The 72089-nt window shown below is 39.7% G+C and overlaps 1 protein-coding gene across 3 annotated transcripts; it reads right to left on the bottom strand.

Moving 5' to 3' along the window:
* Positions 1-46132: 46132 nt before the first annotated feature.
* LOC131248669 (two-component response regulator-like PRR95) lies at positions 46133-58961 on the bottom strand. Of its 3 annotated transcripts, XM_058249052.1 has the most exons (9): positions 58541-58959; positions 57138-57298; positions 53910-54071; positions 53684-53814; positions 53414-53569; positions 52401-52560; positions 51868-52303; positions 47279-48083; positions 46133-46790 (listed from the first exon to the last, which is right to left on the bottom strand). In XM_058249052.1, the coding sequence occupies exons 3-9, from the start codon at positions 53950-53952 to the stop codon at positions 46653-46655; spliced, it is 1869 nt and encodes a 622-aa protein (XP_058105035.1). In that variant the 5' UTR covers positions 53953-54071; positions 57138-57298; positions 58541-58959; the 3' UTR covers positions 46133-46652. The 3 variants fall into 3 exon arrangements, with proteins under 3 accessions (XP_058105035.1, XP_058105034.1, XP_058105033.1); XM_058249051.1 differs by lacking the exon at positions 57138-57298 and having other exon boundaries at positions 52401-52503; positions 58541-58961; XM_058249050.1 differs by lacking the exon at positions 57138-57298 and having other exon boundaries at positions 58541-58960.
* Between the last annotated feature and the right edge of the window lie 13128 nt (positions 58962-72089).

The following is a 72089-nucleotide window of genomic DNA, read 5'->3' as shown; positions in this document are numbered from 1 at the left end:
AGTGGATCGACCGTGAAAGACCCGTGTTAGATCAAGGTTCATGCTTGCTCGATCGGGGCCAAAGTATACGGATATAAGTAGGGAAATATCCTTTTCCCCTGGGTGAAGTTTGCTCAGAAACTGATAGTCTGAAATCCTCAATTTCGCGCGTAAGCGAACGACCCAATTCACTTAAGTTTCAATACATTTTTTAAAGATATTCGCGTTTCTCACACACTTTACTCAGAGCTTAAGTTATGCATTTTCGGATGCCATTTGGGTTCGATTTTCGCGACGGTTGTCAAACCCAGTAGGACGGACATATCCGTATAGTTTCGAGGTAATCAGACTTTCGACGTGCGGTCCAGGTCCGATACGGAGTTTCAATGTATTCCTGAGAGCGACAGGCTCATGGGATTTCTCCTAGGTTTTAAAGTAGTGTTAAGTTAGTGGTATCAATGATTTTAGGTCTTGCCATTTGTGTAAATGTTGGCCTAAGTTTAATCCACTGATTATTCAGTTTAGTACTTAACTAAATTTCGCCTAAATTATACTACGGGATGCTGTCCTCGAGTAGTTCTATTTTTTTTTTGGCACTTTCAGTTAGTATATTATTTTAATTATTTTTTTGGTAGTTCATCATCAATTCTACTTTATCTCCACCAAATTTCATTAAATTTCGTGTTCTAGAAAAATTCTAAAAATTTTGGAAGTAGCAGCTGTTCGAACAAATAATTTTTGGACAGTTGTCACATCATCCTAGATTTTATTATATAAAATTTTTAATTTATTTTTTATTTATTTTTATATAAAACTAGACTAATTAAGCTTCAATCTGAGTTTTTAATCGCCTAAATCGGAGTTATATTGAGGGAGATATGACTTTTTGAAGTCGGCTTGAAAATGTAGAAAATTTCAGCGAGGGTCCACCGAAATTTGGCGTACCGGCGGTGCGCCGCCGATCGGGCGGTGCCGCCGCGGCCGTCTGGTGGTCCTCGTGGTGGTTCTGCCACTCGGTTTTTGAAATAAGTGTATCTTGTAAACCGGAATGAGTTATTCGATATGCAATATATGATTTTGGGGTAGGAGAAGCTAAGCTATCCAAATAACCTAGTTATTTCCTAAGATTTCATCAGATTAATGATATAAAGTCCATTTTATTTATATATTTACTATTTATAGTAAATTTTAGTTTAGTTATTGTTCTTCATCATTTAAACTGTAAGATTTGTGTTTAATATGAAAGTACCTAGAAAGATTTGAAAAATAAGGTAGTAGAATGTGAGATTTTTTAAGGAGATGGGTTGAGAAGAGGATTTGAGACTTTGGGATTGAGTTTTGAGAGCTTTGGAAGAGAATGGGGTGATGACTTGAGAGTGGAAAGGGTATAATGGACTAGAAATGGGGTATAAGTGAAGTAGAAATGGCCCTGACGAAGCCCCTGAGACTTTTATGTGATTCATGAGAGCAAAGAGGGGTCGCTTCTGTAGCTAAACCCTAGGCTAAGACTTCAGTGTTTAGATTAGCCAAATGGCTTGGTCTTAGGGTCCTTTAATGTCGCTAAGTTCGATCACTCTCTCCTAAGTCAATAAGGTGTTATGATAGGCCCATTGCCTAAGGACATCTAACTCCAAGTTAGCAAAAATCCAAGGACGTTACAACACATAATCCTTACATTTGGTTAGGCATAGTAATATCGTAATGATGATACTTCACTTTACTAAAATATCAAATCAACAGAAAGAATACACTAATTCAAGAATTGGATAAGAGATTTACACTACAGTATGAAGTGATCACAATCACCGCTGACCACTTGATGTGACAAAAAAATACCTCCCAAATAACACACCAACAAAATTAAACACCCATTTGATTTTAATAGTACACGAAATATGGAATGATTACGTGGAATAAATAGAAAGAAGAAAATGGAGAAAATCCCCGAACCACAACCACACAAGAACATAAGATATACATGGTTCACTACTTAGATTACATCCATGGCCAATCCCAAAAAAAAAAAAAAAAAAATCTACTATATCAAAGAGAGATTACAAAGAACTTGGAATGTAGTACATTATTTAGGAATATAACAAAACCCCCTTGAATTCAAGCTTAAAAAGAAAAACCTTCAACCATTGCAATAATAGCAATAAATCTTCTTATTTTGAATACCTTGATAAGCGAACCTTTTAACATCACTTAAAAAGACTTGAAATCTTGAATCTTATCTTTAAGAATAATCCTCTCATAAAATCCTCATTTTTGTGCAACAGAAAACTCGTATTCACACTCTAAAATTTATAACTCTACCTTATCCCCCACATAGCTTACCCTAAAGCCACCCTTTCATGAATGAATTAACGGTAAAAAATACTCCAAAAATTTACTAACAATCGGGACTCTTTTAACATTGTATTGTGTAAAGATAGGGATACTAAAACCACTATATATAGGTTTAGCCACCTTTTAAGCCCATATAACTCATGTTTTACATATTTAATAATTTGGTATTAAGTCTGCATTTGACTACTAAAGTACATGTATAAGCAAATAATATAAAATTGTAATGCTAGTATTTTTATACTACAATTTCAATACTAATTTAATTCACGATTCAAACACGCACCGAAGGTCAGGATCATCTTAAACGTATGAAATGATAGCTTATTTATGGGTAATAAAGAGAACATGGGCGGTTTAAATCACATGACCATCCAACCATGTTGGCCCTACTTGATGGAGACACGGAGCCAAAGAGAACGGCAAGGCACCAGGTCTCTCCTAATAAATATTCTTATCTTGACTGAGGAGGAATTATTCTCCGTCTCCTGCTAATTAGAAAACCAAAAGAGACCGTGTATGTGGGAAACGGATTGGCTACTCCCCTGGGTGGGCTTCACCATGATGTATGTGTTTCATCCATGCCGTCCATCTATTTTTTTAGATCATTTTATTATATGAGACCAAAAATGAGGTATATATCCCATTGTCAAGTGGACCATATTACAGGAAACAGTGTTGAATGAAGGTCGACCATTAAAAACTTTTTGGGGGCCATAAAAGTTTTGGATCAAGCTGATCTTTGTTTTTTCCCTTCATCTGGGTCTGTATGACCTAATCAATAGATTAGATGTCAAATAAACAGTACAGTGGGCCTTAGGAGGATTTTAATGGTGGATATCCAATCACTATTATTTTCCTGTGGTGTGGTCCACCTGAGATTTATATCCCTCTCATTTTCCAAATCAACCCTAAAATGATTTGTAAAAATGGATGAACTGAATGGATGAAATACATGCATCATGGTGGGGCCCACAGAGCACCAACCATCAGCCGCCGGGCTGGTGGAAGGGGGAGTAGCCAATCCGTTTCCATGTATGTGTGCGTGAGTTATCCAGGGGTTTGGTAATTTGTGTTGCTTTTTAAAAGCTTTCCGCCTTCTTTGTGTAAAAGATTATTCTATTATCGTTTTCAAAGAGAAAGGAAGCATCGATTCCCACATTTCCTTTTTAGAAACGTTGTATTGGGCTCACCGTGATCATAGAGCTCAATCCATTCCGTCCATCTGGTGTAAAACTTCATTTTCACCTTCTAACCGAAATATCAGAACCATCCGACGATAGAAGAATCACACCACAAGGAAAAGTTTGGAGTGGTAGGCCTACCATTAAAATTTTCAGATTGTATTTGGGGTTCACCATATTTTTTATATGAAATCAAATCCGTTCATCATATGAAACCCTCCAGGATGAACAGAAAACCCAAAATAAGGCCATTGCAGAATTCATTAGGCAAAACCAAGTGATTTTAGATGTTTTGGGGTGATTTTACACGGTAGGCCTACCTGAGTTTTGGATTGTCCTCATCTTTGTTACATGGGGTGAACATGATGGGGCTCACCTGATGGATGGATCAGATATATACAAGAAAAACGGTGGACTCCACACAACGTTGTAGAATAAGCTCATTCAACAAGCATGTTGTAGAGGAACCGGCCTTTTCTTTGTAATTCTTTCAAAGTAAATCAGCTACGTGATACTTCTGACGGAGTCAAACTGTTTCTGTACATGCACGTTCCTTCTTTACACATGACATAATGTAGCTCAATCCAAACCACTCAGATTTTGGGCCCCAACTTGGATGGGTGCCGTAAAAAAAATTCAAACAAAATGAATGATTCTGGCTTTCCAAATGGATGGTCAAAATGGAAAATAATCAATAGTCCAAATCCGAGAAACTAGTATCCATTGATTGGAATTTGGTATCATCCTACCAATTTGATCTTGGGACCGTTCCCCATCTAAATTGGGTCCCACAAGTTGTACGGTTTGATTAGACGTTCTTAAATCCTGCATCTACGGAAGCCACGTGCATGCATTTGGATGGTCATAAGCTTTCGAGAAAAAAAAAAAAACATACATATTTGATGAAGCCACTGATAGTTTAGATTAGCAAAAGCAAGTACATTAATGAAATCTTTTTATAGATTAATGAATTAATGGACAATCAACTAATCAGTTTCACTTGTTTTCTTCTTAACAAACAAAATCCGATCTTTCCACGAAGCAGGCATCTGGTCCGTCCCTAACGTGGGACCCATCATGAAGTTCACCTTGAACAAAAATCGGACTTGTGTGATGATCAATCGGGCCACACTGTCCGAAAGCAATGGATGGGTATGTCTCACCCACCAACCGTCTGATTCAGTGTATGCGTATGGTCTGCTCCATAAGTGGAACGTCCTAATATTTGTGAAAGTGATTTTCACGGTGGGGCCCACATGGTGTATGCATGTACTATTAACGGATGGATGTATCCGCGCGTTGGTACCTGGATTAGGTTAATTTCGCTGATGAGCGACATGTGGATGGAACTTTCATGAAATCCACACCGTCCATCAAGTACGTTGTCAAATGTTCACCGTACGACCCAACAATCATGATGATAGAAAACTCGGGTGGGCCACATCACAGAAAACAGTTAAGATAGGAAGCTCACCATTGGTTATGCGTAGAGCCCACCATGGTATTTATATGACATCTAATCCATTCATCTGATGTGCTTCATCAGGATAAAGAAATCACACTGTTCAAGACTCATGTTGGTACCACGTGAATTTAGAAGCTTTAATTATAAATTTATAATAGGTAGTCCACCTGAATGCTGTATCAGCTTCTAATTTTTTGTGCAAACATCAAACAAAGGTTGATGTATCTGTTGGATGTAGTGGATTTTATGCACGTTGTGTCGTTTACCTCTAGTTAGAAACGTCGGTAGGCAGCTAGACGTACGCAAAATATTTCCATGTAAATCATCTTCGATGCCTTTTCTTCGTGTCTTTTCTTCTCTGCAATTTCCCGGACATCCAAATCCTCTTTCCCATCTTTGGTGTCTTTCTCCAAAGCCAAAAGGAGGATTAGAGATATAGAGGGATCAAACGGTAGATTCGGTAGAACCTAGATATGGTAGAACCATTTCTCTATTTTACATTTTTTGGTAGAGAATATATCAATCTGGACTATTCATCTAGTGGGGAACTTTTATGATGGCCTGTATGTCAAAAATAAAACCTTTATAACAATCCTAGCCATCCCTTTGTTTCAATTTCCAGTATCGCCTATCGACCGTTAACAATTTAACCGTTCGGTTGGAGTACAGGCCACTGATCAAACGGCAAGAATCATCTAATCTTTATGTATTTTGAACATCTGCATCCACTCCAAAGGTCAACTAGATGGACAGTCTAGAAGCATTTCACACAATGCCACGTTTGCTGTGGACAGATGACCCTATCACGTAGTCGTTCCACGTGTTAAAGGCTGGCAGTAAAGCAGCCCACCTCTTGCCGACGAAGGGATAAGATCAGGGACCCCAGAAAAGACATGCATGAGAAATGACGTGGCTCTCGTTCATCTTGCACGTAGCCACATCATCATGTTGTCAGAAATGTGTAGTTGTGGGACACACGTGAGTCAGGTGAGCCCTCCGATACTGCATGGCTTTTTCCACCAAAAAGGCTGCTCTTTTCCAACTCTGACCCTCTGTAGCAAAACTCTTTTTGCGTCTGTCGCGATATACGTTTTATCGTACGTCGCCACCTACTGGGCTACCTGCTATGATGGTCGATGGTTTGAGCCTTCCATATCGTATTACTAACACTGTTAGTAATTTTCTACATTGTAATTATGCTTCAGTAATTTTCTTAAACTTTGATTTTTAAAGTTGAATCAGAATCATTGATTATTTTTATTTTCATTGTTCTAATTCATCTACTGACAGAGACGGTCACAATCATATTTTTAGAGTAGTTTCCTTTAAATGACAATTATTTCATAAATTGCAGACTATGAACGGTTCAGATCATGCTTACCACTCAGAATTTGAGCCCCGGTAGCGACGATATATGCTGAACAGTTAGTCGAGATGGAGGCAAAACTCACACGGAAACATGCGGACGGCCAAAACGCGTGCCGAGCCTTGCTTTGTGACGGAGCATATGGTAATCGTGGATCCTACATATAAAGCTACTCTTCCCTACGTGGAAGTAAATGATATACGTATGTCGCGAGTCTGAAGCGCCAGATGTGTGGCCTAATTGTAGCCCATATGCTGAGATGGCCGTTGATTTGAACCGTCCATGTTTTGGAATCCTACACTATAAGGGCCATCATAAGAAACGCTGAACGGATGGTTCTGACCGCACTATGCATTGATGAATGTAGAACAATCGGAAGAGAACTTTCATGGCTCACATTCAACTCCAAAAATCAACGGTCTAGATCATCCATGAAGTGCCATTATTGGTCAATAATCATTTATGGTTAGGGCTGACAATGGGCTGGCCGTATCGTATGTGAAGAAGACTTTAAATTTTTAAGGGCCTGTCTGGCCTGCTGGATTAGATGGGCTTAGGTGGGTTGGAATTGCATCTGGTCCTGTGCCAGTTCCACTCCATGTTTGGAAAGAGTGGAAAAGCTTGGAAGTTGGCTGGATGGAATCGTATCGGGTCCGTGCTAATATAAAGCTACTCTTCCCTACGTGGAAGTAAATGATATACGTATGTCGCGAGTCAGAAGCGCCAGATGTGTGGCCTAATTGTAGCCCACATGCTGAGATGGCCGTTGATTTGAACCGTCCATGTTTTGGATCCTGTACTATACGGGCCGTCATAAGAAACGCTGAACGGATGGTTCTGACCGCACCATGTATTGATGAATTAGAACAATCGGAAGAGAACTTTCATGGCTCACATTCAACTCCAAAAATCAACGGTCTAAATCATCCATGAAGTGCCATTATTGGTCAATAATCATTTATGGTTAGGCCTGACAATTGGCTGGCCCTATTGTATGTGAAGAAGACTTTAAATTTTTAAACTAGTTAGAAGTGGGATAAAAGGAAGTTTTGGATATGAAAAAGCTCACTGTTATTGGATATTTTTCACTTGTTGTGTTACAATAAAGACCACTACGTGTATATATAGGCCCCTAGAGTCCCTTCCACACGATTATTTACATTTAATGAGATTTTATCTACTCTAACTACCTATGTCATTTTCTATATGAATTTAAATTATGAAGCTCTCTTGAAGTTTCAAGATGACTCTCTTGAAGCTTCTACTCTTACATTATTAGTTTACCACATTATAATAGTTTTACAAAATTTATGTTTATTTCTCAAAACCCCTCGTTAAATATATTTTTTTTCCATTAACTATTCAAAGTATAATTATTAACTTGTTAAAGATGTCTACTTTGACGGATTTTGTGAAAATGTCAGCAACTTGATCTTGTGACTTGACGAATATGAGCTCAATCTCTTTATTCTTCACATGTTCTTGGATAAAGTTAAAGCGAGTGTTGATCATGTGCTTACTTCTTTCATGAAATACGATATTATTTGTTAAGGTAATGGATGACTTATTATTGATGTAGATCTTCGTAAGCTCTTCTTGATGCATTTGAATATCTTTGAGCAGATTTCTTAGCCAAATTACATAGCATACTCCTGATGATGCAGCTACATATTTAACTTTATATGTAGAAAGAGTGACAATTGGTTGCTTCTTTGATTGCCATGTAAAAATAGTATCTCCCATATAAAATACAAAACCGGATGTGCTTTTTCTATCATCTACGTCTCCTCCCTAATCATTATCTGAATATCTAACAAATTGAAAGTCTTGAAATGATGAATAGAGCAAACTATAATTCATTCTACCTTTTATGTATCGAAGAATCCTCTTGGCCACTTTAATGTGAGATGATTTTGGTTCTTTCATGTACCAGCTCACTACCCCAACTCAATATATATAGAATGTCAGGTCTTCTGCACATCAAGTATCGAATACTTCTAACTAGGCTCTTGAAGAGTGTAGAGTCCACTTTCTCTTCTTCATCATACTTTGTCAGTTTGATACCACATTCCACAGGTGTGCTTACCGGCTTGTGATTGTACATATTGAATTTCCTGAGAACTTCTCTTATGCAGCTTTCTTGAGAGAAAGATTCCTTCATCCATTTGCTTTACTTTTGCGCCAAGGAAACATGACATGAGGCCGATGTCCGTCATTTCAAATTCTCAAGCCATTGATTCATTGAACTCCTTACACATACTTGGATTACTTCCTGTGAAAATTAAGTCATCCACATACAGGTAAACAAACAATATATCTCCATTTTCATTCACCTTAATATAAAGGGCATGCTCATATGGCCATTTGATAAAATTACTTTCTTGAAAATATTGATCAATTCAGTTATTCCATGCCCTTGGTTCCTGCTTTAAGCCATATAAAGGGCTTTTTCAATTTTAAAACTTTATTTTCATGCCCTTTTCTGACATAACCCAATGGTTCCTCCACATAAACATCTTCTTCAAGATATTCATTCAAAAAAGCAAATTTCACATCCATTTGAAATATTTTCCATTTATTTTGTGCGGCTAAAAAAATTATCAATCTTACAGTTTCTATGCGAGCAACAAGAGCAAATACCTCCTCATAGTCAATTTTAGGTCGTTGGCTATACCATTTCGCAACCAGTCTTGCTTTTTTTCTTTCAACTTCTCCTCTCGCATTCTTCTTTGCCTTGTACACCCATTTGACTCCAATTGTATGTTGCCTTTTGTTAGAGTGGATAACTCCCATGTATTGTTTCTTTCGATTGTGTTGATTTCTTCATCCATAACTTCTTTTCACATTTTGTCTTCTATGGCATCTTCAAAGCTTACTTGTTCACAATTAGCAAAGAGACAAAATGATGTAAAGTCATTTTGATTTTCAGTTACCTCATAAATCTCCCGTAGGCTCCTCATGCGTCTTGGCCTTTCGCTTGAACTTTCTTCTGATGAAGATGATGATGTTGGCTCACCACGAGCAGATAAAGTTGGAGATGGAGGCGGAGTAGTGGGCATTCGTGTCACTTGATCATCTTCTTCTTCTATAGGAAAGATGTCATAGTCTTCTTTCTTTGCAGTCCAATCTCACGTGCCTTCTTAATCGAATTCAACATATCGACTTATAATTAATCATTTTTCCATTACTTGGGTTATACAATTGTAGCCTTTGGAGTGAGCATCATAGCCAATGAAGATGTGCTTTGTACTCTTGTCATCTAGCTTAGGTCTCTTTTGGTTGGGCACATGTGCGTAAGCGATACTTCCAAAAACCTATATATGTGAAATGCCTGGCTTTCTTCCACTGCACGCTTTTTGGGTATTTTGTTCCACACACTGCTTGTGGGGGAACGGTTCATCAAGTAAACTGTGCAATCTACCGCTTCTACCAAAAATTCTTTAGGCATCTTTTTGCTCTTCAACATACTTCGAGCAATGTTAAGAATTGTTCTACTCTTCCTTTCGGCCACCCCATTTTGTTGAGGCATGTATGGGACTGTTAAAGGCCTGTGAATCCCATGTTCTTCACAATATGCTTCAAATTCTTTTGATGTGAATTCGCCCATTCTATCGAATCTCATACCTTCAATATGTAATCCACTTTCCTTTTCAACAAAAACCTTGAATTTCTTGAAAGCGTAAAAAACTTCAGACTTTTCTTTTAAGAAATAAATTCAAGTTTTTCGACTGAAATCATCAACAAAAATGAGGAAATAATTGTTCTTACCAAGTGAGGAAGGAGTGATTGGCCCACACACATCTGTATGAATGAGTTGAAGTGACTTTGTGGCTCTTCTTGACGCCTCTTTTGGAAAGCTTCTTCGAAAATGTTTGCCAAGTAGACAACCTTTACAAAGTTGATCCGGGTGATTAATCAATGGTAAACCCTTCACCAACTTTTGTTGGATAATAATTTTAGTCCTCCAAAATTTAGATGCCAAATATTAAGTGTCAAAGCCATGACGGATCTTTCAAACAAGCATATAAACATCTTGCAACATCACTTTGAATGTTCAATAAGAACATTCTATTGTTTGACGTGGCCACGTTAGCGATCAAATTACTTCTTTGGTCTCTTATTAAAAGACTACGATTTTTCATATGAATATCATAGCCTTTTTCTGAGAGTTGTCCCAAGCTCGATATATTATTTTTCATATCCGGCACATAATAAACATTAGAGATAAATTGGTGATTTCCATTTCTCAAACAGATTAGGATTTTACCTATCCCTTTCACCAGAATTTTAGACGAGTCTCCAAATGTGACATGACTTCTTATTGATTCATCGAGCTCCACGAACATGCTCTTTATCCCGCACACGTGATTGGTTGCCCCGGTATCAAGATACCATGAGTTTTGCTCTCCACTTTCATCGCTTTTATAAGTCAACAATATGGTTGGCTCTTCAGTTTCATTTCTTTCAACATAATTAGGTTTCTCTTCAACATGGCCAGTACAACTTTTACATTCCAAAGCATAGTGGCTATACTTTTTACAACTAAAACATCGAACTTGAGATTTGTCTTGAAATATTTCATACATTGGCCTCATGAAATTTCCTCTTCCACGTCCCCTTGTAGGATGAGAATTTTGACTTCTTTCTTCAAAGTTGTAAATGTGTCCTCCTCTTCCTCTTCCTCGAGCATGGCCTCGTCTTCGACCTCTTTGACTTTTAGAATATTAATGGTCATTCTTCAATGTGAGCTTTGTTTGAAGTAATTTCTCCAATAACTTTTGCTTCTTCCCGTTAATTCTTTCTTCATGAGCTTGTAAAGATCCCATGAGTTGATCAATAGTCATGGAATCCAAATCTTTTGATTCTTCAATGCCTACAACAACATAATCAAACTTTGGATCTAAAGACCATAAGATTTTTTCCACCACGTGAATTTCATCTAAAGTTTCTCAATTTCTTCGTAATTGATTTATAATAGCCAATACTCTTGAAAAATTATCTGAGATTAATTCCGACTCCTTCATATGTAAAGCTTCAAACTCACCTCTAAGAGTTTGGAGTCGTACTTGCTTCACTTTATTAACTCCTTTGAATGAATTTTGTAAGATGTTCCATGCTTGCTTTGAGGTAGTGGTACATGCGATCTTCTCAAAAGCACCCACATCCATTCTTTAATAGATGAGAAAAAGAGCCTTCTTGTCTCTCTTTCTTACATCTCATCGAGTCTCTCTTTGATTTTGGGCAACGTGGCTTCATCTTGTGGCTCAACGTACCCTTTTTCAACAATCTCCTATACATCTTGAGAGCCACGCAATGCCTTCATTTGGATACACCAATTCTCGTAGTTGTCTTTGATGAGCCGTGGAACTCGAAACGACATCATCCCATTCGCCATCTACAAACCTTTAGCTCTAATACCACTATGTTGTATGTGAAGAGGCCTTTAACACTCTTAGATTTGTAAACAAGTTAGAAGTGGGACAAGAGGAAGGTCTTGGAGATGAAAAAGCTCACTTGTATTGGATATTCTTCACTTGTTGTGTTACAATGAAAACTCCTACATGTATATATAGGTCCTTAGGGTCCATTCTACACAATTTTTTATATTTAATGAGATTCTATCTACTCCAAATACCTATGTCATTTTCCATACGAATTTAAATTATGAAGCTTCTAAATATTTCTCTTGAAGTTTCTAGGTGGCTCTCTTGAAGCTTCTACTCTTACACTATTAGTTTACCACACCATAATAGTTTTACAAAATTTATGTTTATTTCTCAACAGGGCCTGGGGTGTGTCTCTTGCCCGGATTTTGAATTGCTTTGGACCGGGCTTTCGGGCCTGGCCTACTTAAATTCTGAATTCTCAAGTCGGAGCCCAGCCCATTAACACCCTATTTATCGTAGCACCAAGAAGATGGATGGTCCCAATCCCAATATCAAGATTCTCAGATTCTTGGCACCATTTCCCATTGAGCATTTTTGCACGAGACTTACAGAAAGATGGGTCATGGCTTTTCCCAAACATATATTACCAGCACATGCGTGAGAGTTTGAGGCTATTCATGTCGTGAAGCCACTGTGACCCAGAGTTGTACACGAGTTCAACCGAGTCGAGTTTGGCACAGCTAGGCTTGGCCAACACCAATCCTAGTGCAAACTCGGCTCGGCTTGATCCTCGAGCCTGACTGGCCAGCTCGACTCAGTTCAGTTAGTAGCTCAGGCCGGTTAGAACCGAACATATAAATTACATCTTTAATCTCATACAATTCGAATGCAAATCAATAAAAGCACTTTGTAGACATTTTATCAAACACTTGACAAGCAGTATCAATATCAAGATATGAGGGCAGTCTTACAGTGTAAAGTTTTTTTCATGGGGATTTATTTCTTTAATTTTTTTTTCTCGAATACCCATTTCAAGAATACCCTTATATGAGGGCAGTTCAAGAAACAACACTTCGTTAAGGCATATCATCAAACACTCAGTGAGAAACGTCAAGATCAAAATGATCGAGTCACCGAGCCGGTTCAATCCAACGAGGTTCGAGCCGAGTAGAGTCAAGGTTGGACAAGCTTGAACTCAACTCAACATTTTTTTCGAGCTCTAAGAACCTACTCGACTCGATTCGAATCTAGTTTCAAGTCGATCGAGCTGACCGAGCTAACTCGACTCGTGTTCAACTCTATCAAGAAGTGATTTAAAATGTTGATACCATGGGACCCACCGTGGATGGTCAACACAATAAAGTTTCTATAGATCAATCTTAGAGCTGTACACAAATTGAGTTGGTTTGATTAACTAGCTCAAATCAACTTGGATAACCTCGACTCGGCTTGAAACTAAGTTCAGGCCGAATCAAGTTGATTTTTTTAGCTCGAAAAAATTTCAAGCTGAGTCCAAGATGGCTCAAGCTCGACGTGACTCGAATCGATACATAACTTGAACTCAGCTCGGATCGGTCCAACTCGTCTTGCTCTGTCAGTTGATATAAATATCAACTTAAAAAAACCCTAAATCCTTTTCATTTCTCTTAGTCCGAATGAGCACCCTAATCTGTAGCCCCCAAACCCTTCTCTCTCTCTCTCTCTCTCTCTCTCTCTCTCTCTCTCTCTCTCTCTACCCAAGCCACTTCTCCACTCATCCAGCCTTCCCAGCCTCTGGTACGACTTCCAAGCCCATCCATCACTGCCCTGCTCACCCCATCAAGTTGTCCTAGCCTTTGGTCCAAGCTTAGCTCGTCACTGCCCGAACCATATGTCCAGTAAATGATCGAAACCTCTTCCATTTTTCATTATATTTGGGCGGTCATGTGGACTAAAGAAGCTTGATCGAACGTTGTCGATGACGCAAAAGCACAAACTCGAACTCGGCTCAAGCTGGCCCAAGTTGCTAACCAAATCGGGCTGAGTTGGATAGTTAGGCTCGAGGATCAAGCCGAGCTAAGTTCGAGCTGGAGTTGGCTACTAGCCGAGCTTAATGAAGCTAAACTCAGTTCAACTAGTGTGCGGCTCTAGTCCTATATATACTCTCCTTCATTGGTTGAAGGAGAACTGCTTGCAGCATTTGGCCATTAGACATGGATTGTGTAGTGAGGAGCTCACCATGTGATGGCATGGTGTGGATTCTCCATGGGGATCATTGTGATGTATGTATTTTATCCACACTGTCCATCCATTTTTTTGGATCATTTTAGGATATTATCCCAAAATTGAAGCATATCCAAAGCTCAAGTGGACCACACCACAGGAAATAGTGGGAATTGAACGCTTACCATTGAGACTTTCTCAGGTGCCACCAAAGTTTTGGACCAAGTTAATATTTGCATTTTCCTTTAATCTAGGTCTATGTGACCTTATCAACAAGTTGAATGGAAGATAAACATTACTATGGTCCCTAAGAAGGTTTCAACCATGGACGTCATTATCTCCGTTGTTTATTGTGGTGTAGTCCACTTGAGCCTTGGATATGCTTCAAGTTTGGGTTCATGTACTAAAATGAAGTGGAAAAACATATGGGTGGCGTGGATAAAACAAATACATCATGGTCGGTCCAATAGAGAATCCACACCATGCTACAGCGCGGTGAGCTCCTTATTGCACCACCAACATCCTTAGCCACTCACTAAAACTTTAGGAGGCATTTGGCACATGGTATTAGATAAAATTAGGTGGGATGGAATCATTTGGTCTCATGCAAATTCCATTTAACATTTGGAGAGGACCGAAAGGGTTAAAATTATGTGAGATGGAATTGCATTTGGTGCCATGTGGAATTTCCATGGATTTTGAAATTTATTGCATGCACATGTGGGCCCTACATTAATGCATGTATTTTATCCATACTGTCCATCCATATATGCCCATTACACATGACATTCTAGTTATATACTTGTTTAAGTGACTACCATCCATTGTGAATTTAAACCATTGATTATAATTCTATGATCCACCAATATAAATTGTGATTAATCCGGTGTTTTTCCATAGTAAGAATTTTATCCTAAACATGGTGATTGGATGACCCAAATAATTACATAGTATTTATATATATGCAATCATTTGTGCAACAAGGGTGTTAATCCCATCTAATACAATTGCATACTATTTAAATCCCGCGGTTATGATTTTGGTTCCACTATCTACTTAGGACCATAGCCTCGTTGAGGATTTGCGTTGCGGAATCACACAGATCTAGATCTAGGATAGCAATCTAATGGCACCAAGCAAACACAAGAGAACACACAGATTTAACATGGAAAACCCTTTCAGAAAAAAACATGGCACAAAGTGACAGAATTCCACTGTGAAAGCATAAATTACAAAGAGAGAGGACATTACTCGATTCGAACAACCTCTAATCCCACCCTTGCTACACCCTTTAGAAACCCTAAAACCCTTTTAGGAACCCTTAGAACTCCTTTAGAAATCCTCAGCATACTCTAGAATAGCCCTAGGGACCCCTATTTATAGTTTAGGAAACTCCACTTACGCACCTCTTTGAAACCACCTCAAATTTACGCAGTCCGCGCAAAATCCGCGCAAAATCTGCGCAACCCTCGACTAGTTGAGCCAGGGCCTCGACTGGTTGAGCGTCCTGGATACCCAAAAACTATGCTCGCTAGACTTTGAGTCGAGTGGGCCTCGACTGGTCGAGTGGACCCTCGATCCGTCGAGCTAGTCCCTCAACCAGTCGAGCAGTAGGACAGAAGATTTAAGGCATCTATCTTTACAACAAGCCTTTGGATATGGGGCCATGTTTCAACGATCCAAGAATTACTCTAATCAAACTAATCTAACTATCCAATCAAGAGCTTGCACATTGATCGGATGGTAGGAATGTTCAATTATAGTGACTTTTAGATGGTTGGGCCCACTAGTTTGACGATTGGGCATAGCATGCACCGGGCAAAAAAAGATATATAGGCAATGGCTGATAATTCTCTATAGTATGAGGACATCACATTTCCTGAAAAAGAGGACCCAAAAAGTGGGCCACACTTTCAAGATCGGCCAGTTTTAGCCAATGTTCGAGGTGTTCACACCTTCCAAACCATTGGATAACCCATCCTTCTTTCGGCAAAAGATTACACCAATGTCACATTTGTCTCTGGGATTTTATGCCGTATATTATTCACTTGCTTGGAAAAAGCTATTCACCTACTCACCTGCTTTTATACTTGTGTGGGCCCACCGGGTTGCATATTTTCCATCCAACCCGCTAATTAAGTGAGCCTTACCATGATGATAAAATGTAGTGCCATGTCATAAAAACTAATTGACAACCATCCAAAACTTTCGTATCCATGTGGTGGCCCACATAAGGGTTGGATCAGCCCGATTTTTTGGGCATACAAATTCCACAATAGAGCAACCCTTCTAAATAGGTTGGATGCCATGTGCACAAATTGTAGGCCCCATCTACGAACATTGTAGAATAAGCTTACTCAACAGGGACATTTACACGAACCTGCAATGACTCCAACTAATTTATCTACTACAAATGGGGCCCACACAACACCTTCATCCCATTTTCGTTTTGAGGTGGAAAGATTGAGAAGGCAGGAAGCTAGATAACGCAGTTTTGTGGACGGCCACAGACACGAGGTGGATTACTTTCACTTGAGATGCGGATTGCGTCCAACCCCTACCCGGTCAGGGCCACAGTGATGTAAGTTTTTTATCCATGCCGATTAATCATTTTTCTCAGATCATTTTAAGATATGATCCAAAAAATTAAGTAGTTTCCCAGCTCCAATGGACCACACCGAAGGAAGCTGCGGTGATAATGACTCTCACTGTTGAAACCTTTCTAAGGGCCACCGTGACTTTTTTTTACCATACAAACTATTCATAAGGTCGTGTAGACGTGGATGAAGCGCAAAAACAAATATCAACTTCACCTGAAACTTCTCTAGCTCCCAAGAAGTTTTTAATGATGGACATTCAATCCCCAATTTGTGGCCCACTTAAGCCTTGTGCCTGCCTCCTTTTTTTGGCTCATACTTTAAAATGATCTGAAAAAACTGATAAACAGCGTGGATAAAACATTTAAATCACTGTGGCAACCACAGAGCCCTGCCCGGATGGATTACCATCCCGGCGGGGGGGTAAGACGCAATCTGCGTCCTTTCACTTGGAGTTGGACGACGTCCTTTCACTTGGAGCTCGACTCGAATTGAGCTAGCTCTCACTCGGATAAGCTCAACTAAGCTTAACTCAAAAGTTGGATTCTAGTTGAGCCGAGCTATTTTTTTTTAACTTGATGTAGCCTGAGTTTGACTTAACTCAGCTCAAAGCTTGGCCTGAACTTGACTCAGTTCAGCTGGGTATATATATATATATATATACTTAATTTATATATTGTATATTATATTACATTCTAGAGAAAAAAGAATATGCCTATATAAAAATTAAAAAGAAAACACTTGACTCGAAAGCTTAAACTCAAACTTGGCTCAAAGACTGGGCTGAGCTGAACTCGAGTTGGGACAGGCTACTCGCCATACCAAGCCGAGTTGTGCCAAGCTCAACTTAATTCAGCTGGTGTAGAGCTTTACTCCACTGGAAAAGGCAAAATCAACCCGATTCCCAGGGTGAGCAGTGAAGCACGAGGAGATTGACAAGTTGAATTGCCACACATGTAGCAATGGGGCACATGTATGGGGATCCAGGTGAACTAACTGTTAACATAACGTGGCCCATTAAAAAGAAAAACATTGTTTGCCAATATTGACTAGCTCAGGGTCATCTGGGAGCTTGTATTTAAAATACTTAAATTGCTTCCCAATCCTTTTAGTTGTGTTTGGTAGCTTCCCAATCCTTTTAGTTGTGTTTGGTAGCTGGCATTTAGAATTCCCTTTAATTCAAATATAGCAATTCATTGAAATTATGCAGCATATTTATAGGAGTTTAAATTTAATTACTAAATCAACTTTAATATATATCTATAATTAGTGTACATACGTGATGTTTGACTAAAGGATTGTAATAAGCCCATTGAAATAAACAATTTCGAAAAGCAAAGATGAAATCCCAAGCCTCCGATGGGCCACAAGCATAGGATCATAATCAAGCGACTGACCAATTTTTTTTTAACTGTTGATTTACATGTCCAGTATTTCGACTAATATCACTCTATTAATGTAATTTTAGTGAAGTGGCCGATAATTTGTTTGTTTGGGGCTATCATCAACAGGCCACATCACTACAAGAAAAGGCATTTGGGGGGTTCATTTGCTGGGGCTAAGTAAAAAACCAAGCGCCAGAAAACTATCCATATAAATAGAAAAAAAAAATCCTTAATCATTTCCTTATCGCCCACGACTCTCTCTCTCTCTCTCTCTGCCCCCTTTACCCTATTTCCCTTCACACACACACACGCGCGCGCACTCTCTCTCTCTCTCTCTCTCTCTCTCTCTCTCTCTCTGCATCTCATTCCTCTCATGAATCTCTCGAAACCCTAGCGATTTCAATCGATTTAACTAAATCTCCCAAAACCTTAGAGATTCCAATCAATTTATCTGAATCTCCTAAAATCTTATTCGCATTTCAGCTCTGCAACTTCTTGAGTTGAATAGACTGCTCAAGTGTTTTTCCTATCTTTTAATCTTTAATGGCTTTGTTTGTTTACTTGGTTGGATTTAGGGTTTTACAAACCACTTTTTTCTTACACGAAGCATGCTTGTATAGAATCTGAGCTGCTTATCAGGTGGATCGCACCATTGTACTAGTCCAAATATGTTTGATAAAATTCCAGTGAATGATAAGCATGTCACGTGTTTGATGAAATTCTTTAAACAAATGTGTACAATTTTATTATCTAATGAGCAATAAGCATGTCACGTGTTTAGTGAAATTCCTAGAAAAAAAATGTTTATTCATTGTTGGTGGGCATCCACCATCTAATAGAATCCCAATCACATTATTAGTGCTATGGTAAGGCTATGATGGTGGTATCGGTAAAGCCAACAAGAAAGTATGGACAAAAAGAATGGCCTGAATAAAAGCATATTTGGGTCGTTCATCTGTGATTGCAATGAGACCATTAGTTTTGTTCTAAACACAAAAAACAATACATTTCTGGTAGGCCGAACGGATCTAAATATTCATGAAGGCATATCACTACTATGGGTATCCTAATTTCATGGAAATCTCAAGTTTAAGAAAATATATTACAAATAAGTATCTAATCCATCCTTCCACAAAAATATCAAATTGACAATGGAAAGGCTTATGGAATGTTACCTTTTAAGGTCTTTGTTCTCAGGCTAATCAACAACTGAAGTGTCAGCTGGTTATTGGGGCTCCATCTTTTTTTGTGATTAAAAGGAAATTGCCTGCTCTTGGGAATAACCGATCATTAGAAAATCTCTAAGTTACTTTTCTCATGATCTTTTTTTTTCCCCTTGTTTTTCTTTTATAGGTAGGAACATGCGAGCGGTATCAGTTCAATTCCTATGCATTTTCATTATAAGTAGTTCAACACCATATATCCAACATTTGTCAATAGATACATAAATACACGCATGCATGCATCCATCCAAAAACACATTTTATTTTTCTATAAGTGGTTTCCAATTCATATATTCATGTATGCATAAGTGGTTAGAATTAGAATGATATCTCATCAAAGACCACATGTTTGATCCTTTTGTTATTAGTAAAAAGCTCTAGTTTACTACCAACCATTTTCAAACTCCTATTGATAGGGTTTTAATCATGAAACTCAACAAGCCCTTCTGAAATATAAGGTGTCTAAGGATGTCTTAGTGTGTCTAGGTGCATTTAAGTACATAAAAGTAAAATTACAATAATTAAGATAATTTAAACACTTAGATGCACATGCACACAATTAGAAGCACTTGGACGTTTTTTGTGTCAAGGTTTATGCGCAAAAAATTATATTGAATTCAGTCTCATTTTCTTATCAATGCAGTATTTTTTTGTTGTTGTTTGTAGTCTTATTTTATGCTTATGCCTATGAAGGCACTTAATTCAATGGATTTGATATTAAATTTGGTATGCTTATATGAGTTGAGGTTAGGGGCTTTATATTCAGCCCTTCGAGTGTGTTAGTGATTGGTGCAAAATTTATTCCATTAAAAATACTAAGAAAATTGTCAGATATTATTCATTAGTCTCTTCCACAAATAATTGATCTTGCTTAATTTATATTTTTATCGCTTTATTTATATGCTTTCTTAGAGGCCCCACTTGTAACTCTTCAGAACTCGCTCTCCCGTAAGACATTACGGTGCATGACGGTTCCCAGCAGGTTAAGTTACAAGTTGTTATACAGAGTTGGTTGGATATCTTCTATTTTTGTAAATGTTGTTAATAGTTAGTTGGATGATGAATGATACTTGCAATTGATGGAAATAAACAACTTATTATTATTATTATTATTATTATATACATATATATATATATATATATATGAAATTGTGATTGAGACCGCTAATTTAAGTATGGAAAACTGTCCAAGTGCCTTAGAGGGGGGTGAATAGGACTTTCGAGGTTTTAATCTTGCTTAAAAATTAATGTAGTTGAGTTATACAAAATAAAGCAATATTAAAATAACACCATTCACACTCAAAGGTAAGGATAACAAAACATATAAATGTGTTGTGTTGTGTCAAACATGTAGTGTACATGAAGTAAGCATATTACAAATCAACAGACATGAGAAAAAGCAATCATCACAAACACAGCAATATATAGTGGTTTGGTTACTTGCCTACTTTACTCCTGGCAGACACACTCTCTCCTAAAGTATACTGGATTTCACTATCCAATGGTTTTAAATCAGGTTAACCATGAACCTTCACAGCCCTAAAGAAGGACTCTAAATTTATGTCATACACAAGAACCTATTGATTTAGCCACACAAGTCAAGGTCCTACACAAGGGCCTATACGTATTCTCTCATCGGAGACCTACAAAAGGTCTTAGCAAGTTAGAAACCCAAACTCTGAATCTCAATCCTACACAAAGAAATGGCTTTAAACTCAATGGACTATATATACTTACTAATAAGTGAATGAGTCCCGTTATAGCACATTATTGAAGATCTTTCTGTTAATGAAGAGTATTCAACTCCCTTGAACCGCAACCATTTGTAGATGCTCCAATCATCGGTGCGATGTTGTTCAGTTTAGGGTTTGATTTGATCTTTTCTAATGAATGATATGCAATAAAAATCTAGAGAAGATTCCCATGAGCTTAGCATTTAAGGATCCAAGCATAATGATTTGTCAATAAAGAGTGTTGTTGGAAGATCAATGAATGCTAGAGTTTATAATTCAATCCAAGCTATTGAATATATCAATAAATGCTTGAGCAATGGATTGAATGATGAACTCCTATTGGAAAGAGAACTTAGGGATGAGGGTATTAACTATGTTAATTACTCTTTCAAAACTCTCTTCAATCTAAGCTTGAAAGTCCAATAAGCAACCCAAGTGGTATACAAAGATAAATCCCAACGATAAAAAAAAATGGACAGAAATTCTAACATTGTTGATGTCATCGAAGGGTATTCGATGTCATCGAAGTTTCCTTCGATGTCATTGAATCTACTTTGATTGTATTGACTTCCTGCACTAAGATATTTAGTTGGATGCAGGACAAATTTTGTCCGATTTCATCGAGCAAACTTTGATATCATCGACATGTACTTCGATGCCATCGAGGATGTCATCGATTATGTTTTAAGGCCATCGAGAGAAAATTGATTTTTCTATAAAATCTCACAGGCTAGTTTGTCTCCTATTTTGATGTCATCAATCATACATTCGATGCCATCGGAATTTGAATTCCGATGTCTTCAAACTTCCATTGATATAATTGAAAATATATGATTTTCCTTGAAAGCTTACTAGACAAAATAGTACATTTTTCGATGCTATTGAATAGTCTTGGATACCATCGATAACTTATCTCAGTCCTATTGACAGAAGTTTAATCGCATTGAAGAACACTTAGAGTATTTCAAGTATAGTGGAGGGAAGAGGCCAAGGCCAATGCTATCGAAGTGGGCTCGATGTCATCGAAACTTATGTTTCAATGCCATCGAACACCACTCAATGTCATCGAAACTTATGTTTCGATGCCATCGATAATTTTTAGCATATATTCAGTTTGTTGCTGGAATATTTGGCCATGTTTTATGATGTAATCGAACTAAGTTTGATGCCATTGAAACTGTCCTCGATTATACTTCGATGCAATCAACAGGACATAAAATTTTATAGTGTAGTTCATAATTCCTCCTATGCTTAAAATATCCTAAACTAAGCTTACTAAGGATTCTTTTAAAACTTTTGTGTGCAAGATTAGGTTCTTAAGAGTGGGGTCATCTACCTCAAGGGTTTGGTTAGGGAACTAAGGCTTTTGTTTACTTATGTGGAGTGCTCGAACTTCTTTAGTTGATGAGCCTTTGATCTTGTAGTTTTCAATTTGGGCTCACTTAACAGATCGACTTAACACTCGCATATATTGACAAACAATGACACTTTCAATATATATATATATATATATAGGGAAATGGTATTATGAGGTCGACCTCACGGGAACTTCCCATGAGGTTGAGCTGTGTGGGTCCCACCGTGATGTGCGTCGAACATCTACCCCATTAGTCAAGTGCACCATTCCATGGTGGGCCATGGGCTTAAAAATCAAGTCAATCCATGACTTGGGTGGGCCACACCACATTTCATAATCTTCTATTGGGCCCACCGAGATGTGGTTCATAAATCAAGCCCATCCATTGTGTGTGTCCCACTTGGATGAGGGCTTAGACCAAGTTTTAGCCGCATCCAAAACTCAAGTGGCCCCCACCAAGTGCTATTATATATCTTAGTCATGTCTTCACATGGTTTTAGATGGTATGGCCCACCTGAGTTTCGTATATGGTTGATTTTTGGCATATCCCATAAACTAAAGGGACCCATCAAATGCACGGTGTTGATGTTCAATACACATCACGGTGGGGCCCACACAGCTCCCATGAGGTCGACTCATAGTACCATTTCCCATATATATATATATATATATGTTATCCTTATTTTTTAAGGGGATATGATATTCTTATAGCCTATGATATGGTGCCCCAGTATTGTCTATATGTTACTAGTATGTAGTAGATATTACTAGGTTAATTTATCAGAATAAAATTTGTTTATTTAGTTTAAACACATTCATTATTAGTTAGTTAGATAATACATGTCAATTGCGATTGATTATAGAACTATTTAAGTATAGGACAATTTGTTGCCCATTTGAGAATTTCTATGTGGCTAAGCATAGATATACAAGGTTCAATTGCAAAAGGGTACCTGGCGAAGTAATGCTTAACTTTCTACTCAAGGTACTTGCAAAGTATGGAGACAAGGTTCAACCGACCAATACGAAATGGTGACTAGGTAACACTATTATAGAAAAACAATCTGATATTTTTCCACGAATAGGTCATACATTAGGGAAGTCTGAGGATTGTGTACTAAATAAAGTTATGTGCATTTACATAAGCACATTGATATATACTATTTAACAGTGGTGCACTCATCCCATTTATTGAGTAAGACAACTATGACACGTAATTCATATTGAGAAAATAACTTACTACCATGTGTCTTACTGAAATCAATTCATATGCAGATAACGAAAAAATGTTGTTAAGCAAAAGAATCATCGCGCACGACTAAGGGATATTGTAAGAGTCATATCCTAGTCTATACTGTTCCGTCAACTCCCGCGATCCTTCCCGTCGAATTCCGGCAACCTGTGATGTATAATCGACGTTTGCGCGTGGCCTTGAGTCGTAACCTGTAGATCTAAGTCAGTTTAATCCAAGACTTGTATCATTATGACAGCACCGTCGCTGCGGTTCCAACACCGCGCATTTGCAATCTCAAGGGAATCTCTACAAAATGTTTCATCAATCAATCACTCAAATCAATCAATCAATCAATGCTTTCTTACTCCCCAAGTCAAGCAATCACTAAGTCAACTCTCTCTCACCCTCTCTCTTACACACCTATACATGTCAAGTATACCATCACCTCACCCATCACTCACATCCATCACCCATCTCTCACTCTCTCTCCTTACAACCCTCTCTCTCTCATTTCTCAACACACTTTCCAAGCAAGAGAAGAGAGTGGACGTCCAAGCCTTTCCCAAGAGAGAAAAGTGATTTTTGTGTGGCCCACTTTTCACCCCAAAATCCTTCATCCTAGCCATTCAACTCTCATCACCCTCCATCAAAGTGAAGCACAAGGAGACCGGCATTCCATTGGACCGAGAAGATCGAACAGTGGGTGCTTTATAGACTAGATTTTCATGTTTTGATAATGGGCCAAGTGAGGCCTACCGATTGATGGTATGAATCTCACTTTAGACCCTAGGTGTGGCTGATGGTCCACCTTGATTCTCATGATCATTCCATGATGGGGCCATTCTCCATGGACCCCATCATGATGTTTATTCTCCTTGCATGAATAGGGTCATCTAGACCTTATATTTGGTGGAGAAAGGATCTCCACCGTTGATTTTCGATTTGATAAGCCCATGTGTAATGGGACCCACTTGATGTATGATTGATTTCAAAGGAGGGCTCATAGTGGTGGAGCCCTTTATCACACGTATCCCTCTTTCTCCCTCTCTCTCCCTCTCTTTTTCATCTTTTTTTCTTATGTGATGATGTGGCCATGTGGCCCACCCGGATGTAATGTGATGATGTGGCCTTGTGGCCCACCTGGATGAAACCCATCTTGATGTATGTATTACCCATGCCATCCAACCTTTTGGTGGCCCACGTCTATAGGCAGGGCCCACCTCAAATTTATGTCTTATGCCCAAACCGTCCAGCGCCCAGGGAGGCTGGACGTGAACTGGAAAAACAAAAATATTAGCTTGATTCTCAAACTTTGGAGAGGGTTGCTCATGCAGGCCCCACCTTAACGTATGGATGTCATCCATGCCGTCCATTCCTTTTCCCAAACCATTTTAGGTGTTGAGCTGAAAAATGGGGCCAATCCGACTTTCGAGCGGGCCATAACATAGCAAACAACATTTTTTTACCGTTGAAATACCCCTTGATGTTTCTATACACCAAAATATATCGGATATTGGGCTTGTTTGGTCCGTCTCGGGCCATGGAATTCAATGGGTGGAGTGGATCCATCTAATGCGGGTCCCACCTGTGAAAAACTATGAAAATTCAATTATTTTTAAAAAAATATATATATGTAATAAGCAGGCAACTCCTGCTGCAGCGTCAGAAGCAGAACGCTACTGCGTTTGACGCTGTCCAAGCCATCCACCTCCGTGGGCCCCACCATGATGTGTGTTCAACATCAACACCATACATTTGGTGGGCCCCCCTTAAGGCAGCAGGCCACCCCCAAATCAGCCGTATATATAGCTCAGGTGGCCCACGCCATAGGGAACAGTGGGGATTTAACGTCTGACATTAAAACTCATTGGAGTCTAGGAGTTTTGGATCATTATAAAATTTATTTTTCCTTTCCATCCAGGTCTGTGTGACCTTACCAACGAGTCGGATTGCAGATAAACATTATTGTGGGCCCCACATGGAACCCACAATGATGTATGTGTTTTATGCTGTGGACAGTGGAACCCACAATGAAGTATGTATTTTATTCACACCGTCCACCATGGACGGTGGAACCCACCATGATTTATGTGTTTTATTCACACCGTCCACTCCTGGACGGTGGGACCCACAATGATGCACGTGTTGCATCCAAACCGTCCAACCACTTTGAAAGCTCATTTTATGACATGGGCTAAAGAATGAGTCAGATCCATAGTTCATGTGGACCCCCACCATGATGCATGTGTTGCATTCAAACCATCCACCATTTGGCAAGCTTGTCTTAAGGCTGGAGGCTAAAAAAATTAAGACAGATCTATGTATCAAGTGGACCATACCGCAAAGAAATAGTGGGATTTGAATGCCTACCATTTAAACCCTTTGGGGCCATGGAAGTTCTGGATCAATATGGGATTTATTTCCCTCTTAATCCAGGTCTTTATGACCTTATGATTAGGTTGGTTGGCAAATAAACTGTATAGTGGGCCCTGTGGTTTATTTAACCATGAAAATTATTATCTCCGTTACTATTTGTGGTATGGTCCAAATGATCCTCAAATATGATTTTGGGGATGTATGATTAGGCCCATCTTGATTTATTTATGGTCGTCCATTGAGGCCCACCTTAGTATATATATATGAGGCCCATGTGAGTAGGCCCATCTTGATGTATTTGTGGCCCGTTGTTGAGGCCCACCTTGATATATATCAGGACCATTTGAGGAGGCCCATCTCAATGTAGTATGGCCCATCCGTTGAGGCCCACCTTGATATATATGAGGCCTAAGTTATGAGGCCTGTTTGATGTATTGGAGGCCTGTGGGTAAAGGCCCAATGGGATGTACATAAGGCCCATTGAATGTGATTTCATCGTGGTTTATGTGTTGACCTTTATGACGGGCTATGCCTTGGGAGCAATGATGGTTTGACATCCACATTGTAAGTACAATGTTCGTTAAATGTCTACATTGTAACTCTCCTTAGAGCCCATTGATAAGCCCATACTTGTTGATAATTCATCACTTTATAATATGCTTAGTATAACTCCATGATTCATGCCCATACGCATCATATGTATACTTGATATGAGGAATGTTCGTTCATAGCATAAGCCGTTGGGCTGAGACATTTACGAGACTCCTTATAAGACGGAGTACCCCACATGATCGCGCGATACGCGCAAGATTGTTGCATGACTGACGGTGTGACTCATGCATTTCGCATTATATGTCATGATCACTACACGCCCTAGCGACATCAGGGTCGTGGCCTCTATAGGCACATCGTGAATGGCCATATCGGATACCGAAAATATTGACTCTAGCATTGTGGGCACTTAGGATGTCCTTGGGTGAAAATCCTATAAACTTTTTAGTACTAGAAGATGCTCCAACGTCTAAACCGAGTGGATACACGAGCGCCCGAGTGCCGAATACCAGTAGGCCACGTCTCCCACTGTGTCGTGGTCAGTTGGAAGGGGGTGTCACCTTATCCACCCGAGTGAGGGGGCTATAAGTTAGGCTGAGTTTGACCAGCTTACAAATGAGTCCGCTATCGACGAGCCGGGTAGGTATTGGTAGACTACTGGTCAGGCGGATAGTGTGGTCTCTTCAACTTGCTTGGCTGTACAGCTAGGAAAGGGGCAGTCAGTGTGAAGTATATTAGACCCCGATGATATCTAGAGAGGAACTGTACTGATATATGTACTTAATAAGCACTGGCATGCTTATTTTGCATCTCACATATGACATTTGGCTACATAGGCCTCACATCGCATGGCCTTGGTATGGGCAATAGCATTTATGTCTTGCATCATATAGCTTTGGTACAGCTGATAGCATTCATGGATTTACCATATATTTCCGCATTACTCTGATATTGTACACTTAGCGCTTGCCTTGCGCACACACTTACACCACCCTCTAAGCTTTTGTAAGCTTATGTACAACTATTGCATGCAGGTGGCCTTGGATCGCAGCAGCACTGAGGTAGGAGTGCACAACAGATTATTTTGGAGTTTTTGATCACCCTGTAATTCCCTTTCCACATTGTACTTAAAATTTTTTTATATAGTGGATATGCGGTGATGTTGTTTTATGACTTGGTTATGCTTGTGGTTATGCTCCATTATAAAAAAAAAATTATACTGAAAATCCTCCTTGTAGGATTCCAGGATTGGAATCGGGCATGTGAGCGCCGAGATCCGAGAATGGGGCACTATGGAGGCTGTCGGCGCCAGATTTGGTGATCAAAAATTTTGTAAGCCAGTTTTCCGAGTTTGGGACGTGACAGATATAAAATGCATTCACAATGAAACATTTTATAAATAGTTTAGCAATCATGTAAGTAATCAATAAAATAAGTTGGTTGATATGTGCATGTTCATTTATTTTCATTGTCTAAATATGTGCTTCTGTTTTAACATTTTTTGAATAGGTTGAACAGCTGCTTCAGGTAAAGAATGAGCAAGTCTCAAAAGACCTTAGATGACTAGCTCGGGGTCCTTGTACGATAAGAAAATATGAGATTTTTATCATAAACATCTTCAGGTTTCACACTAAAGACCAATAGAAGAAAAGAAAAACTTAACATAGTGGAGTTGTGGTGACTGCAAAAACATCAAAATTTGTAACTATCAGTGAAAGAAACCCTATTAAGGAGATTTAACTTACTTTGGTATTTTGACAGACATAATTGAATTGAAATTTATGGTGATCGAAAGGTTGTATTATTTATGTGTGATTGGGTTGATGCTCTATCTCAAGGCAGGGGTGTCAGGAAAGATGAGTTGGGGTTCACGCTCGTGAATTTGAAATGGTTATGTCATTCTAGGCAATAGTTGTTTGATGAACCATTTGTGTTCGCATCTCAAGCTAAACAGGTGTTCTATGTGTAAGACCCCGTTGAGAAGGATTGAGATGAAACCTAAGGACTTGTTTGAGATACATGAGGAAGAGTCTACAAATGATGTTGATATATACGTGGGGAGCTCGCCATGCAATAATCAAACTTTGATGGATCCGAGTGATGATACTGATAGTTGGGATAGGACAGATATCGATAGTACAACAATTATTACACATTTACTACTAGCCAAAAAATAGTAGATGACTAAATAGATGATACTGAGTTTTCTGATCCCGATGGAAATGATATTATGTACAATAATTGATTTCTTATATATCAGATTGTCCCGATGTATGAAAAAGAAATTCGAATGTCTTTTTTCATGTAGTTATGTTTATTTTTTAGAAATTCAAATGTCTTTTGCTTAATATGATGATTTTAGAATATGTTCCATTGATAATGGGATCCACAATTATTACACATTTACTACTAGCCAAAAAATAGTAGATGACTAAATAGATGATACTGAGTTTTCTGATCCTGATGGAAATGATATTATGTACAATAATTGATTTCTTATGTACCAGATTGTCCCGATGTATGAAAAAGAAATTCAAATGTCTTTTTTCATGTGGTTATGTTTATTTTTTAGAAATTCAAATGTCTTTTGCTTAATATGATGATTTTAGAATATGTTCCATTGATAATGAGATCCACAATTTTTACGGCCTGCATATTTCAACAAGCAACTGTCCACAAATTAAATTGTTCATTTTATAGATCTCCATTTAAATGAGGAATATTTGATTATCATATTGTCATATTGCTAAACATATACAAGTGTTAGACATAAGGAGCACTGGATGCAGAGTTAGGTGACCTGTAGGCCCTATGACTGATAGCACCAACTAGCCTCAGCTGCCCCAAATTGATATGGGACTTGTCCAGTCTCGGCTATCCCAAACTGTTGTTAGACCTGCCCAGCCTCAGCTGACCTAGGCTACAGCGGGTCCTGTTCAGCCTCAGTTGCCCTAGGCTCCTAGTGGTGTGACAAAATGTGTTCTTCTCTCATGAACTGTCGCCACTATAACAAACCACAAAAATCTATGTTTTACCGTGTATTTTTCTTTTGTTAATTGGTTGTATATGTGTCTTCGTCATTTTCTTCAATAGGTTCAACATCCATGAAAAGAAAGACCCTAGGCCCCACACGATGCTTCGGAGTTTGGAAAATACATAAATGTCAACAAATTCCTATTCCCATTAGTACTCTAGGACAACCCATTGGTGACAATTTTAGCAAGCTAACAAACTTCCTGGGGACCATAGCACTCCATGTAGATTATGCACCCCTTACATTTACTAATTAGAGGGAAATGTTAGATAAGAGGAATGATAATATGTGGGGCCTTATCACGATAACGTTTATAATGTTTTTTTTTTTTTTTAGTTTTAGTTTTTTATTCATTATTTGATTGTTTTCTTTCAACATGTGATGCAATTCAAGTTTGAATTTGACACAGATGCTAAATCTTGGGTGCTGAGGTCAATTGGTAAAAAATGGAGGGAATAGAAGAGTGAGTTGAAGAAACTCCACTACTTGTCTTAGAAAACTAATGAGGAGTGGCTCAAAGACCTTGATGTGTGAGTCTAAGAGGATCATTAGAAAACCCTCATTCAGTTTTGGAACTCTGAAGAAGGGAAGGTATGTGATAAGTAATTATCGAATGCTTCACATTCTATAATTACACAATAATTTTTTGTTGATATTTTATAATTTACTCTGTCAGTGTGTCACATATATGCCCATACTAAGATAAATACGGTGAATCGGAGAAAACAACTAATCAGCTACGCTGCAAGCTTGAGGAGCTTTGCGTAGATACACGAGAAAGAGGTAATTTTTATTAATCACTTTATCAACCATGTTAATCTATTCGCATTATATAACTTGTTTACATATTAGTAGAGGAAAAAGATGGCCAATAAGGAGGATTTGATCCAAGCAAATATATTCATATTCACTCATACATGTAAGTATGAGAAGCCCGTGTATGAGGCCTCACCAGTAGTAATGGTATGTTCATGTATTTACATACAAGAAGAGCTCCATGTAAATGTGCATGAGAAACTAGAGTATTTACACATTGATTCTTAACATGTGATAATTATTTATTACATACAAAACTCAATGAACAAATATCTTAGTAGCTCGAGGCCTCACAGAGCAACACGACAAGGAATGATCTATTATCTCAAGTCATAGGAGAAGAAAAACATAATCGTGTCCGCACTTATGGGCTAGGACCATCTCCCTCTGATTTGTGGTGTACAACATCCAACCAGGGAAGGATGACCTCCATTGCTTAGAGGAGAGATGAAAGATATGAGGAACTACATATTGAAATAGTCTTCGTAAAAGAAAATATAGTTACAATCTCATCTTTAAGAGAGCCCAAAATGTCATCTTTTAGAGAAACTATGGTTGAAATCTCATCTGCAAGAGAGGCTGGAATTTCTTCCTTAAAAGAAACTCTGGTGAAATTGATAGCCATCATGACTAATCCAAAAATTAACCCACCCACAATATTCAGTGTTGCAACTATTTCCAACTTGAACCAACTGTCCTCATCATCAAGCCACTGGGCAACAATCCCTCGGGTAGTTATATTATATACATGTATATATTTACATATACACTATGTCCTAGATTTTATATATAGTTTAGTTGGTATATAGTGATAGACATTGATTTATCATATGTAGAGACACTCGGTGAATAAGAGGAAGACATAGAGTTGCACTAGTGCCACGGTAATTCCTTATACCAAGTGAATAGTTCTTTTATTATGTTTTAGAATTATTGTGTTCTTAATTAGAAGCGATATACATATGCACGTTTATTCAATATAATGCATTTTTTCAACTAGTGAATTTTATTTATATGATGTGAATGAAGTTTTTTTTTTTTTTTTTGCAAGTATCATGAAATTTGTGGTTACTATGGATAAATGAGTTGTTTTGAGCAAAGATCCGCTCACAATAGTATGGGAGAATTCTTTGATAAGATGCCATGGATGATATAAAACAATTGGGGATGCAATTGAAATGAGCATTGCTTAGCCCGCTAATTTATGTAGGGTAAGATTTTATTTTTTTTCCATATACAATAGAATTTTGTATACAAGATTGTGAGTACTAATTAATTTCATCTTCTTGTTTTGTTGTGTAGGTTTAAAAAGAGATAGATTGAGCTAAATGGAAGGATCTCTCTCTCTCTCTCTCTCTCTCTCTCTCTCTCTCTCTATCTTCCCTTGTAAATGTTTTGGGTTTTGTGTATGGGTTCGGGACTGATGTGTGATTGGTTTTGGATATAAAATGATTGACTTTGATTTTTCAATTTGGACTGACTTAAGATCTAATACATATGATATGTTGGGTTACTAAATCTTATAACTTGTGGTCTTACCCTTCATGTGATATCCATTTTGTTGTGTTACTAAATCTTGGAGAACTATTGGTTAGAGCAACAGCAACTTCGGTCGATGGAGTGTGAGAAGGGGATGTTATGGTCAATCTTGTCTTCGACTTGTTTGTTTTTTGGCTCGATGTGCTAGTCGATGAGGGCACTGCCATTTTCTTTCCTTTAAACTCAAGATTTTTAAAAAGTTGAGCTATAATCTCCTTTGAAGATTTCTTCAATAACTTCTGATAATAGCTCTCCCACTAAACAACGAAAGTATCCATTACCTATGGTTGATTTGGATAACAGGGAAAGTCAAGAGCCCGATTGGCTTATTGGAAAGAAGAAAGTAGAGATCAATAGAGCTCGACATTGTTCACAACCTGCATACTGAAAGGTGGCTAGTTGTAAATTTTCTGAATAAGGGGATAAGGGATGCATTGAACTAGACCGATCTGCCGAGCAAGTTTGGATAACATTGTTTGATCCCATCCTTGGCATTCTTGCTAGACTCGATTGAACCTCCATATGGAAGGTCTTGGCTGATGAGGTAGCTCTCCCAAGCCAGGTGCATTTGGGATGCCTCATCATCATTTTCTTGCGCATATCTGTAACGCCCTGAAAATCGAGGATCGAGCAGATGCTTAACTCCCAAGTTCTAACGCATCACTTATATAACATAGATAATGATGATTAAATGTTATCCATATTTGTGCATTAAACATGAGTGAGATTATACCAAATCAACATATCATACTCCAGAGGCGATTAAATTAAGCAAGCGGAAGACTATGATGGATATATAAAGTGTGTAGGTGGATATAAACTCCAGACTATGATCATGTCACCAAGCTGAATAATTACATATATAGTTCCAAAATATACAAAATGATAAAGTGTAATGTCATCTAATCCATATCCCTATAGCCTCAGTGACGTAACTCCAGGTCTACATAGACCCGCCAGAGAGGTGCAGGTAAGAGAACTCCTCGTCGTCGTAGAAGACTGGCTCTAACTCGTAAGACGCATCATCATCTACAACTACAACAGAGTCTGGTTGTTGTTTTAAAACACCGTCCCAGAGTGGGAGTAAGTGATCAACTAAGTGGAGCTATAAGGCAAAGGTTAACATGTTATCAATTTAATCAAGCAGAATGATAAAGCAGTACAACAAGCATTCCTAAGTACTCTGGTTAATGCGAGGATGATATGTATTAATGACGCATGCCCTCGCCTGCACTCCTTCTATGACATCATCTCACGGTCGCACATGTTAAACTCCCACTGTGCTCAACACCCACGCCAAAGGCACATGCAATGCGGTGCATGGTCGTGTTAGTTAAGTTCTTAATTAGACCTATTCATACAACATATTCGGGAAGCTAAGGTACCTCCCTTTATATCATTTACCCAAACAATGATCCATCTAGGGTCGTCAATCCTAGTTAATCACATACGATATGCAAGTTCACGAGTTTACACTATAGGTCGCTACGGGAGGCTCGTCACCTCAGCGTAGGCTTAATTCACACTCGAGGTCACTACGAGGGGCTCATCACCCGATCGTAGGCCTATTTTATACTTGAGGTCACTACGGGAAAGGCTCTTCACCTTAGCGTAGGCCGACAGCTCGAATACAGTGTCCTATACCACCATATTCGGCTCACGAGCTTGGTTTGCTCACTGGACACTACGGGAAGGCTCCTCACCCCAGCATAGGCCGACAGCTCGCCACGGTGTCCCATACCACCATGCCCAACTCATAAGTCTTAGCGGATCGTGGTACTAAGGTTAAATGAATTTTTCAATGGTAAGTGGTATCTTAGATTCAAAAAGTAGCGTCTATACATGGTGAACATACATTAGGCTAATCGGGTTACTTAACAAACTCGACTGGTATGAGTATACATTGAATTTAATCAACATAGAGTGCACATGCACTCCTTGTAGCCTAACCACTATCGATAATCACCATACGACTCGGTTTTATCGAACGTATCCGTCGTGGCGAAACTAGTTCGGCCACTGATCGTAAACCATTACCGATTGCCTGGACTACGTATTAGTCCCAATCGTACTCAAACATAATAGGCATTTATATGTGATAGTCCAAGCAGTATGTGACAACCAGTTTAAACATAAATCTCATTTGAGCCTTTCAACAAACACATAGTGCACATGTTATCATACATAGGCATTTCATCCATAAATCACATAATAGTAAGAGAGGTTACATAAAGAAAACTGTAGCTATAGATAAGGTAATTGAGAATCCTATTTCAACACCATCATTAAATACATTTCAACAAGCATTTTCTCATTCAGGCATTTTATCAAACACTTATACTACACATATCAACATACATGTAATAAATTAGTTATAATGTATATTATAGTGAATCCTTTCACAAGGGAGTTGCCACACGTACAAAAATCATGTATTCCCAAACAACAATCATGGCAAGCACAAATCATAATTCCATATTCATACAAACATTTCAACAAATACATGGAATGCATTAATTTCAATGTAGTTCATATATATACATAATACATAGAAAACATCGCATCTAAGCATATGTGATAGCAATAAAGTCAGTCATAAATTATTAACTAACATTGAAAGCCTTGAAAACTATAACCTAAATGTTTATAGTCCACACCTTTCGTCAGTATACTTGTATCGAACTTAGTTCGAACACTACGTCTTTGTCTACGGCACAACGACTACCTATAACATGAAATAGGTTAGCTATTTCACCGATCTACCTACTTGGATACCTAAAATAGATTAGGGTTAGTATTCCTTACCCAAAAGTGGAGTCAAAATCGCTGGTATAGCGACACGGAAGGGTGATTTAGCACAAGGTGTGGCGGGAACGAATCTCAGCAACTATCTCTCTCACTCTCTCTCTCTCTCTTCTCCTCACTCTTTCCTTCTCTTTTCTCTCTTCTCTCTCCTAGGGTTAGAAAATTCGTATGGAATGAGAGATGGGTGGGTTAAGGCCCTTATGTAGGCCCAGAACTGATGTCAATGGTCCCAGGGCCATGGTATACTTAGGTTATAGCCAAAAGTTATCTGTTTCGGGCCAACGGAGCTCATCTGGAGGTCCATTTCCTGCATACGATCCGGAGAAAGTTCCCTGGCAATGGATTTACACCAGGTTAAAGTTTCGGTCCGATCGGGTCTGTAGATCGACCGCGGAGGACAAGTTTCAGTTCAACGGCCATTGTCACTCGATCAGGGCCACAAGTACACTGACATGTGTTGGAAAATTTTCTTGATCCAAGGGTGTAGTTGGGTCAGAATCTGACGGTCTGAAACCTTAAATTTGGCCTACAAGCGAACGACCCAATTCACTTAAGTTTGAATCTATTTTCTAAAGATATTCACGTTTCTCACACACTTCGCTCCAGGCTCAAGTTGTGCGTTTCTGTATACTATTTGGACTTGATTCCCGAGATGGTTGTCAAACCCAGTAAGGCGGTCATAACCGTATAGTTTCGCGGTAATCGGACTTTTGATGCACGGTTTAAGTCCTATACGGAGTTTCAGGATGCTCCCGAGAGCAACTGGGTTTTGAGATTGATCCTAAGTTTTTAGGTAATGTAGAGTTAGTGATTCTACTAGTTTTGGGTCTTGCAGTTCGTATAGGAAGCGATTCAAGTTAATTTGCCAAGTAATTCAGTTTAGTACTTAATTAATTTCATCTAATTTCTACATAATTTGATCCTTAGTGATTTCTGCCCAAAGTGGTACGCGGGTCTTTGTACGGATTTTTTCAAGGCGTTACAATATCAGCCAGTAAGCCAACCGGGAGCATACTCTCCATCGTGAAATGGAGTGAATGATTGATTCCGCTTGGTTCTGTCCAAAGTGAAGAACAATGTCTTCATGTACACTAAAAAAGATTGAGTTTCCTAGGGGAAATGGATGATGCGCTCACCGTGGGAAGTATAAATGGCTTCAGATTGAATAGAATGATGTACAATGGAAGGGTGAAAGTACTCATAAATCCACATTTGAAGAAGCCACGATGGTCCTCCCCAGAATATAAGCTATTGTTGGTGACTTCATAGATTCTTCTGTATAGATAGCCAAGCATGAAAGGTGACAAAACAAGCTTTTGACCGTAGGCAAAGGCTTCGAGTGTAAGCCCCGTATCCTAGACCGTACCGTTCCATAGGCTTCCGCGGTCTTCCCGGTCGAATTTCGGCAACCTTCGACCCTTATCCGGTATTTGTGCGCGACCTGGATTCTCATGCCGTCAACCCGAGTCGACTCAACCCAGGACTTATACCTTAGCGACCGCGTCGTCGCCGCGGTTCCGATGCCGCGACTTGCGCGCCGAGGAGATACCCTGGTTGGGAGATGTGGGCCAGCGTTCGGTGCAAGGAAAACGCCGCGCGTGCAAATCCAGAGAGAATCTCTATAAGGTGTCACATCAATCAATCAATCCCATCAATCCTATCATCTCAAGTACACATCACCTTTCACCCTTTCCCAAGTAAGCCCCAAAGTCAAAAAGTTCTTACATAACTCATACCCTCTCTTACAACTTTTGCCAAAAAAGTCAAAAAGCCTCTTACACACCCATCCCTCTCTCTCTCATCTATCACTCCATCACCCATCACTCCCTCTCTCTCTCTCTCTCCCTTATAAGTCTCTCTCTCATTTTCAACTTTTCCAAGCAACAAAAATCTCATACGTATGAACCTCTCCAAGCCCTCCCATGGTGAGAAAAATGCTCATGTGTGGCCCACCTTTCCATCCCTAGATCTCTCATGCTAGCCATCCATTTTTCATCTTCCTCCATCAAAGAGAAGCACAAGGAGCTAAGGAAGCCAAGGGAGCAAGAAGATCAAGTGGTGGGTGTTTTGATAGGGTGGGTTTTGATGTTTTTAAGATGGGCCAAGTGAGGCCAACAGATCAATGGTTTGGATCTCACTTTGGACCCTAAGATGTGGCCGATGGCCCACTTGGATCATCATGATCATTCCATGATGGGGCCATTCTCCATGGACCCCATCATGATGTTTATTTTCTTACATTTTTAGGGTCATCTAGACCGTCTAATTTAGTGGAGAAGGGATCTCCACCGTTGGATTTAATTTTAATGGGCCCACATGTAATGGGACCCACTTGATGTATGATTTAGTGCAAGTGAGTGCCCATAGTGCCGGGGTCCCTCCATCACGCGGATCTCATTCTCTACCTCTCTCTCCTATCTTTTCTTTTCCTTATTTTCTTTATCTTGATAAGGAGGTTGTGTGGCCCACTTGAATGGACCCCACCATGAAGTATGTATTTTGTTTAAGACATCTATAAGTGGGGCCCACCTTATATGTGTAGTACCCACACCCTTCATCAGTGGTGGCCCACCTGAGCAGGCCCACCTTGCATGGCAGACAGTCCAGCGTCCCTGGACGCTGGACGTTTATTGGGAAAACACAAATACAAGCTTGTTTCCAAGCTAATGGAGGAGGCCCACTCATGTAGGCCCCACCTTGATGTATGTCTTCAATCCACGCCGTCCATTCCATTTCAAACCTCAGGTTAGGCGTTGAACTAAAATATGGTGTCAACCCGAGGTCCTGGTGGGCCGTACCATAGCAAATGGTGGTTTGCACCATTGAAACCTTCCCTAACCCTTTTATATGTAGAAATAGGCCCAATATTGGGCTTGTTTTGCTTGTCAGGAGCTATGGAAGGCTGTTGGACGGAGTAGATTATTTAGATGTGGACCCCACCTGCAAAAACCATGGAAAAACAGAAATTCAATATAAAGAAAAACAGCAGCAGCAGCTGCCGCTGCTGTGTCAGATGGCAGCAGGTGCTGCCTGCGCCCAGCGTCCAACGGACGGACGGTCGGACAGCCAGCCACGGCTATAGCCGTGGGCCCCACCTTGAGGTTTATCTGCCATCTAATCCGTTCACAGGGTGGGCCACCCCCTGACGTGGGCCCACCCCAAAAATCAACCTGATCCAAGACTCAGGCGGCCCACACCGTAGGAAACAGTGGGATTGAACCTCTACCTTTGAAACCCTTTTGGGGCCCACAGGAGTTTAGGATCAACATGAAATTTGTTTTTACCCTTCACCTAGGTCCATGCGACCTTATCAAGGGTTTGGATGGAATATAAACATTATGGTGGGCCCCACATGGAGCCCACAAAAATGTATGTGTTTCATTTCCACCGTCCGCCTGGACGGTGGAGCCCACTGTGATGTTTGGGTGCCCTTATGCGTGCGTGTGTGGGTTTGTATGTGTGTGTGTGTGTATATATATATATGGATATATCTAATATTATATTATATATAATATTTTATGTACTATATATATTATATATTATTTTATATATTTTTTGATGGTGATGGGAGGCCCATCTCAGTACTTGTGGCCCATGGTTGAGGGCTACTTTGATGTATATGTAAGGCCCATGAGTCGAGGCCCATTAAGATGTAATGGGGCCAATGGGTTGAGGCCCATTTGATGTACATATGGGGCTCAATTGGTGTGGCCCATTTAATACTCATAAGGCTCATGTGAGTAGGCCCATTTGATGCACTCTAAGGCCCACGGGTTATAGCCCATTGCAATGAACATAAGGCCCATTGGTGCGGCCCATTGATGTGGCCTACTTAATGAATATAAGGCCCATGTGATTTGGCCCATTTGATATATTTAAAGCCCAATGGGATGTACCTAAGGACCATTGCAATGTGTGATCCAAACATAATTTATGTAATGATATTTGTAACAGTCGTGCCTTGAGAGCAATGTTGGTTTGACGTCCACATTGCAAGTATAGTGTTGGTTAAATGTCCTCATTATGCCTTTTCTGAGGGCCCATTGTTAGGCTCATACGTGTAATGTGTAGGCCGTCTAGGCCCATCTTTGTTATGATTATCATCCATCCTATTTAGCATGTTTAATTCCATGATTCATGACCATATGCATCATACGTATGCTTGATATGAGGAATGACTGATCATCGCATATGCCTTTGGGCAGATTGTTTAGGGGCTCCCGTACAGGGGGTGTTGCCCTACATGAGCGCACGATACGCACAGGATTGTTGTATGATTGGATAGTGTGATTCATGTATTCGCATTGTGTGATATGGTTCTATCGCCCTAGCGACATCGGTGTAGCCTTCAGACGATCGTGGTTGGCGGGATTGGATACCGAAAATCTTTTTTACATGGGGTGTGATAGATATCCTGGGTGAAAGTCCCTAAACCCTTATAGTACCAGGAGGTTGCTCCATCGTCTAGACCGAGTGGGTGCATGAGCGCCGAGTGCCGATTACCAGACGGTCTCGCTTTTCACTATGTCGTGGTCGGTTGGAAGGGGGTGCGACCTTACCAGCCCGAGAGGAAGGGGCAAAGTTAGGCTAAGTTTGACCAGCTTTAGGAATGGGTCCGCTATCAACGAGCCGAGCCCGATATTGGCAGGTGGATAGTGAGGTCTCTTCCACTCGCCTTATTGCGCGCGATGGGGCGACAATCGGCTTGGAGTATACTAGACCCGGTGATGATCCGTATGGTATTGATATGTGGACTTAGATGAGGATTTGCATGCTTGAGTTACATTTCGCATTGCATGGCCTCGGTAAGGCCGACATCATTCTTTGCACCGCATAGCCTCGGTACGGCTAATGGGATTCTTGGCATTCATCAGCATGTTCCGCATTACTCTGATGCTGCATAACTGCATTATCACCTTGAGCATAAACTTTCACCACCCTCTAAGCTTTCTATAAGCTTATGCACGACCGTTGTATGCAGGTGACGTTGGATCGCAGCAGCGCTGAGGCTTGGACGCGTAGCAGATCTTTTTGGAGCTTTTGGTCTATCTTCATTGTATTTCCCTTTATGCTCATTGTACTTGTTAAGTTTTTTATCATAGTGGAAATGTGATGAAATTTTTGGTTGTTGTTTGTGAGTTATGCCTTTGGTTATGCTTATTACGAATTAAACTGATGTTGAAAATCCTCCTTGTAGCATCCAAGGATCGGAACCTGGCGAATGGGCACTGGGAGCCGAGAATGGGGTTCTACGGAGGCTGTCGGCGCCGGATTCGGTAATCGGGAATTTTGTGAGCCCGGTTTCCGAGTTTGGGGCGTGACATCGGGCCCTTGGTCAATGAGACATACTCGGTAGTTATCTCCAAGGCATTCACACAAAGTAGGTGGCAATAGATCCAAAGTAGCGGGAAAGCTCTATGCTCCTCCTAATCGACCAGTCCGCTGTGATTATGGTAGGCTGTTATGAAATGAGAATAGGTTTTTCCAGCCTTGTTTATGAAGCATTTGGTCTCTTTCTATGTGAAGCTTGGATAAACAACTTCACTAAAAGGAAGAAGTTAGGTTAAAGCCGAGACATCAAATATGGTTGGACTTATGGGACCGCAGCAAAAGAAGAAGGTATTAGTCGACGAATTCCAAAATGTTGAAGTTGCAACAAGAAGGGATAGATATGATGCATAGTCATAGACAAAGAGTTTAATGAACTTATAGATGCATGATTCTCTCCATGATGCCTCATGTTGAGAGGAGACATGAGCGAACCAAGCATCCCATTCTGGGAGCGGTTTCGATCATGACCGAGAATTCTTTAAGGCATTGGCGACATCGGGGACAAAATCAAATTTGATCAGCAATGCCTCACTAGGACAGAGGAAACAGAGGATCCATCATGATAACTTCTTCAATATCTGTTGGAGTGAACGTCGAACCTCAGTAGTAGTAATCACCAATGGGCGATTAAAATACTATCTTATCAACACACTTATCAGCAAGCACATCCATTATTGTAATCAGATTATTTTGATGGAACAATGGGGGTGGAAGATGAAGAGGCAATCATTACCCTAGAAGAAAGACGAAATTCAGAATTGTTTAGAAGAGAGTAGGGAATAAAGCTGTAAGAGTGAAAAGGAATTTGAAACGGCGCTTATAAGAATGAAAAGGAAGTCGAAACAGCGCTTATACGATCAAGGGAAAGAAGCATTTATTAGGGTGTCATTGCCATTTTGTTATAAATGATGTAAGAACACGTGTCAACGTGGGGTTTGTCCTTTACTTCGATAAAGTGCAACCGTCATTAACGTGTTACGGTGAATCGGACGAAGTTGGTTATTGACTTGCTGACACGTGTAGGCAATAAATGCTACATTTATGAGGGGTCACACGTCACTTTCACTTTTTGCCAAAGGTGAAACGACGTGGGGGTCAATGTTCATCCCCATTATCATCATTCCCTTTGAGAACCAATCAGGGGGAGGTACGTGTGATCCGTATGAATCCACATGATGTATTCGAAGATTTACAAATATGTACAAAGAAAATTTCTTGATAATAACAGTTGGAATATATCAAACAATGTCGTATCATTGTTTGAGCGACCGATGAAGAAGCAATCATGTGAAAGCAGTTATAGGACAGATGACAAAAGAAAAAAAAAATATGAAGCCAAATACTGCTGAACAGTTATGGTAATAGTCAGGATGTGGGAAGGATCTAGATGGCCAGATTAAGGTTATAAATAGTAAAAGAACCAAGGAGAAAGATTTCGTCTCATACCAACCCAAACAAACCAAATATATCTTTCAATTACCAGTATCTTTACATTCCGTAGTGTAATCATTTACTTTTCAGCCTGTTGTTTATATTCTGTAGCGTAATATGTAGCGTTAACCAAGTAATTGTTAATCTTTAGTTGTAATTTGAGTCTACACTCGCACACTAGATTCAGTTCTTCACTCAGAAAGGTGTTTCATAGCTATTCTCCGCGACCGACGGTAAGGATCCCTTTCTCATTTTACTTTATCTGTATTGAAAAATCCTTTCGTACAAAAGTCAAAAGTGCAATCCATCATCAGAGGACAAACCCTATCCTCTTAATATCGTTTGATACTATTCACACATTGAGTGAGTGATTGAATAGGTGAGCGATCTCATCAAATCTCAGTCATACAGTACGTGTCTGCCTATCTTGGCACTTGGGGTCATAGTTGTTCAGTTTGAATTGAAGCTGCAATTTCAATTCTAGCATGTCCATACACACAAAGCCAGAAACCAAAGCGAACAATTTGGATATACTTATTTTTGTGCTTATGTCATAAAATGAGTTGGAAAAATGGATGGACGACGTGATAAAATATATACATCATTATGGAGTCCACGATCACCCACTGACTCTGATTACTACCTTAGTCAGCATGCAAGGAATGCCCTGGGACAGCGTGCCAACCAAGGGAGTTGGTTAGGGGTGGCCCCATTATGATGTGTATGTGAAATCCACTTAAGGTTAGCAAAAAAACCGTTTAGCCAGCCATATCAATGATTGTGATGGGCCACATGAGGGATGATATATAGGAGGACGCCCACCATCCAAACTATGTTTTTTGGCCCACATAAATCAAGCATAGGTATAATTGTTATTCCCTGCACATGAATTTTCTCAAGGAAGCTAACGGTTGGAGTGGATTTCACATACCCTGATCCGTAGCTCAAGTGGTAGACTGAGTGAAAGATACCTTGTTTCAACACTGAGGTCTTGGTATCGATCCCTAGTGGGGGTGGCTAACAGTGAAGTGTGAACTGAGAGTGGGGTGTACTAACAAGCTAACAGAAGAAGAAAAAAAAAAAAAGTGGATTTCACATAAACATTATGATTGACCATGTAAAATTTCAATGATATGCATCTCCTCCAATTGTTTCCTTTGGTGTGGCCCACCTGTATCATAAATCTACCTATTATCTTAGCCGCTAATATTGACCTAATGGTCGAAGTAGATTTCACATCCTCATTACTATAGGACCCACCATATCTAAGTTCTGAATAGGGTAGGGAGGTGGAGCGTATTTGATATTTGATCGAATGATTGTAGTAAGCCAATTAAAATATATACTTTGACCCAAAAAAACAGAGAGAGAGAGAGAGAGAGAGAGAGAGAGAGAGAGAGAGAGAGAGAGAGAGAGAGAAGGAAATTCTAAGCCTTGGGTAGGCCACAAATTTAAGGATCACAAACAAGTGACTCACTGACATTTTCTAACCGTCCATTTAGATATCAAACATTTGAATGGTTCAGATCATTCAATTGCTGTGATTTTAATGTTGCAGCCGATAATTGAATTATTTTGGGTATGATCAGCATTCCATGTATACAGTGGATTAGTAGCCGAAAGTCACCTTTACATTTCCTTTACTGTCATCATTTTGATGAAATTTCAAAACACACCGATAGATTTGAAAAACCTCCAACTCCATGGTTGCCAAACGTAAAAAAACAGCTATTTTGGATTTGAAATACACCCATTTACCACCAAATCCCATGTGCCAAATGGGGGTGTAAAATGGAATACCCTCTAATTTGCGCTGCCAAGCGACCGACCCCTGGAATCTGAAAGCAGTCACTATTTCCAGAAAACAATTTCTTAACAGATGATCCACGTAATTCAAATTCACAGAGTTGGTATCTAGCTCTCGCTGTTCATTCTATTTACACGATCCTTGATCAGCAAGCTAAAATCATAACAAAATATCCTAAATCATTAGGACAAAAAACAACACGCACGCACCTGCCCACCCATACAAAATAGGGGTGGGCTTCGAGCCGAGTCGAGTCGAGGTGGGCCAAGCTTGGCTCGGCTTGTCCATGATGTACTCAAGTTCGAGCTCAAGCTCGAGCTCGGCCTCGAGCTCAACATTGAAGCTTGGTTTGTTTGCCAAAGCTGTCGAGTTGAGTCGAGTTTACCTCGATTCGAGCTCGAGCTTTTTCATATGTTAACCATTGGGCTTTTGATCTTTTCATCCAAGAAGCCAATAGACTATCCAGTAGCCACTTCTTGAAGAGGACAGTTACGTTAATTGTTTGTGTTCGTGATCTTTCCAAGAATCAGTCAGTAGAATATCAATGATATCATTATTGATCTTTCCATAGAATTAAGTTTGTAAAATAACAATGATATCATTACCGCATTTAGATTTGAGAAAAACATTGTTGATGGTACCTCAATTCATATTTAAGAAAAACATTGTATAAGTTTCACAATCCTAATTATGAAATCATGACCGTGGATTTGATCAAGTAAAAAAAATCAACAATGGACACTCAAATTGGGCATTTATTTGTGATCTTACAATAAGTGGGGCCAGTAAGATGTCCTAAGTTAGATTGGACATTTATTTGTGCTTGGGATCTTTCTATCAATTGGGCCCAAAAGTACATCCACTGGCTACATCTTGAATATGGATAGTCGAATTGAGGATCGATGCTTGTGCTACGTGCTAACCGAGTCGGGATTGACAAAAATCAATGGATAAAAAAGGGGGTGAGTGCTAACCAAGTCGGGATTGACGAAAATCAATGGTCTTCTTCGCTCGGCAAGATCAATCGAACAGGCAACGGGCAGGCCGCAGCAGGCAGGCAATGTGCTGGTCGTGCGCCGGTGGCGGTGGTCTGGTGAATTGTTGCTGGTCGGGCGCCGGGCGGGCGTGCAGCGGGTAGAGAAAGAGAAGAAAGGTAAAGGGGCTGCATGCAGGCAGCGTGCTGGTCTTGCTAGAGAGTGGAGAAGACTGATGGTGGGTGGTGGTGGTCCAGGCGGGCGTGCAGCTGGCAGCGAGTAGAGAAAGAGAAGAAAGGGAAAGGGAAAGGGGGTGCATTGCGTGTAGTCGGGTAGAGTAGCTAGGGTTTCTTCTTCTTCATCTTTTTTTATTTATTTTTATTTACTAAACAATGCATTTTTAAAACTATATATATATATATATATATATATATATATATATATATATATATATATATATATATATATATATATATATATATATATATATAATTTCTAATCAAGCCGAGCCGAGCTCGAGCTCGAGTTCAAGCTTTGAGTCAAGTCGAGTTGAAATGCCCCCTGGTCGAACTCGGCTCGAACTCAACTCGAGCTACAAAATATAAGCTTGACTCGGCTCGAGTCAAACCATTCAAGCCGAGTCAATCCAAGCAGACTCGAGCCAAGTCGAGCGAGTTATCCGAGCTAGCTCGACTCGTGAACAGCCCCAATACAAAATGAAATCAGATTGCGTACTGAGATACTCAGTGTACTCTTATCGTACTGAGTAAACTCAATTGGGCCTGCCTTGAATTTATGTGGTCTATCCACACTGTCCATCCGTTTTTCCATCTAATTTATGGGCTTGAGCCCAAAATTGAAGTATATCCACAGCTTGAGTGGATCATACCACGGGAAACAGTGGTAATAATGATTTCCACCATTGAAACCTTGCTAGGCCCCGCAATGATGTTTATTTGTCGTCTAACCTGTTCATAAGATCATACAGACATGGATGAAGGTCAAACAAAAATATAAGCTTGATCCAAAACTTGTGGCCCCCAAGAATTTTTCAATAGTAGAAGTTCAATTCACACTGTTTCCTGTGGCTTGGTCCATTTGATCTTGGATATGCTTCATTTTTGGGCTCAAGCACTAAATTTATCTGTTAGAATAGATGGAAGGAGTGGATAAAATACATAAATTATAATAAACCTCAAAGTGTTTACTCAGTACGCTGAGCGTACTGAGTTGCTCGGTATGCAATCTGCTTCCATGCGAAACAACTAGTGTCTACGGGGGCAGAAAACGGCCGGCATATGCCACAATTTATTAAATCATGGCCGCTCATCTGATCAGTGTAATTCTCATTCCATGACTCAAAACGTTCCATCCAGGATGGGACCCATGATTTGGACACAGAGAATTGATATGCATGTATGCCATGCACACTGTAGATGAGTAAATGGAATTTAGTACTTTGTGCTGAATGAATGCACAAGTTTTGTGTAGCTCCTAAAGAAAACACAAAACAAACAAAGTTCATTCACCTATGTCACGACCCTAGATCCCCAGTATGTGTAAACATATTGTGGCCAACATGCAGAATGGTGCAATGATCAACCGTCCCTGTTATGGGTGCTAACCTACATGGGCCACATCAAGAAACTTACACTGAACTGACAATTCTGCCCCTGAACATGCGTAGCTGACCAAGGACCATTTTTAAGGAACTACCATAGATCAAATTCAACACCCCAAATAAATGGTCAGTTCATCCTTTCAGCATTATTATTGGATGATATCTCAATTCAAAACATCGCTCATCAGAGGGACGGTTCCGAATATCTGAAAATCTCCACATGTAGGTGACAAAGTTGCAACACAAGCTGATGATCCCAAGTTGTGACATGGGCAATATGAACTCTATAAAACAAAACAAAGTAACAAGCAAGACATTATTTACAGAGTCTGAAGACCCAGGTCTAGAAAAGGAACTGCAAGAAGAAAGACCCAAGTACAGATGGCTATAAAGCAAAAGCAACCTCCAATCATTGCTACATGCGAAGAAAAAGGGCCCATACACGAAGGACTTCTTAAATGAATAGAATTGTTCCAGAAATCACATACATGTATTGACAATAAAAAGAATAACACATCCTCCTTACACGAGTAGAATGACATACATGATACAACAGGTCATGTGGAAATTATAAACTGACTGCTATTTACAGTGGATGGAAGACAAATGGTTGTAAGAAACAAGAGCAGAGAAGACGCGTTAATGGCGCTTGTGTCTCACCGATTGAAATTTCTTGTCATTGATTCCTCGCTCTTTCAACTACCAATTTGCATGAGGAATGTAAGAGTTTCTTGAGGATCGCCGCGACATTGAATTTCCACACAAGAGGAGGGATAAATGTATGTAATCAAAACTATAGTTCAACACTGGAACTTACTGTCAGTTTGGCTCAATTCGTGAGGTCAAAGATCTTCGACCATTGGTATTGGGAGATGGGCACCGGTTCAACCATTTAACAAAGCATGCAACTATGCAGCCATTGAATCACAGCGATAACCATCCGTTTCTACAGATGGATGGCGAGGATCGGAGTGAACTTGGCGAACAAACTGTCCTTTCACCCGGGGACGCTGCTCTGCAAGTCTTTTCCTGCTTTGGTATCGAACCTGTGAAGAGGGTTCACATTAATGATTGTTAATTGCAGATCATGTACATAGCCAATGACATAGTAATATTAGTAAGGGCCCACCAAATGGAACAAATTCTGAGGAGAGGTTGAACAGGTGATTCACAGAATTCATGCCCATGTTGTACACCTGTTGGAGACTATCGCCATTCATCAGTAGGTCCCATTGTGAAAGAAGCCCGGGCCAAAAAATAAGGATGCTCCACTCAATTTTGGGTGGGCCAATTGTATGAAAAAGTGCATGATTGGTGAAAAAAACGAGTACATAACCAAAGTACACATGCAGCCACCCGATGAGTGGACTAGTCCGATCTTTTTAGTCAGGCATGATAAAGCAGTCCCCACCTGATGAATGGCTCAAAGCTCCCACACCTGTTCCATGTAAGCACATGTACTACGATTTCCTTCCTCATTGATGTCCCATATGCATTTGAATGGAAAATTTGTTATTATATAGCATTAGGGTACCTTCTTCCCATAGCATCTGTCTTTCCTCTTTAATCGGAATTTGGTCAAGGCCACCTCTCTTTGCGAAGGGGGCGGCTGATAATCAACTACCCTCATTCTATCACGAGGGATGAGCTCCACAACATTCCCACTCTCTGCAGTGGCTCCAACAGCAGAAGCTGCAGTGACATTCCTGTTATTGCCATCGCAAACACTCCCACACCCACTGCTGTTAAGATGACTAAAGCTACCATTGCATAAACTACTACTTCCACTCTCACCCATGGCAGATGTAATGCATGCTGGATCCTTTTTAGACTCAAAATTCTGCTCCTGCTCAGGCACAGCTTGGTTAATGGGCCTATCTGCACTTTGATCATGTTGATGACTGAAGTTTAGCTCGGAGTTGGAATTGTCAGGATTAGATGGACGAGATAGATTCTCATGAGTTGCATCCTGCTGGCTGGTTAAATTTTTATCCTGTACTGGAGCTCCAGACTGAGAATAAAATAAGTGTGGCATTAAAGCATCATAGCAAGCATGTAAACCATTATGGGCTGTGCCTCTGATAGGGATAGGGGCTGGAATAACCCCAATTCGAGGGCATGGAAATGCCATCTTGTCTTGACCAGGAGGAAGAATGATGAGAGAGTTAGCATCTTCCTGATTGTTATTCTGTGAGACTACATTCCATTGGGGAGCATCGCTGGCATTGTCATGGCCTTGACTTGGCAAAGGCTTGTGGGGCCCACTGGTACAGTCTCGGGATTCAGTGCTAAGACTGGTCGATGGTAGAGGAGGAGGCTGCACTGTCCTGTTATTGTACCTGCAGAAGGGAACTGTGAGTTGAGTAAATTTTCAGCAAAAATACAATGTAATTGTTCAATGAAGTAACATCGAAGTGCATGATGACACCCTTGGATACCAATCAACGGAAGTAAAAAAAAAAAATGACCAATTTTATCTGAAACCAAGAAAAATGCCATCCAAGCATGTGGATGGACATACATCGTGAGTTCCTCTGTTTGACTATCAAACTCACCTCAAATTTTTCGAACAAAATCAAGCACTATATACAACAACTTTTACTCAGTTTGAGATCTGTGGAACAAACATGACTTTTTAGCAAGGGGAAAGCGGTGCATGAAACAAAGGAAAGGAGGCATTTACCCAACTGAGACATATGCCTGTAGCATGAGGAACCAACAACTGTGATGTGCCTACTTGCGTAACAGAAGACACGCATTACACTGAAATAAACTGAATGGATGACCTTTTGGTTGCTTCCGAATGTTTTACCTCACGGAAAAGATGACCATTAGGCAGAGAGACCTCTACTTGTATCAGGAAGGGAGATGCTTATTTAATTGGACATGAAATGACCATTACATTTGTCAGAGAGAATCAAAAGCCTCACACTCACTCCTTTGTTGATCGCCTCTAATTAGAAGCATTTAATTAGATTTTACAGAGTATTTGTTCTCCTTAATTAATGTTTAGATAATATAGCAGTGGCTCAGTAGGAGATGAGATTTCAAGAGTGGAAGCCCCTCTGCTTCATTTCATCAAGAGCGATGCATTCCATAACAGTCCACGATCCATGCATGCAGCGCTTGATACCACTTACCCAACACCTTTCTTACATGACCTAACGCATGCCATAACAAAACCAGGTTCTACAATCTCCTTACGTGCATTCTCACTTTATGGTACTTCATGATGAACAAACATGTACACCTGCTGCATCCTACATACACTATTGCAACTTCAATGATACCCCATGCATCTTTCAAGTGCACCAGGCATGCATATGAACCAACTAAGATGGTAGGTATTGTACCCGTTAAATGGCCACATTGTTCTAATCTTGAGGGCCTACAAGAAGCTAGAATGAGAAGAAGAAAGATGGAAGAGAAAAACAATGAGAGAGAGAGAGAGAGAGAGAGAGAGAGAGAGAGAGAGATGTTGATTAGGGTGTATTGAAACCCCAGCCCTTCACTCTTAATTATAATAGTAAAAACGTGAATGGGGCCTATGGGCCTTATTACATGGACTTGGGCCAATGGGCTTTATTCCACTATTAACATTTCAACACTCCCCCTCAAGCTGGAGCATCCTAATAAGGCCCAGCTTGGAACAAGTGCTAACATAATCAAACCTAAGAAAGAAATTCTTCTCTAATAGCATGTAACAATGACGACAAACAAGAACGTATGTGGTGCAAAAATAAATCATCGTCGTCATCATCGTCAAAGCTTTATACCAACTTATTAGGGTCGGCTACATGAATCTTTTCCGCCATTCCAATCTATCAAGGGCTATAACTTCAGTTAGGTCATCGAGTATTTTCTTATTACCTCCACCCACATCCTTTTAGGCTCTTCCCTTGCCCTTTTAGAGCTTTCAACTTGTACCAACTCACTCCCAACTAGAGCAATTCTTGGTCTCCATTGCACATGCAAAAATAAATATTTTCAAATTCAGTTTATCTCATTTCTAGGTCTCCATTGCACATGCAAAAATAAATATTTTCAAATTCAGTTTAACTCATTTCTAGGTCTCCATTGCACATGCAAAAATACAAATTTTCAAATTCTGTTTATTTGAACGTATGCAAGTCTACTTCTAAAGAGTTTAGAAGATATAAGCAACACAGACACTCTAGCAAGTCAGTAACTTTTGTTTCTCAAACTTCAAGTGTCTAGACATCTGGTCCATTTCCCGTCTAAGTTTGTGACTTCCACCAACCAGCATTTTCTTCGACACTGCAAAATTCACTTCAGTCAGTCACGCAAAATATGAGATGGTTGTGAACTGGTGTATGAGAAGCAAGGTTTATGGGATGGAAAAACTCTTATAGAAGCCCTCCACCATTACCGATTTGTAACAATGATTCAATCCATTCAAAATGAATCATCTTCTACACTATACAATTATTCATGATCAACAACAATGAGTCAGAACTGGTTCTAACTATAGAGACTTTCCTCATGTTGCATGAACATAACTCCAGCTAGCTTCATTCTATTCCAGTTCCATTTGTTCTTCTGGTGGATCAAAAATCATCAAGTGGATGAGAAAAACAAGCTCTACCAATCACCAATTGTACCAAACTGAAAGCTACCTGCTTCATTTGATTCGGCAGTTTCAATTGAACATCCAATCAGGATTACAGCAGCACAAAGGGCAGTTAACTTCCTAAGAAGAGATATTATATGCAATTGTACATACTATCAGTATGGCAGCAGCGCAAAAGGCGGTGCCTTGCCAACAAGAGAGATGATTCAATCCCATGAAAAATTCAACATTTCCTTCTGATCACTTATGTGTAGTTTTGGGACGGAGGAAAACTAAAATGTGGATACAGACAACCTGAAATCCTCAGGAAATTGAAAACAGTGGATTTCGATTTTCCTTCCATTGTTTGTTTTGGATTCCAGTTTTTACATGGACTCCATATATGGCCATCTCATGTGTCCTCTCTGCCACGGAAATCGATTTAACATCCTTTTTGGAGGAAACAGGTGTCCCATTTTTTTAAGGAAAATCTGGGAAATGGAAATGGATCCCAGGGCTACCTTTTTTTAATCAACTGGAGGAAAAGTGGATCTTCCACATGAACTGATTTCATTTGCAGGTTTTTTTCCATGTTCCCAAAAGGCAGTTCCAATGGTACATCCAGTCAGTATGACAGCAGCACAAAAGGCGGTGACTTCCCAACCAGAGATATAATTCAATCCCATGAAAATTCCGTTTCCTTTTGATCTCTTATAACTTCCTAGAAGAGAATGTAGACTACATGGAGATGTCTCCGATGATGCTATTACAAACAAATTGAGCTGTGTTCATGCCCTGCCTCTTCTTGTCAATCAAAACTATGTCATCTGCAAATAACATACACCATGGGATCTCTTCCTGCAAATGCCTCATTAGCTTATCCACAACCAAATGTATAAGCTCAATGCCAACCGCTAGTTCAAGCCTACGGCAATGGGGAACTTACCTGTCTCTCCACTAGTAGTCCTCACATTTGTTACCACTCCCTCATACATATCCTTAATCATGTCATCCTCTTGGAACTCCTCCCTTTCCCAACACCCACCAGATTAACCCTCCAGGGACCTTATCGAAAGCCAAGTCAATAAAGACCATCTAGAGATCCTTCCTTCTCTCCCTACATTTCTCCATCAATTGTCTAATTAGGAAAATAGCTTCAGTGGCAGACCTCCCTGGCATGAAACCAAACTGAATTACAACTACATGCTATCCCTAGTAAAAGTTCATTAGTCAGTTAACATGAATATATTGCACATGACAGTAATACGAGGTACACAAAAATCAAAATACCTTCCCCGCAGATCACAGCAAGTGAAAGGAAGAATAAACATCAAAATTTAATAACTTAATTTCATAAACATTAACACGAGATTCACATTGTCCACTTTAGGTATATCTCTCCTCAACCATGCTTCAGACAAATAAGATTCAACTGATAGACCATACAAGAAATTCTCACATCTGAACAGAATATTATTAGGTAATATTTTAACCTCTAAGTTCTGAAAATAAAAAGTAATGCAGAATACTGAGATTGGGAGATAGGTACTCACCGAGAAAATGCAGAGGAATTCGAATGGTGCAAGGTATGCCTTTCCTCAATCTCTCTGTTTTCACAACTGCTCAGCTGGGATCTTCTCAAGGAAAGTTCCAATAGAGGCAAAGAAAACTTGCTGATGCAATCCCTCTCATCAGGGAGTTTTTCTGCATCCACCAGAGCACCGCAATGAATAGAAGTGTGGTCTATGTACCGATGGCTGCATTGTTGTTGATTATCAATTGCTCCAATCAAGTCAATGGCTTCTCTTGAAGGTTCAACCAGCCTGTTGTTGTAAGCATCAGTCTCAATCACAATATTAGCATCCTCTCTGTGGCATGCTGTTGCCGCCTCGTCACTCGTCATTACTCTAGCACAATCACACTTTTCTTCAAGGACATTGCTATTGGAGTTAAGTGCTTGATCACCAGGAGTCGCTTCTGCTAATTTGACTGCAAAAAGTACTTTGTCATATACTCCATTATGGACCAGACTTAGAAAAGACAAGTAACAGAAAAATGCCAATAAAGAAGAAGAAACATATCATACCTTCATCTTCACTTTCACCTGCCCAACTTTCATGATTTTTATGCTTTTGTGCTTTTCTGTCAATCACGGTAGAAGCACTCTTGCATTTCAGCTGCCAAGGATCCTGCATATTATGCATGTATGCACTTTCAGCTTCCATGTCTGGCTTTGTACAAGAGCTCTGCACAACAAGTAGCAAAATGTGCAGTGACTATGTATAACTTCATGTACCTAATCTACCCAAGAAACATAATTTATCAGTAATATGTGAAAAATGCCATGCACAGTATGCCAATCCATGTCAAACAGTATATTGCCCTCTATGACCAGTCAAAGATGTGGACTCTAGAGGTACTGGCAGATTGGGGCCAATGTGGTGTAATTATCACATCCCACGCATCCCTTCAAGTTATGCGCAGGGCCTCAAAATCAGCTCGATCCAAAACTTTGGTGGGCCAAAGCAAAGGGAACAAGGTGGTAAGGAACACCCACCCTTGATTCTCACTGAGGCCCACCTGAGTAGTAGAACAGCCTGATTTTTTATCTGATCCTTCATCCAGGGAAGAGGAAGGGTCCAGATGGCCTGGATTTTGTATACAAAACATGGTGAGCCACCCACACAAATCCAAGGTGTGCATTCCCTATCAACTAGTACCCTGTGCTGCGGCCCACCTGAGTTTCTGTTTAGGCTGATTTTTGGGCCCTAGGGGTAATGTGAGGTGACATATCTGATGGATGGGTGGGATGTCGTGAATACATAATGTGGGGCCCTGCCTGGTACCACTGTAGCTTACAGTGGTACCAACACCACCGGAGTGCACCCCCTAATAAAAAAACTCAAAGTATAAAGCTAATCAAGTTAATACTACTTGCAATTGTGTTATGTGCAGTGCTTCACCTAAAAGTTACACAATTATCAAAAATCACTTCATCTTCACATGATATGTCACACCTTCCAAATATATTAACGGAAATAAGAATAAGCAATGAGTTCAATATTTTGACTAGATGATAGAATCAATGAAAAAGCTTACTTGGGTATCACTCCCTTTCTCACTGCATTCCCAATCTTTCTGCACACAGGCCACATATTCACTTGAATGGTTACTGGCAGCATTGTTTCCAGAAATAGCATCTAATTTCCTCTCGGCAAGGTTCCCATCCTGGGGAGCATGTCTGACAGCGCTAGACTGATAGTTAAAGATGAATAAATCAATACTCAGTTTTTAAGTGACTGTGATAACAATGCAACCTAGACTAGTAAAAGCACACATGACATCTCAAAGACAAAGGGTAGGGCATACTGCTTGTCTTCTCCAAACATGCTGCCACAAATTCCTCAGCTCATTCTTCCTTATAGGCTTGACAAGGAAGTCTGCTGCACCTCTCAGCATGCATTTGAAAACCAGGCTAATAGAATCTTGTGAAGACATCACTGCATGAATCACCAAAAGGGCAGCAACTTGCTTAAAATTTTAATTTATGAGGGGATCAAAAATTTTCAGAAGATTGTCAAGATCAGTAGCGTACTTATAACAGGAATGTTTTTGCAGGTCCCATGCTCCATTATCATGGTAAGAAGGCCAAAGCCTGTGATTGAAGGCAACTCAACTTCTGTCAAAATGAGATCAATATTGTGAGGTTTCTCCTTCAGTATCGCCCATGCCTTTAAGCCATCAGATACAGCAGCAACTGCTCAAACAAAGAAAAATATGAAAAATAAAATAAAATTAGAGAACAATAAATTCTCAGTTGCCAAACCACCTATTCTTTTTAATAGGGCAGTGAAAGAACAATAAATTTAGAGAGAGAGAGAGAGAGAGAGAGAGAGAGAGACCAAAACCAGTTGGAACAGAAACTTTGCGTTTGGCACAATGCCAAAGATAAATATAACAACTGTTTTTCGGGGAAAAAAAAGGATAATGATAAAAACCAGCGCTGAGCTCTATATGCCTATAGAGTGCCATATCAAAGAGTCACAAAAATTCTATAAGAGCCTGTTTGATAGACGCCTAAAAATTAGCTCATCTCATTTTAGTTAGTTGTAATTATATATTAGAGATTGTGATGATTGGTTATAAAGATTATGGTTAATCCTTACAAAGAGAAATATGATCACTACTATATAACTACAACTGACTAAAATGAGATGAACTCATTTTTAGGCATCTAACAAACAGTTCCTAATTCTCATATTAAGAATGATTATGGCATCTGTCAACACCAAATACAAGTTATGAGGTGAAGATGCCTCTAAAAGGAGAAGAGTATAATACAACACTCAGGCCAAGAGTTTCTACAATATCTTTGGGTTTTCAGCTTCCACAAGTTGGATCCATGGTCTGCTGATTGATGCTGTCAAGATGACAGGTCCAACCGTGTATGGTCCATGCACCAAAACTTCCCAGATTGGAACATCCCATACATAGATTCTTTGGCATCATTTTGGTTAGATGTAGCCCATTGTTGTGTTTCTTTATTAACCATCTATTTCCTGAATGCATATTGAAGGGTTATGAATTCCCCATCTGGGAAATTTTTTAAGGCATGATCCATCCAAACTGGGTCCAATCATATAGATGGCATGGATCACTTGGCCTTGGAATCTGCTTGTACAAACTGAAATCCAAGCATATCATGGAAATTCTTGGCCCCCGGCAATGAATAAAACTTCAAAGTAACAATAACTTTCCATGGAAAAAGAAAATAAATGAAAAACAACATCTAGATGGATACCTTGCCCTTGAAAGAATAAAGAACAATGCAAGGACAATTGCCATGAGGAGAATAAAGGCACATGAGCAAACGTGGCACATGTGTAAGAGATTTGGGCCATGTTATGCAGGGCTGACCATGAACATGTTCTGGCCAATAATACCCTTACTGGTTAGCTGCACTTGTGCCACATAAAATGGACAGTCACCAACAGCGTATTTTACATGTAAAAGTGGGTAAAACCTACTGAGGGAACAAGCCTGGACCTTGGGACGGCATTTTCACATTGTGCCCAATCCAGCACATGGCCTGGATCCAGTGTGCATATGCCAAGTTGGTAAACGTACCAAGATAGACTTCTCTCCTCCATCGAATTACTTTATCTTTTCTCAAGAACAAAGGAGCACCCATAAAGAATTGCACTGTAGCTCTTCTTTTCCCAACCACAAAAAACATACATAAGAACTTGCATTATAGCTTTTAACACGTTCCCCCAAGGAAAGAGCTGTATGGCGAATTCCTCAGTGAGTACATGTTTTGCGGAGAACCCCTCACTTTGTATTGGCGAAATCATAACTCACAACATGCGTAACAACATCAAATCATGCCTACAGCCTCTAAATTTACATGGTGTAGCCCACCAAGTCTTGTATCGGCTTGATTTTTGGGCTTGACCACAAACATGAGGGGGCTAACACAATGGACAGAACAAATCAGATGCATGCATCGCGTAGGTCCCACAATAGCCCAGTAACAACACTAGTTGTGGTGGTAACTGTAACATGTGCGTGCACCCAAAAAATCAAGCTTATCCAACACCTAGGTAGGCCACACCATAGGGAACAAGGTCGAATTCAAGCCTAAAATCTATAAATTCACGTGGTGAAGCCCATCTGATTTTTGGAATGGCCTTATTTTTGGTGTCCCTTCATCCTGGTGGAGCATCTGGTGAACAGCTTGGTTGACATATATACAACACAGTGGATCCCACAAACCTTTGGAGAAATTTTATTGGTTGTCCCAACTGTCCCCTATGGTGTGACCCACCTATGTTTCCATGCACACTGAATTTTGGTTCCATTGCCTAACAATTAAGGACATTGACTCTAATGGACAGGGTAGTTTGATGCACGCATCACATGGGCCCCGCAATAGCCCAGTACCTCCACCTATAGTGGCGGTAAGGTACCATGTGACGTTTCCCCATGTGTATGTATAAGGCTGTCAACATTTTGCCTTGAAAATGCATGGCTCTCGTTTTCTCTTTATTTTTGGGTAGCTTTATTATTTTTTTAAGAAATATCAAGCCTACTTTAATCTTTAACAAGTTCGAATATTGGAATCAAACCCTCATTTTGTATCACAAAAATCATAATCAATTATTTATATACTCATGCTATTGCGAATCTATGTCATGGTTGGTTCCACTGCCCTGGTAAAAGAGGAAGGTTGATGTCTAGCACACAGCCGATTGCAAGACGTTTCCCAATCTAGCACTTAAAATCCAACCCCAAATTGTTGGAAAAAGGCTAAGATGATGATGAACTGTAGTCTCAAGCTACTAAAGGTAATAATGGAATGTTGCTCCTATCAATGTTCTCAAGAATAACTCATCAAGGCTTATCTAGAACCTATTTTGGATCCCATAAACAAAGTTTTAAGGTTGCTTAAGGTGTGTAGTTCCACCTCACAAAAAATTTGTTGCTCAGCTCCACCCTACCCTAAACCCGTTGTTGTACCCCAACCAATGCAGATATCTATTGTTGTCATGAATCCAACATCATTGACATGAACACCTATGGCCAAAAAACATGCCGTGCATTGAACATTTGCAGGTGTAGCTGCACAACAATTGGTATCAAGTTCGATTTTATCAGTTCGTGGTTTTCCGGTTTATACACTTTTGATTAGCATTCCATTGGTTATTAAAGGTGTAATGGCTTCGAAGACATCTAATGCAAAGTTTGAGATGTAGCCTAGAAAAAGTAGGGTTCATAAGAGAGAGAGAGAGAGAGAGAGAGAGAGAGAGAGAGTAATGCAAACCCGAATGGGGAATCAAATGGACTAATAAGAAAAGAACGAGATTCCGGGAAAAGACTGAACAATCCTCTAGCCAAATGCTAGAGATCAGGAATGCAATACTGCGAAGCGAGCTCAACAGTCCTCTGGTCTTGAACCAGAGATCACTTTCCCCACTTCAACAACTACCGTAGAGAATAAGAAAATTTCATAAGGGAGAATTTCATTCAACTTGTTTTATTCCACAAACTATAGGCCTTATTTATAATCAAACCTTACCATCCATAATAAAAGCCATGTAATCTAAAATTATGAGAAAATAGGAAAACACCTAAACAACACAGCATCATAATTAAGAAAGTGCCTAAATAAGAAATATCTAAAATTATTCCCCTACCTAATATAAAAATATGAAAGAAAGATGTAATTTCCTAATCTAGAGATCTAAAAGAAAAGGAAAGTAGAGATGAGCTAAAAAGGAAAATTGGGCATTTTCTTGTGCATACGTGCGGAGAGTGCTCATGTAAGATGCGGGCCTTTTCTTCAGATCTTGATCAATCGGCATGTGTGGCCACTTAGTTGCATCAGAGAGAGAGAGAGAGAGAGAGAGCATGGATCTTCAAATCCTCAAATTCCATGGAGATATACCTAATCAACACCCTACAAGATCATACCCGATCTTCAACGATTGAAAGAAGGGATCAAAAGCAAGGTATGAAGGATCATCCCTGCCGCACATCATCCCTGCCGCACACATGTGCACATGTGTATGTTGATCAGGACCACTGATCTGGTGAGCAACCACGAGGACAGACAGAGACCGAAAAACAAAAAAAACCACACATGATCTGAAAACTCTGTCAATCCGATTAATCTGATTCCATCAAGCTTTCCCATTGCTCATTTCACAGATCAAATTGATCGGAAAAACACCGCAGTCCAGATCCCTTGGTTTTGAGATAGTTCCCGTCAAAACGGTGCCCCACCAAATCAAGTCCTATTCAACATCGACACGTAGCACTGCACAGTATCCCCAGTAGAAACCAATCCGCATCTAGATTCTGAATTTGTAATACAAAATCATTCATTCGTAAAACAATAACATCCCTACCATCCAATTCTCAATGCCATTTGGACACTCCAATCAAATCCATTTCAGAGGAAATGACTAAAGTGGGTGCAGCACCATTTCAATTCACAATCACCACTCAGTTCCAATCTCATACATTTCAAAGAGAACGCAAAACAACTGAAACCGCAATTCAGTATTTTTACTCTTTACAGAATCAAATAATCGCAATTTAGTTCAACTGAACATCCAGACGCCACCTCAGCCTCAAACTAAAAGCAGATGTTGATCTTTCGTCTTCAAAAACAAAAAACATACAGAGAGAACGAGAGAGAATCCATAACTTGGGAGAACTGACCTTTGTAACTGCATCTCCGCAAGAGAGCGGAGATGATCTGCCGAGTCGAATCGTCGCCCTCGACTAACAGAACTCTCAGAAGCATCCGAGGAACGAAGCTCTCCCATCCGACGAGCGACGGATCCTTGTTCGTATCCGTCACTTCCCCATCCAAATCACAGCTCAAAGATACGTCTCCCATCAATCCCATCTCTCTCTCTCTCTCTCTCTCTCAGATACTATCTTAGAAAAATCTGATCTCTCATATACAGATCTATCTAAAAATATCTGATGCGGGGCTGTAGCACAAGAGGAGAGAGAATATTCAATGGGGTGAGGGAGCACCGATTCCAGCGGTAACTGCCTCAGGACCGATCATTGCGGTTAAGGCGACCGTGTAAAGGGGAAAAAATCTCGATCCCGCTTCTCTCTCTCTCTCTCTCTCGATATTGGAAGCGGATTGGCTGCTGTACCTCACATCAGCTATATAGCTGTTGTAGGTACGTGTCGCGCAAAATGGAGCACTGACGCTAGTTGTACGAACGGTTCAAAGGAGATAAACTTACATGGGTTCTATAGTGATGTATTTATTATATCTACACCGTTCATCTATTTTTGGAGATCATTTTAGAGCATTATTTAAAAAATGAATCATATCGAAAGATCATCCGGACCACATCATAAATAGCAGCGGCGATAATGATTTTCACTGTTAAACAATTTTTAGGGCCCACCATAACGTTTATTTTACATCCAATCCTCTCATAAGGTAAAATACCTGAATGAAGAGGGGAAAAATTTTTCATATTGATCCAAAACTTCTGTGACCCCAAAAAGGGTTTCAATTGTAGACGCTTAATCCTTCACTGGTTTTTGCAGTGTGGTCCACTTGATAGTTAAATCTTTCCTGTTTTTCGTCTTGACCCTAAAGACGAGCTCACAAAGTGGATGGACCGTTTGGATATAACACATACCTCGTGATGAGACCGCAGCTATATAGCTGGTGTGAGGTACAGTAGCGATGGGTGGTCCTCCAGGTCAATTTTCTGACGAGCAAAACGGGGAACGGGTGGCCAGCCACTAGCCCGCGCATCGCCGAGCCGACGTGGCTGGTTCGTGGTCACTTGTCGAGATATTTCTCCGGACTAGTCCGGACACGCGTCGGGCAGTTGTGGGCTGAGAACGGGATGCGGATTGGGAAGGAAGGGAGGGGATTTTTACTCTAATAGCCCTTTAGAATGAAATGGCCAGGATCCCTGGGATCATATTTTTTTTTAGCCTTGGAGACGAGAATTCACTCTGTTTTTTATTTTTATTTTTATTTTTTTTTCTTTGCTTTGTCCTTGCGTCCATCCGTCTACCATATGTTAGTAACTTGTAAATAACTTTTTGAGAAGAGGAGATTGTACGCCCCACGGAGCCACAAATGGACCCACTACTCTAAACCGTTCGTTGCCTACGGAACATCCTATAACATCGAAGGTGTTGATTTTATCTTCATCTGATGCTTATGTGGCCCTCAGTAGAGAAATTGATGGCCTTTTTCTTATAACTATTTCCTTCGATGTAGTTCATTCATGATGTCTTCTTCACCGATTCTTAGGGTCATGCCTTAAAATAATTTCACCGAGCTAATTGTCAGAATGAATTTTAATGGAGATGTACAATGGACAGCATGGTATCATTCCCTAAGCATATATATATATGGGTTCTAACTCACATTCTAAACCATTTTTAGGTTTTTGGATTTATTTAGGGAGAGGAGATCACCATTGATTCAAGAGAGAGAGAGAGAGAAGACCATCACCACCACCGAATTGAGAGAGAGAGAGAGAGAGAGAGAGAGAGAGAGAGAGAGAGAACTGCCACCACCACGGATCAAAGAAAGAGGGGACTACCACCACCATTGAAGAAGGTGGTTAAGACCATTGCTTTCACCTCCATAGGACCCACTCCGACAATCATCTGACATGTTTACGGTGACAGTACCTTCATTCAGGCAACATTTTGAGGTGATATTACCTTCAATTCGGCGACAATCTTCACATTGTCAATCAATTTCAAGTTTTCCTTCAAAAGAGTGCAATAGATATGGTGGGTAGAGGTAAGAGTACGTAGTGTGAAAGTTTTTTTAAAGGTTTGCTAGTGTGTATCGCACGTGGGCACTACGGATCCCTTGGCCATTGTTGATCTCGCTTAGGCACTATAGATCCCACCTAGCCCTACTATGGATACCACTTATGATTGTGGACCAACCTAGGCACCCTTTTTGTGGATGTTAAATGAAAGAATGTGCATGTGGATGTGTTTGTGGGTTGTGAATGTTGAATCGTATGAATGCAAGTGCAGATGTAGTTGGTGGATGTAGATTTTAAATTGAATGAATGAGAATATGATAGCGTATGTGGATATAGATGTGGATATGACTATTGAGTTGTATGAATGAAAATGTGAAAGTAGAAGTGGATGTTATAGTGGATGTGGAGGTAGATTTATATGAATGTGTATGTGGAAGTGTCTTGCTTGTGAATAGTGAATTGTATAATATAAAATTGTAAAAGTGGATGTGAATGTAAAGTTGTATGAATGAAAATGTGAAAGTGGAAGTGAAGTAGATTTGTATGAATGTGGATGTGGGTTATATGGTATAAAAATGTGGAGATGTATGTATATGTGTAAGTTGATAACCATGTTGTTTTCTATGGCATGTATGTTGTTAATGTTGAATTATATGAATGCACATGTGGAAGTGCACATGAATGTGATTGTAAATTTTGAAATGTATAAATCCCCCCGAGCACTGTGAATCTCACCTAGGATCCACCCCCATGTGAGATCTACATTACTTAAGGGGGATCCCTCCCCAGGTGAGATCCACACTGCTCAGGTGATCTGTACAATTCAAACTCACATATTCATATACATTCACATCTACATTCACATCTCCATCTTGAATTCAACATTCACATTCACCACCACATCCACACTCATATTTACATTTTGTCAATTCAAAGCCCACATCAACATTTTCATTCATTCATATTTAACATTCACATCCACTTCATGTATTCCATCTCCACTCTTTGGTTCATTCAATTCAGCAGTCACATACACATACTCATTGACTCTATTTAACATTCACATATTTTCTCATTCTAAGGATATGCATGTGCATGTGCATATGAAAGTGGATGTGCATGTGCATGAGAATGTGAATTTTGAATTGTATGAGTGCAAGTGTGAAAATGCATGTGCATGTAAAAGTGAATGTGGATTTTCAATCATATGAATGAAAATGTGGGGTAGATAAGAATGTTGAACTATATGAATGCAATTATGGAGATGGATGTGGAAATAGTTGAGGTGTGTGAATGTTGAATTGTATGAATGGAAATTTGGGAGTGAATTTGATGTGGAAGTGGTCATGAATGTTGAATTGTTTGAATATGAATGTAAGAGTGCATATACATGTGGAAGTACATGTGGAAGTGGATGTGCACTTTAGAGTGGGTCTAATGGGTGGATCCCCTGAGCAGTGTGGATCTCACCTAGTGGAGTGGATTCCCATGAGCACCATGGATCCACCCCTCCCGGGTGTGATCCACAGTGCTTAAGTAGGATTCATCTCTCCTAGGTGAGATCCAAAATCTCTCAAGTGGGACACACACCTCCAAAGTGAGTTCTAAAATATCTCAAGTGGCATCCACACCCACATTCATATCTTCACTCAATTCACTTCTACATTCACATCTTAAATTCAACATTGATATTCACATCCGCATCCACACCCACATTTTCATTCATTCAATTTTAAATTCATATCCATAGTCATATTTCTTTCATTCATATTTAACATTCACATCCACTGCTGCATTCTATATGCATTTTTACATTTTCATTCATGCAATTCAAAATCTCTATCCACATTCACATTTTTATTAATACTTCTTATATGTTTTATAGGTATATTTCTCCATGAATGTTCATGCATAACATTGGTCGTTGATAGCAGACCAGGAGGCACATCTTCAAAGAAAACAAAGAAGCCAGTCTCAAACCATCCATAAGGAGGCCGATGACAAGAAGATTCTATTTGAGAAAGAGAAAAACACTCATCTTAGCATATGAATTTCAATTTTCTGTTTTTAGGAGTTATGTAATTATTTGTATATGTCATTCATATGGCCAATTATTTGTAAAAATGTTGTGAATTTTTTAGAATGAATAATGAATTGAATGAATGTACCAATCATTTTTTTTAAATGATTATTAAATTGAATAATGGTGGAAAATAAGGTACAGGTGGTGACAAGTAAACCAGCAAACTCAATGTCAAAATAAACAAAGAAGGTCATATTAAAATAAACCACACAAAAGCTGAGGACAAAGAGATTTTATTTAAAAAAGAATAATTAATCTTAATATAGGAATTCCAGTTTTCGATTTTATATATCATTCAAGAAGCCAAATTTTTGTATGACTGTTGTGAATTTTTTATAATTGATATTAAATAGAATGAACGTACTCATCATTTTTATGCTTATTGAATAGAATGCAGGTGGATGTAGATGTATATGTGAACGATGAATTGAATTAATTTAGATATAAATGTGGTTGTAGTTGTAAATTTTGAGTTTAATGGATGTGTATGTAGAACTGTATGAATGGATGTGCATGTGGTTGTAAATTTTGAAATGAATGAATGCGGATATGAATATGAAAATGGATGTAAATGTTGAATTGTCTGAATAAAAATGTAAAAGTAAATGTAGATGTGGACATGGTCGTGTACGTTAAACCATATGAATAAAAATGAAGATGTGAATGTAAATGTTGGATTTGATGCGAATGATGAATTTGTAAGTGCACGTGAATGTAGAAGTGGATGTAAATGATAAATTGAATGAATAAAAATATAAATGTGCATGTGGATGTGGATATGAAATTTAATGAATGCAAATGTGGATGAGGATGTAGTTGTGGATGTGGATGTGGATATTAATGTTGAATTGAATATGTATGTAATGAGGAATTTGAATTGAATGAATGAATATGTGAATGTGATTATTTAATTGAATGAATGAAGATGTGATTGTGAAATTGAATGTGATTGTAAATGCCGAATTGAATGAATGAAGATGTATTTAGAGAGGTGGAGGTGGATGTGAATGTGAATGTTAAATTCAATTAATGAAGATGTGGATGTGAATGTTGAATGTTGAATTAAATGAATAAAAACATGAATTTTGGGCTCACTTTTTTCTATCAAATAATATCCAAATGAGATAATTCCAAATCTATTTTAAATTTCATCATATTATCTTTCCAATGAGCATAAGATCACCTCAATCAGACTTCTAATGAGAGAGTTATGACTTATATTTGTATAAGTCTGATTGGAGTGATCTTATGCTTATTGGAAAAATAATTTAATGAACTTTGAAATATATTTGTAATTATCTTATTTTAATATCATTTGATTGCAAAAAAGTGGGCCAAATTTTTATATTTGTATTTATTCAATTCAACATTCAACATTCACATCCACATCTTCATCTATCTTTGCCTCTATGTATATATCTTTATTCATTCAAGTCAATATCTATAATCATATGTACTTTCACAATCACATTTTCATTCATTCATTTCAACATCCATATCCATATCTTCATTCATTCAATTCAAATTCCACATTCACATCAACATCTTCATTCATCCATTTTAACATTTACATTAAAATCCACATCAATAACTATATCCTCATCCAAATTTGCATTCATTCAATTTCATATCCACATTCACATTGACATTTTCATTCATTCAATCCATCATTCACACTCACTTCCACATCCACATGCACTTACACATTCATCATTCACATCAAATCCAACATCGACATTCACAATCACATTTTTATTCGTATAGATTAACATTCACATATATTTTCACATCTACATTCACTTTTACATTTTCATTTATACAATTCAACATTCACTTCCATGTCTACATCCACATCTACATCCATTCAATTCAAAATTCACAACCACATTCAAATCAATTCAAACAGATTTACATCAACATCCACCTGCATTCTACTCAACAAGCATTAAAAATGATAAGTACGTTCATTCAATTCAATATCTATTATATATATATATATATATCATAACACTCATATAAAAAAATGGATGCTCGAATGATATATACATTTAATTACATATCTCATGAAAATCAAAAACTGAAATTCCCATAGTAAGATGGATTCTTCTTTCTTAACTAGAATATCTCTGTCCCCAGCTTCTGTGTGGTTTATTTCGATATGGACTTTTTTGTCTTCTTTGACGATGAACCTCATGGTTTGCTTACGACCACATGTACCTTATCTTCCACCTTTTTAGACTCAATTGTATACGGAATTTTTTATTGTTGAAGACAATATAAAGATAATGTTTATTAAAACTTAGAGACTTGTTTTTACATATTAACATACAATGTAATATACTTAATTAAATGATAAATAAGCAATAACGAATCCATAACCACATCCACATCCACCTTTATTCAATTTAACAATAATTTTTTAAAAAAATGATGAATATGCTCATATAATTCATTAATCATTTAAAAACAATTACAACACCCTTACAAATAATTGGTTGCACGAATAGCACATACAAATAATTACATAACTCCTGAAAGTATAAAATTGGAATTCCTATACTAAGATAGATTCAACATCCACATCCACTGCTGTTCATACCCATTTCAGTCAAGTCCCACCACGACCAATTAGAGTAGATTTCGTGTGATCTATATGGGCACGTATGGTACGCCCAAGGATTTTCCTACAGATATGTACAACGATGTCTCGAAAAGTAGAGCCACAACGTATCAGTTGTTATCGTGCATCATTAGAGCGGTCGAGAGGAAGAACAACTGAGTTCGAATGATCGCATGAGGTAAAGAGAAGCGATCGATCTCAAATAGTCACTGACAGGTGGCGAAAAGATAAGTGAAGGAAGCAGAACATGGGAAGCATCTAAAATCTAAGTAATGGAGAGTTGTTACCATAACTGTCGGAACGTGGGAAGGATCAAGAACGCCTGAATTAAAGCTATAAATAGCAAAGAAAATCAAGAAGAAAAATTCATCTCATACCAAACACAATCTATCTTTCAATTATCTTTTAATTACCAGTCAATTTACATTTCATAGTGTAATCCTTTACTTTTCCTATCAAGCAAATTATATTTCTTAGTGTAATTATTTACCTTTCAGCCTGTTATTTACATTCCGTAGTGTAATATTTAGCAGTAATCAAGTAGCTAGTAATTTTTAGCCATAATTTGAGTTCATGCGCGTTTGTTGGTCTCAGTTTATCAATTGAAAAGGTGTTTTGCAGCTACCCTTCACGAATGACTGCAAGAATCCCTTTCTCATTTTCATTATCTGTATTGAAAAGTTCTTTCGTATGGAAGGTAAAAGAGTAACCCATCATCAGAGGATGAACCCCACCCTCTGAAACTCGCCTGATCCAATTTACACATCGAGCGAGTGGCTGAATAGGTGACCGATCTCCTCCAACCTCGATCATACACTACGTGCTTGCCTACCTCAGTGCTTAGGGTCATTGTTGTTTAGTTCAAATTGGAGCCGCAAATCCAATATGCCTACATACACTATGTGAGAAAACAATGACGAATAATTTTCTGGCATGCCCAGTGGGACCCTATGTAACACCTCGTACTTTTCAATAATCAGGTGTTACTTGGAAAACTTAATGTGGTATAAACGTAAACTTGATTTATGTGAACGTTCACATACTTTAGCCTAAACTCGACCGTTAGGGGTAACCTACATCCATAGATTAAGTCATCTAAACTTCTAAGCATAGGACTGTAAGGCCCGTATCATAGTCTGTACCGTTCCGTAGGCTTCCACAGTCCTCCTGGTCGAATTCCGGCAATCCTTGACTCGTATCCGACATTTATGCGTGATCATAAGCCGAGTTCCGCATATCAAAGTCAACTCGACTCGAAACTTGTACCCTATCGACTGCGCCGTCGCCGCGACTCGCGCACCGATCCGATACTCAAGATATAAGTTATGGGCCCGCGTTCATTTCGAGTAAAACGTCGTGTGTGCGAATTCTGAGAGAATCTCTACGACCTATCCTATCAATCAAATACACATCACACCTCAAGTTAAGTATAAGCAACCCATACCGTACTCTTACCTCTCTCTTACACAAGCTACCCCAAAGTCAACTCTTACATCACTTCACCCATCACTCCACCCATCACCCATCACACCCACCCATATCATCCCATCACTTCTCTCTCTCTCTCTCTCATTTCTCAAACCTCCGAAGCAACAAAAAAAATTCCAACGTCCAAGCTTTCTCTCTCCCAAAGCCAAGTGTGGCCCACTTTCCTTCTCTCTCATCTCCCATCTCAACCATTCATTCATCATCTACCTCCATCAAAATCGAAGGTAAGGAGATCGACGTTCCATCGGACTAAGAAGATCGAACGGTGGGTGTTTCTATAGGCTTAGATTGCATGATTTTGATGATGGGCCAAGTGGGGCCTACTGATTGATGGTATGGACCTCACTTTGGACCCTAGGTGTGGCCAATGGCCCACCTTGATTCTTGTGATCATTCCATGATGGGGCCATTCTCCATGAACCCCATCATGATGTTTATTCTCCTTACATGAATAAGGTCATCTAGACCTTACATTTTGGTGGAGAAAGGATCTCCACCGTTGATTTTTTATTTGATGAGCCCACGTGTAATGGGACCCACTTGATGTATGATTGAATGCAAGGGAGGGCCCATAGTGTCAGGGTCCCTCCATCATCACGTGTCTATTTCTCTCTCTCTCCCCCATTCTCTTTCATATTTTTTTGGGTGTGATGATGTGGCCATGTGGCCCACACGGATGAACCACATCTTGATGTATGTATTACCCACCCCATCCCACCTTTTTTTTGTGTGGCCCACGTCTATAGGTGGGGCCCACCTTAAATGTATATGGTGTAACCAAACCATCCAGCATCCAGGGATGTTGGACGTGAACTGGAAACAAAAATATTAGCTTAGTTCAACAAGCTTTGGGGAGGGCCACTTGTGTAAGCCCCACCTTGATGTATGAACCCAATCCACACCGTCCATTTCATTCCCCATCTCATTTTGGACGTTGAGCTAAAAAATGAACCCAATCCAATTATCTGGAGGGCCATTGCATAAAAAAATAGTAGTTTTACCATTGAAATCCACTCTGATATTTCTATACACCGGAACATGCTCAATATTGGGCTTCTTGGATCTATTATGATCTGTAGAATACAATGGGTAGAGTGGATCCACTTGATGCGGGCCCTATCGTGGAAAAACCTCAAGAAAACCATTTTTTTAAATAAAAAAAATAGGCAGCAACACCTGCTGCCGCTGACGTCCAGAGCAGCAAGCGCTGCTGCACTGTGGTGTGCTTCAGAGGTAAGGACGTGATTCCTGTTGTGGGCCCCACCGTGATGTGTGAGAATATCAACACCGTGCATTTGGTGGGCCCCCTTAAATCAGCCGTATGCGAAAGTTAGGTGGACCATGCTGCAAACATTGATGATTGAACGTGTACCATTGAAACCCTCTGGTCCCAGAGGTTTTAAATCAATATAAAATTTATTTATTTATTTTATTGGGTCTGTGTGACCTTATCTATGGTTTGGATGGGAAATAAATGTTATGGTAGGCCCCACGTGGGACCCACCTTTGATGGGATTGGATTGGCAGGTGTGCCACACACTAGCCATATGGCTGCTGTGATGTGGTAGGTTATGTGGAGCCCACCTTGGCAACATGTGTGGGACCCTCCTTACTGTATGTGTTGTATCCAAACCGTCCATCCAAATGGCAAGCCCATCTTAGGCTTAAGACTAAAAATGAGGCAGATTTATTAGGTGGACCACACCACAGAAAATAGTGGAGAGATGAATGCTTACCATTGAAGTCCTTTTGGACCACAATAGTCTTGGATCACCTTGATATATGTTTTTCCTCCCAACTAGGTCTGTGTGACCTTATGATCAGATTGGATAGGAAATAAATGTTAGGGTGGGCCTTGGGAATTTTAATGGTGGAAATCATTATCACCACTTATATTTGGGTGTGGCCCATTTGATGTGCATGGGCCCAGTGGTGTATCCCATTTGATGTACATATGGCCCATGTGATGTGGCCCACGTGTCATATGAGGGCCCATTGTGATTTATTCAAGGCCCATTGGGTTATGGCTCATTGCAATGTATATAAGGCCCATTAGTGTGGCCCATTGATGCGGCCCACTTGATGAATATAAGGCCCATGTGATGCAGCCCATTTGATGTATTTAAGGCCCAATAGGATGTATTTAGGTCCATTGCAATGTGTGATTTCACCGTGGTGTATATAATGATGTTTATAATGGGTCGTGCCCTGGGAGCAATGATGGTTTGACGTCCACATTGTAAGGATAATGTTGGTTAAATGTCCGCATTATGACTCTTCCTAGGGCCCATTGTTAGGCCCATACTTGTAGTGTGTAGGCTGTCTAGGCTCATCTTCGTTATAAACAGAGTCCATCACCATTTAACATGTTTAGTATAGTTCCGTGATTCATGATCATACGCATCATATGTATGCTTGAGATGAGGAGTGACTGATCATAGCATATGCCTTCGGGCAGATTGTTTATGGGCTCGCTGATAGGCGGAGTTTCCCTTCATGAGCGCACGGTACGCGTAGGATTGTTGCATGACTGGTAGTGTGATTCATGCACTTCGCATTTGTATGACATGATTTCTATACGCCCTAGAGACATCAGGGCTATGACCTCCATAAGCACATCGTGGATGGCAAGATCGGACACCGAAAATATGGTTACTAAGCATCGGGGCACCATAGATGTCCCTGGGTGAAAATCCTTAAACCCGATAGTACTAGAGGATGACTCCAACATCGAGACCGATTGGATACTAGAGCGCACAAGGGCCGAATACGAGGAGGTTGCGTCTCTCACTGTGTAGTGGTTTGTTGGAAAGGGGTGTGGCCTTACTCGCTCGAGGGTAGGGGGCATCGCTAGGCTGAGTTTGACCAGCTCGTGAATGTGTCCACTATCGACGTGCCGGATAGATATTGACAGACTATTGGCCAGGCGGATAGTGAGGTTTCTTATGCTCACTTAGACTACGCGCTTGGGAAAGGGGCAGTGCCATTTGGAGGGTACTAAATCCCGGTGATTATCTAGACTGAGAACCGTATTAATATTTGATGCCCTAGTGAGGAGTTGTATTGATATGTGGATGAGGATTGGCATGCTTGACTTGCATTTCGCATCGCATGGCCTCGATATAGCCGATAGCATTCACGTTCTACACCGCATAGCCTTGGTACAACTGATTGCATTTATGTACTCATCAGCATGATTTCGCATTACTCTGACATTGCATTCTGAGCACGCTCATATTGCACACACACTTATACCACCCTTTAAGCTTTCTATAAGCTTATGCATGAATGATGTGTGTAGTTGACGTTAGGTCGCAGTCATAGCTTCACCGCAATAGGAGCATGCAATCGAGTTTTAGGAGTTTTCGTTATTATCACTATCTTGTATTTCCCTTCATACGCATTGTACTCAAAGTTTTTTATCATAGTTGATTTTGAGATAGTGTTCTTGTGGTTATTGTTCATGGGTTATGCTTATGGTTATGCTCATTATGAATCAAAATCATGTTAAAAATCTTCCTTCTAGAATCCCAGGTTCGAAACCTAATATATGGGTGCCGGGAGCCAAGAATGGGGTACTACGGAGGCTGTCGGCGCCAGATTCGGCGATCAAAAATTTCGTGAGCCCGGTTTTCGAGTTTGGGGCGTGACAAGGACAATGGTTGGATCTAAGGTTGATCAATAGATTAGGATCTCTCATCATTTGCTTAGGGGTCTGATCATCACAAACTCACCATTAGACTTCACCTATATGCTTCAATTTCTTATGACCATTAATAACCTATTCTGAAGCGATAAAGGTGTCGAAATTCACAATGTGCAATCAATTGAGGTATAGGACCATCTAGTATATAAATAGCTATCAAATCTACCCTAAATCTCATTATAAACCATTAGGTGTGCTGGCGAACAAATTTGGAAGGATCTGACCATCAGATCAGCAAGAATCCATAATTAAAGTTCAAGAGTTTAAGGTATGGCCCACTTGAGTTTTGGATCAACCTAATCTTTGGTCAAGAGTCATACTTGGACCATAAGATTTGATGGATGGGTCAGACTTCACTTAATGTTACTGTGGGTCCCACAAACCACTAATCGAACATGAAATCATTGAGTTTGGCCCACTTAATCCTGGGATCTGCCTCATTCCTTGGGTTAGGCCCTAATGTAGGCTGGCAAAACAAATGAACAGTGTAAATCGAATCACAAACATCACAGTGGACCCCACACGAGAGTGCGTGTGCATGGTTGGAGCACACCCGAGGTGCACCGAACCGGGAAGCCCGATCAAACCGGGTTTGACTCGACGGAAATGGGAATGAAGGAGGGAGCTTTCTCCCTACCTCCCGCCTTCAGCACCTTTAAATGGATAACGTCTGTTTGGACGCGATGAGACCCACCATGATAATTCAAATGATGGATCCAAACTGTCCATCTTGTAGAGGACCCGAAGATGACCAGAACCATGGTCAATCCCCCTGTTGGATTACACACGTTCGCATACAAGCTCAGACGTGAAATGATTTCGTGTAGCCGGATGTTTCTGAAAACGGAAAAAGTTCCATTTTCCCTTTTTCCATGCTGGCGATCCGCGTGGGTTGCCTCTACAGCATCCCATCCCTCCAGCCATCGGAGCCCTCCAAACTAGGGTTTCATGATGGTTGTGGCTTAAGTTCTTCCGTCGTCACCACAAGTGGAAATCAAACTCCATCTTAAGAATGCTGATAACCATCCATTTGGAGGGTTCCACGGTGATCAGGGGACGAATCCACACCGTCCATGAGTGATGGAAAGGCAAGTTAGCCACCCACCAATGACTTGTCACTAACGGTGGAGTCATCTCCTCCATTGACGGAAAGAACCCACCATCCTTTAGTGGGCCCCATTTTCTAATCTAAACGTCCATCAAGTGGACCTTTATGCCATGAATCCATCCCTAAGGTTTGATTGAAGCCATGCAATGGTATAGTGGTAACGAGCACTTAATGAGTTATAATAATGTCGAGTTCACATGAAGATTAAAGTCTGACCCGCAACTAATCCGGAGATTAGTCGTAGGTCATTCTAGAGATGAGTTTGAGAAGGCTATATAAGCCCTCTTTTAGGGTGACTATTTCAAGAACAAAAAAAGAGAGAGAACGAGAAATAAAGGGAAAATTGTGAGAGCGCCGCTGCCGCACCAGCTCAAGTCGGGTGGACTCAGTCCAGACGTCGCTGGAAGTAGCAGAGAGAAAGAGTATGAAAGGAAGAGAAGGAAGAGAGAGAAAGATAAATGAGAGAGAAAGGGGGTCCGAGCTGAAG

This window comes from Magnolia sinica, chromosome 6, assembly GCF_029962835.1.
Source record: "Magnolia sinica isolate HGM2019 chromosome 6, MsV1, whole genome shotgun sequence".
NCBI lineage: Eukaryota > Viridiplantae > Streptophyta > Magnoliopsida > Magnoliales > Magnoliaceae > Magnolia > Magnolia sinica.
Note: the sequence above shows the minus strand (reverse complement) of the source record. Positions and strands in the feature narration are given on the sequence as shown.

What these genes read in the sequence shown, in the direction of transcription:
- LOC131248669 (XM_058249050.1), bottom strand. Translation starts at nt 58,730, where the DNA reads ATGGGATTGATGGGAGACGTATCTTTGAGCTGTGATTTGGATGGGGAA. An exon ending in AATTCCTCTGCATTTTCTCG is followed by an intron (nt 48,084 to 51,867) that starts GTGAGTACCTAT and finishes TCCCTTCTGCAG; the next exon opens with GTACAATAACAGGACAGTGC. An exon ending in ACAGATGCTATGGGAAGAAG is followed by an intron (nt 46,791 to 47,278) that starts GTACCCTAATGC and finishes CCCTCTTCACAG; the next exon opens with GTTCGATACCAAAGCAGGAA.